Source organism: Haliotis cracherodii, unplaced genomic scaffold (genome assembly GCF_022045235.1).
Source record: "Haliotis cracherodii isolate W230 unplaced genomic scaffold, xgHalCrac1.p SCAF_2, whole genome shotgun sequence".
Classification (NCBI taxonomy): Eukaryota; Metazoa; Mollusca; class Gastropoda; order Lepetellida; family Haliotidae; genus Haliotis; species Haliotis cracherodii.
This window is the reverse complement of record NW_027266275.1, coordinates 22610850-22682938: the sequence shown is the minus strand read 5'-3', so window position 1 is coordinate 22682938 and position 72089 is coordinate 22610850. Positions and strand designations below refer to the sequence as shown.

General features: G+C 40.3%; 1 pseudogene; it reads left to right on the top strand.

Annotated features, from left to right (window-relative positions):
- Positions 1–34642: 34642 nt before the first annotated feature.
- LOC139467521 (dentin sialophosphoprotein-like) lies at positions 34643–71507 on the top strand (annotated as a pseudogene).
- Positions 71508–72089: the final 582 nt, after the last annotated feature.

Here is a 72089-nt window from a genome sequence, read left to right as displayed (position 1 = left end):
ATAGTTAGTAAAGCTCAAAAGCTGTTTGATCAGGGTTACCACAGTAATGGTCTCAGTAAAGCTTTGAAACCATTTTATGGTAGACATGTGGAGGACATTTCCAAATTTGATGCATTTTTGACAAAAATGGCATCCAATGAAATTCCCTATTTTGACTTGTGTTTTTTAATCAGGTGGACAATCGAGTTGCCTTTGCTTGCGATGGGTGCCACCACTGGGCCAGGATATGATCACCTTCTTCACAAACACCTGGTATCGCAACTATTTCATAGTGATTCATCACAAACACACACTTGTAATATAGTCCGAATTGTAAAGTGGACCCTGCTTTTAGAAGAAATTTCTATGGAGATGGTTTTGTCGTTTTCTTAACACAGTTTGTAATTATATACAAATTATGAAAGTTATTCATTTTTTTCATTTGTGTTCTTTACTTCAAACAAAATAATGTCAGAAGGGAGAAAACAAGAATCATTCTTTCATAAAAAATAATGTCTTCCTGTAGCGATTACCCTTTTCGCTGCCTTAATCATTAATGCCAAGAATAGTTTTAATGACATAATTTTAGTTTTTTTTCATCTTCAACATTCTAAGGATGTTTGGGATGACAGTCATTTTGAAGAATTGACATTAATAAGCATTCTTGAAAACCTCATGGTTTTGGGAAACCAATTTATTCAAATCTATTATTTTTTAATAGTTATCTAGTGCTTCAACGGGCAGTTAAAATAATTTGTAAAACATTAGTGATCATACTATTCTGTAACAGCATGACGAAATGTTAATAAACAGAGATGTTGCAATGGCTGATGTGGTCAGCGTTGCGACGGCTGAAGTAGTCAGCGTTCGGTTGATCCGAGGATGATATTCATGACAAATCTTATGTCATGTTTTTAACAACGATTTTGACATGGCATTGAAAAAACTATTTTTGACAGCATCATTAATATCGGAATCTTTATCCTCAGTTTTTATAAAAGCATCCTGACAAAATTTACTAAAATATCTCTCCTTGAAAGGGCTCTTGACAAGTGATAAATCTACATGTGTCGTTTATCTCCTGGTCGGATTACAAACACATGAAAGCGTCTCTGACTTGTCACAAAGATGAATGATATGGGCTGTTGTTAATGAGGCCAACAATGAGGTACTATATGATACCTTCATGTGAACAATACAACATTATATTTTGCTGAAAGAGGTGATTAATATACACACGTCCTTATAATATGAGTTTTATATGTTGAACTTAACGCCTTTTCGTAATGGACACCATTAACTGTAGAATTGGATGGCCAGATGTAGAGAAAGCATTTAAACCATGATTTATTTCTCGAACGAAACAATACATCGGTGCACTGTGAGTTTTCATGAGATGATACGATACATGATACATTTTTTACTGAAATCAATACAAGATGATACACTTGATAAAGTACATTATTTACTCCTCATTTAATTACCCTCCAGAATTTTTATCAGTCAAAAATTGCAAAATGTGTTGAAATTAGCGTTTCAAGTTCACCACTAAAAATGGCTTCTATGAACATGTGTCTACAGCTAGCTTTTCCTTTTGAACCTGTTCTGAAATATTTGTAGTTTAGATGTTTCCACGTGATTTGACCTAAATATGTGTATCGCGAAAGGTGTTGTATCTTGACCTATGTATTGTAATACTATCGTATGGTGATCTTGCTGTATCATTTCACCCCTATTCATTTCTGATGTTCGTATCTAGTGTCTTGTGTGAGGGATGGCATTACTTGTAAAATGGTAATTGCCAGAAGTAGAGAAGGCCTGAATTATTTCTCATGTGCCTATCGGGTTGTTTTAAATCATTGTTTCCTTACGCATGTAAAATCGGTCAGAAGATCAAGTTGGGAGAGTAAAGGATGTCGGCTGGAAGGATTTAGTCCACTATGCAACTCAAACATATTTACGAAATATGTCTGATACCAAAATAAAGTGATGACTAAATGTCAAATATGTTGTATAATATAACAAACAATCAGTGAATTAATTCAAGTTAATGACAGGTCACATATGGTTTTCGGTAAAACTGACAATTTGCTTAAAGCATATGGGAGTAACACTATAATGATGTTTAAACTGTATCCGGTACTTCCAAGCACAGTTCACTTATTGTATAACGAGTTTTTGAAAGGCATTTAGAAGTGACACACATAAGGAAGAGAATTTATGGATGTCAACTTCTTTATTATGAGGAACACAACGTTTCCGCGTATATACTTACTCCTTCATCAGGTGAAAAATTCCTATGAAGCAGAGAACATATATTTGTACCTGTCAGAACAACCTGACCCCGATTTCTAAAAAAAACCAATAAGTTTTTACTCAAATCTCAAACTGAGTTTGCAAACAAATCTCAGACGTAAGTCAGTTTTTTAACTTTAGTTTGTTTCAAGGAAATTGGAGCCTGGTTCCTTATTGTGTGTTGTCATAGCACTGTATGACGTCATGAAATGTCGCTTCTCGTAGGAAACTGGAGTAGGAAATTGAGTGACCTATGTAAATGCGCTTTCATTTGCTCTAAAATCAGCACATTATCATATTGAAATTAGGATATTTTCTTACAGATGAATTATAGCCATATGCGTTTACAATATTTGAAAAAATTAAATACAATTAATAATATGTTTATGCAAAACTGTTTAGCCCTTGAGTGATTTGCCCTTTGCACTATTGTAAAGTGTGAAGTTGGCCTGGTAAATAATAAGTGCCCCCATATCAATAGAAATTTCTTTCTCAAATGATTAAAGTTTGATTAAATTATCTAGGTTTAGAAATTTCTGTGTTAGGAAACATGAAATATACTTAATACTAACAAACAGCCATCGTTATCAGATATTACCCGTGAAGATCCGGGGTAGAAAAGGTCTTCAGAAAACCCATGCTTGCTGTAAAAGGTGACTATGCTTGTTGTAAGAGGCGACTACAGGGATCGGGTGGTCAGACTCACTGACTTGGTTGAAGCATGACATCATATCCCAATTGCGTAGGTCGATGCTCATGATGTCAATCGCTGGATTGTCTGGTCAAGAGTTGTTTATTTACAGACATATATATAGCTGGAATATTGCTGAGTGAGGTGTTAAACAACAAACAAACAAACAAAACTCACTCACTCACTCCATATTATCAGTAATTCCTTGTCGCTTGTTGGATGTTCTCTTAATATAGGAGTATTACAGTTAGAGGCAGTGTTACTGTTTTGTCTGTCTGTCTCAAAACTAAACATCTTGACAAAAAGTAGATGAATCCCAATTGCGTGGATCGATGCTCATGATGTCAATCACTGGATTGTGTGGTCAAGAGTTGTTTATTTACAGACATATATATAGCTGGAATATTGCTGAGTGTTGTGCATCAACATCAAACAACCAAATAAACAAATCCTTATCAGATAGAACAAAATCTGTGTAATTTGATAGTGTGTGTGTGGTGTGTGTGTGTGTGTGTGTGTGTGTGTGTGTGTGTGTGTGTGTGTGTGTGTGTGTGTGTGTGTGTGTGTGTGTGTGTGTGTGTGTGTGTGTGTGTGCTTTAACTTATGATGAGTCCAGATTAGGGATGGTGAGTAAATATAACACTCGCCAATATTGACTGCCTATTGAGGATGTCTGCTTTACATCGGATTGAAAGGACTGGATTGTCTTCAAATTGAACCACCTGAACTTGACATGTGGAGGACATTTACATCTATAAGTTGTTTGAGCACACATGAGAATCTGGGATGGCTGCTAAGGGAGTGTTGATGTATTTTGCCTTTGGCTAGAGCTGTAGTTGAAGCATCCACTGAACAAAGGGGGACAACACTGATCATCTTGTCTTCCTCACACACGGACCATGCAAGCCTGGTGGCAAGAACACTCTGTGTAGTGTCAATCAAGGGCATGCACTAAAATAACACTACATGTGTAGTGTCAATCAAGGGCATGCACTAAAATAACACTACATGTGTAGTGTCAATCAAGAGCATGAACTAATATGACACTAGATGTGTAGCGTCAATCAAGATATGCACTAAAATAACACTACATGTGTAGTGTCAATCAAGGACATGCACTAACAATACATGTGTAGTGTCAATCAAGGACATGCACTAACAATACATGTGTAGTGTCAATCAAGGACATGCACTAACACTACATGTGTTGTGTCAATCAAGAGCATGAACTAATATGATACTGGATGTGTAGCGTCAATCAAGATATGCACTAAAATAACACTACACGTGTAGTGTCAATCAAGGACATGCACTAACACTACATGTGTATGACAATCAAGGACATGCACTAACACTACATGTGGACACCCTCTTAACATTACATGCATTCTGTGATGCAACGACACACCCAACATAACATTACATGTGTACTGTCAAGCAAAATGCCAATACAACACTATGAAAGTCAAAAAGGGAATGTTGATATAAAATAGCATTAAAATGCGATCAAGCAAATCTGAAACACTCCCAAAAAGGTTGCATTGTTTGTTAATGACGCACTCAGCAATATTCCAGCTATATGACGGCAGTCTGTAAATAATTGAGTCTGAACCAGACAATCCAGTCATTGACATCATGAGCATCGATCCACACAATTGGGATACCATGATATGCATTAACCAAGTCAGCGAGCCTGACCGCCCATTAGCCACCTCTTACGACAAGCATAGTCGCCTCTTAAGGCAAGCATGGGTGGCTGAAGACCTATTCTACCCTGGATCTTCAGGGGTACCCAATAGGTTGCCCCCATGTCAGGACCCAGCCATATGGTGAGTTAGACTGATGATAGGTGATGACTGATGACTGATGATAGGTGATGACTGATGACTGATGATAGGTGATGACTGATGACTGGTTAAACTTTCGTACAGTGAGCTTCTATATTCCCTTTGTGTGCTGACACCTCCAACATGTCATCAATCAAGTCGCCAGCCAAGTATCTTGGAGGTGACACATCCAAACATGTCATCAATTATAGTGGTAGGTTTCTCCTGGGACCGATATAGATGGTGTTGTGTTGCCATACTTCCCAGATGCCCATTTCAATACACCCAACCCCCAAACCCTGCTGACTCCATTTGTCACCAGGGTTATCTCCCCTGTTCTTTGCACACTATCCGTCAACTGTGAAAAGAAAATGATGGACACAGGATTAACTGCCCCCTTTACAACATGAAACCTATATGATCAGCGTGGTGTTGCTTTACATCGCCTCAACGTCAGGACTGGCATCAAATCCAGTCAAGCGGCAATTAATTTTCATCTCTCTGCCAAAATGTCGTCTAGCTATCACTGAAGCAGTATCGTATGTGAAAATATAATTTGCATCACATCTATGAGACTAATCTGACCTTGGCTGCTCTAATCCTGGTTGATGGTTGATGTTGATTCACCAGCTACCGTATTTGTTATTGTAAAACACAATTGTATCCCAAGGCAATACATTGCGATACATCTCAATCTATATAGCTGGTCATAAGAAGCAAGCTGGGTGGTCAGGTGACTTCATTGATATCTCGTCATCATACATCTGATAGCCTGGATTGTTGCTCATAATATCAATCACTGGATTTCTCACTCAGAACAGGGCACTGATTCCAACATATTTGTAAGTTTGCACTCACCAATGTTCCAGCAAAATGACGGCGGTCTGTACATAATTGAGTCCAGACCAAATAATCAAGGGATTGATATCATGATATCATCGATCTAGTTACCCATTTGGGATACAATGACATGCATCAACCAAGTCAGCAAGTCTGACCACCTGGGCCCACTTGCACAAAGCGATCTTAGCGCTACGACTATTGTAAGCCTATGTTAAAGTATGGGAGTTACGATCATCTTAGCGCTAAGATCGCTTTGTGCAAGTGGGCCCTGATCTCATCAGTCACTTCTTATGACAAAGCATGGGTTTCTGAAGCATGGGTTTCTGAAGCATGGGTTTCTGAAGCATGGGTTTCTGAAGCATGGGTTTCTGAAGCATGGGTTTCAATTCTAACATGGATCATTACAGAGGGAGGTCCTCTTTAAGCTTAATTTCTCCTCTGCCAGGCAAAAGAAAGGATACATTGTTTACATATACACCCATGTTTGATGGTAGCTAAAATTGAAACAATAAATGGTTAATTCAATGGTGATGTATTTCATTTATGTTAATACCGTAATTCGACTTTATAAGCGCCCCGCTCTAATAAGCGCCCATATTTGCGATATTTGCTAATATATTGGCTAGTGAACAATCCCAATTAGCACCCCTTCCGATTGATCAATGTACACAAGACTTATCTATTCGTCTATAATACACACTCGTGTGTTATATGCACCCTTAATTATGGGCAATTAAATTCTGGAAAAATATCTCTCTTGTATATAAACATTTCAGGCTGTCAGCATAAACCACGAAATTTATCTTTCAACTCTGTTTTTTTCACCATAATAATATTCTAATGAGAGCCCCCTATTTCTAATTTTGCGAGCGCCCTGGGCGCTTATTAAATCAAATAAGGTAGCTGTATTTTGGACCTTTAGTCTGAAGTGTTTCTGTGACTGTTTCCAGTCTAATGTTTGTAAATTTTTGGTCAAATCCAATTTTTAAGTGTATACTTTTATTTGCTTGGCAGTTTATTTTGATTCCATGACTACAACATTTATAATTTATTTCCCTAAGTGTCATGTTCATATTTGTGAGACTGATAGTTATGTGAAAAGTAAGAGCCGTGGGAAGACTTGTCAGACTCTGGTGTATATCAGCGGTAATCTTGTTTTTTCACCTGCTCGCACCTCGCGGAGGAAGAGAGCGTGTCACAGCACATGTATCAATACAGGAAGCTGAGTGTACCATCCGTCATTGTGTCAACACCTCAGGTAATAGTTTAATGATACACACCTATTTGACTGTGGCCATTAAACCATATTAATGAGGCTGCCGTGACAAGCAGTTGCAAGGACCTGTGATAAATCGACTGAAACTTGAGATGGCAGTTTGTTCAGTATGTGGCATAAATTACCTGCATAAACAAAAAATAAACAAATGAATTTGCCTGTGGTCTTCTGGTGATTTACCAAGCATCATCCAGGTGCTTCCTGACACCAGGGCCCGCTTGCACAAAGCGATCTTAGCGCTAAGACTATTGTAAGCCTATGTTAAGGTATGGAAGTTACGATCATCTTAGCGCTAAGATCGCTTTGTGCAAGTGGGCCCAGGACATTTGGTTGATTCTCTGGGCTGTAAAGATTCATCTACTTTTTGTCAAAATGTTTAGGTTCTGAGACAGACAGTAACACTGCCTCTAACTGTAATACTCCTATATTAAAAGAACATCCAACAAGCTACAATGAGTAACAGATAATATGGAGTGAGTGAGTGAGTGAGTGGATGGGTGGGTGGGTTTTGAGTGAGTGAGTGAGTGAGTGAGTGAGTTACTGAGTGGATGTGTGTATGGGTTTTGAGTGAGTGAGTGAGTGAGTGAGTGAGTGAGTGAGTGAGTGAGTGAGTGAGTGAGTGAGTGAGTGAGTGAGTGAGTCTTGTTTGTTTGTTGTTTAACACCACACTCAGCAATATTCCAGCTATATGAGAGCGGCCTGTAAATAATCAAGTCTGAACCAGGAAATCCAGTGACTGCCATCATGAGCACCGACCTGTGCAATAGGGATACGATGACATGTACGAAACAAGTCAGCGAGCCTGACCACCCGATCCCGTTAGTCGCCTCTTACGATTCAGTGAGTGTTTGAGTGAGTTACATTTTTAAGTTGCTCAATACTAAAGACTGCAAGTGACTTCCGGTATTAAAGATGGAAATATAATGTCGAAAATATTACTGAGGACTGCTAGGAGTAACATGTTTCTAAAAGAGTACAGATTCAAAATTCTACGTTTCCTCCAGGTGAATCACACCTTACGAGGATGCTGAATACAGGGGCCAAATTACAACACCATGAACAGCTTGTTCTGTCTTTATTTGTTTTTTGTTTTTTTGTGCAAAAACTTATAAAAAGAGTGTTAAACCGATGTATATTACTGATAATATATGTTTTTGCACATTTTATTGTTTGTATTTTTACTTAACTTTTCAAAAGGTTTTCTTTAGGAAGTTTAAACTTCGAATCCAGATATGATATGGTTTCAACATGGGAGTTGTTTTGTAGGAGGAGTCATATTACAGACAGCGATTTACAGTAATACTCCTACTGTTTGCCATTTGAACAAAGTTCTGTACAAGAAATGAAAATATTGTTTTGCCAAAAAGATATTATAATTATATGGCAATGTAAACTACCCAATTTACAAGGTTTTGCATGCAGGTGAGCTATATCTAAACCACGTATGATCTATTTCGTTTGATAATCAAAATTACATCAAAACTATTTAGATCAATTTAAATTTACTCCTTCCCAGTCACTTTACACCCATCAGGAGAATCCACACCATATGATTACCAGTCTTTGGTTACCGTGTCCATTCATTTGTTTCCCATTCCCCATCCTCCATACCTCGTCTATTATCAGGTCACTACTTAAGGTCTACAGGCAATCCCATATGGAAAGTCTGCCAATTTATGCACACGTCTACATCTCCATCTGACGACAAATTTCTAAGATCTATGTACAAATCTTTTTCTTAATGACTACCTCTATATATGTACAGTAAACTATATTTATAGTGAACACGCTTATAACAAACTGGCGGATATAACAAACATTTTTTTGGGTCCTTGCTAGGGCTGTGACGGGTAACTCGGGTACCCGGGTCGGGTGGGTACTGAATAGGACCCGGGTACCCACATGACTCCCTGGACCCGTGGTTAGTCACGTAATATATTGTTTAATGACAAAAATTATCTTGAACTCTATGGTTACACAACAAGCCGCTAATGTTCGCATTTCTTTCTGACTATGCATCCATTCCTTCTGTTTTTTTCATATGTTTGAATAAGGATATAACTTAAATCAACTTCAGTGTATGAATGACCAGATTGTTCAATACGTGTATCTAAATACGTTTTGCCAGGGCTATGCTAAAAATGTTCCCAATCATGCATTTTGAGACATCTCCTGAGACCAACAGTGGGTACCCGGGTAGGGTCGGGTAATAGGGGGGTGGGTACCCGGGTAGTAAATTTGGACTTGTCCCAGCCCTAGTCCTGGCCATTTGCTGTATATATGCTGTCTATATGATTATAATGAACTACAGATACGACAACTAAAATAAGTGGTCCCTTTGAGTTCGTTATAACCATAGTTTACAGTAAGCTTTATTTCATTGAAAGTTAATATTGAATAAGGATTTCAGATCAAAACCAAAAGCAGGTATTTTGGAGGGGGCTACCATCTTGTCACAGTATCCCCCACCGTTACTGATGAAAGCAGATTGAGACCACTCAGTTTTCAACAGGTTTTGCTCTCATGAATATAAAATTGAGTGTAATATGAACATTATCTTCAAGGCAAATCTGTAACAACAAAGGGTCATTTTGTAATAAAATCTGTTTAAAGTCATAAAGTACATTATGGTCCTCCTTCAAAATCTGACAATCAGAATATTTTGTGACCTTTACCCCAAGTCAGTGAAGGGGAGACAATCAGTACCAAGTGGGGAAACCCATTATGACAGCTGGTGATGGTTTCCACACAACAGCCCAGCATGGTTTACATTTAAATGATGTTAAACACCATATAAAGTTACATCTGACACCAGGTAATTTACATAATTACCTGTCTGTCAAAAGAATTCATTTGCTACCTGACTGAAGAAGAATAGCAGCATAATATATCACTTACCCATTTCAATGTCATTAATACTATTCTAAAACATTATGTGAAAAATGTGTTACATTGTTGATAAGATCAACATATTTGAGTTTTCAGCTGGTTTCCTAGTGAATGCCAGGTTTAAGAGATTGGAAAAAGCACTGTTTCTCTTTCATTTAATGTTTCGTATCATGCAACCAAGCAGTTTTACCTCTACTGAAAATTACCTGTAAACTTTTTTTTTAAATTCATGCCAAGTCACACTGAAATTATTAAAAAAGCCTACTAATTATATAGAAAGACTGATGAGGTAAGAAATAAATAAATGTTTATGCTTACTGCTCTATCAAAGAGAATACGCGGACAGTTTGCATGTCATAAGTTTAGGTATTCTTTTATTTATGACCTGATCTAATTGTTTAACCTGTCACTTATGTGGAACAGATTTAAAGAAAGGTTCCCCTAAAACTACTTTATGGAAAGAGTGGCTATATAGAAGTTAATCAATAAATTGCAAGTGATTCCCAACATTTGGTTAGCTAACCAAGCATTTAATTTCGACAAAAAACAATTAGTCCACACCCACTAGTGGACTACTGTTTCCTGATTGGCTGATGATAGAGTGGGAGGGGCTTGTGTTGCATTATTGTACAGAAAGATGTCACTGATTTCTTATTATTGTATATGGATATTTTTGTGTTTTTGTGTGTTCATGAAATAAGCAGTCTGTTAAGTTACTATTACTGAGGGGCTGTGGGATAGCCTAGTTGTGCAAGCATTCGCTCGTCACGCCGAAGACCTTGGTTCGATTCCCCACATGGGTACAATGTGTGAAGCCCATTTCTGGTGTCCCCTGCCTTGATATTGCTGGAATATTGCTAAAAGTGGCATAAAAACATACTCACTCACAATTATTGTTGATGTATTTATTAATTAAAATTGACTTCAATATGTTTTAACCTTTATGGAGTTCTAAAGGTAAAAACTGGTGTACCCGGGTACCCAATACAAGCCTCAAGAGTTGGGAACAAAATGTCTGATTGGTAATTGTTTTACTGCAGCCCTGGCAAAAACTTTTTAGATATATGTATCAAGGTGAGGTGAAATGGGGTTTAACGAAGCGTCCAAGTTAATTGCACTTATATAGCGACGTGCATGCACGTGTATGTGTTTGTGTGGCTGCTTGTACTAGTCCGGACTGATGCCGATTTATAGCGCTAGCTCACTGAGACACCATGCCGCAGTTTAACATGAATATCCCACTCAGACACAGTATACTGACTCCGAGCCGACCAGTCCTTGTTTTAGCCTCATAATGCCGGGCGCCAGACAGGGTAACAACAAGTACCATCTTTTAACGTCTTTTGGTATGACGCGGCCGGGGATCGAACCCCGGACCTTCCGCTCTCCGGGCGGACGCTCTACCACTAGACCACAGAGGCGGTCTATATGTATCAAACAATCATATCATACATTCACTGAAGTTGACTTGAAGCTCTATCTTTACTCAAACATATACAAGTAAAAAGGAATGTGTGCATCGTCAGAAAGAAATGCGAACATTAGCGACTTGTAGTGTACCCACTGAGCTATTGTGAGTTTTTGTCAGTAAACAATATATCCCTTAAAGGGCAAGTTCACACGGAAATGAACCTTTTTTTCTTGTACTTTTTCCACATTAAAAGTGTTAACATAGAAGTGTCATAGACAAAAATATAAAAACATCATATTTAATTAACATATTTTTTGCACTAAAACGATTTATATTTTTCACATTTTCCAAGTGTTCTATTTCCATAACAAAAACACCATGGCTTATGTCCCTTGCAATATGACGTCATTGGTGCCAATTGATAAACATTATGACGTCATCATGCTTTGTTAGAGCCGCTTCACGTGGTGTAGGTACAGTTTTGTGATTCTAGCATCTCAGATGCCAGCCAGAATTGTGTTATGCTGAGTCACCACTGCGCCGGAGTGTGTCGTAGACCATGTTGTTTTACCGCAAACTGGTCCTTGATATCTTTTGCGTTGAGAATAGACAGGGACCCAGTTGAATTGGCACCAATTACGTCATAATCTAAGGGGGATAACTCAGGCCTATTTTGCTCGTAAAACGAAGGCCTCATAACGGCACATCACTTTCACACTATTGTGAGCTTCCTACTTTCACTGTGAAAAAAAATGAGTGTATATTTTCAAACACAGATACTAACTAATTCTAAAATTGCGTTTTGTTTAGAAAAAGAAAGAAAGTGATTTTTGCGTGTAGACTTCCCCTTTAACTAACCACGGGTCCGGGTTGTACTGTGGGGACCCAGGTCCTACTCAGGACCCACCCAACCCGAGTACCCGAGCTACACGTCCCAGGCCTACTACCCACATACATTTAATTATCTTAGATTATGAATATCATATAAATCCTATAAATGCACATCTTCCCGAGGCAAGAGAGTTAACTGACTTCACAAGTCCAGTTTCCACCCTTGCCAAACTAGGCTGGTATTATGGAGTTGAATTTGGCTGGACTAACGAGTCTATGCATAGTCCAATCAAAATCGCGCACCGAAATTGAAATCTGGTTCGTAAACTATCATGCAAATTTCAGTCGATTGAACGATTTGCAAAGCATGTGCACCACCAACTCGTCAGCAGATATTTTCCAAATCTTTTTATGTTTTTAATCAAGGTGCTCACGTGATTTGATGCATTTCGCAATGTAAGACCCGTTTTATCACAATATAGATCTTGATTATCGATCAGATCGTCCTGACTCGGTGCCACCATTTTGTGTGAAGCAAACGCAAATGATACAAGAGATGGAATCTGATTGGTCCATAGGATAGGCTTAGAAGGGACATAACTGGTAATAGCCACTGGTGGCGCTACGATCGAGCCCAGTAATTCCAGCCTAGTTCGTCAAGGGTGGAAACTGGACTTTTAAAGTGAGTTAAGTCTCTTGCCTCGGGAAGATGATAAATGCATCATAAATAAATCTCCTAGTTTTGTACCCTGTCCCATAGGAGTTCAGAGTGACTAAGAACTCTCCACAAGACTGTATGACAAGAAGGATGACTTCAACTTTCCAATAGTCAACTTTCTTTTTATGTTGAGCAATATTCCTGCAGCTGCAGCCTTTGGTGTCAACAAAGATTTCGGACATCTACGATTCTTGCTCAAAAGTTTTGTTTGATCAGTGTTACAATATTCAAGTCCTCAGCAGAGCTTTCAAACAATTTTCAAATTTGACTTATCAGTGATATGAAATGATGTCCAATGCAATTCCTTGTTTTGACCTGTACCGTATGTTCCTATGTTTTCAAAGGTGAAATTTGATTTGCCTTTGCATGTGTTTGTGATGGTGACACCGGTGGGGCAGGATACACTCACCTTTATTGGGACACCTGTTAACAACACTGTTTGGAAATGATTCATAAACACATGCTCATGATATAGTCAGTATCTTACAATGTACTCTTTTAGTGGAGATTTCTTTTGATTATTGAAATGTGTTTTGTCACTTTTTATTTGCCAAATGAAAATTCTTGATTGATTCTTGATTCTACATGCAAAAGATTTCATCAAGACAAATATTATCAGAAAACATAATTATTATCATTTCAAAACAATTTCCTGTTGCGACCTTTGTATAAATCTGACAGACTGGTCAAAGCATTGCCAGTACTGAAATTTTCATCATAAGGGAAAAAACTCATAATAGTGAATATTTCAAGTGCTGTTTAAACCAATTAAATTTTCTCAGTGACAAGAACGTGTGACAGAACAAAGCAGAAAAAAATCCCACATTTCATTGTCATAACACTTCTGAAAACGACTGCAAAAGATCTTGTGTGATCAAAGCATAACTCCACGATCACATATGCAGAATTCCTAGTTACTTGATTAACTTCACGGTCAAATGTCAAACAACTCTCAAAGATGAATTAAACTTTAATGAACAATCTTATCCAGTCATCATGACAGACGTAGTGTGTTTAATTCATCAAAACAATGTAAAAGGGGAAGTATTTGTCAATTTCCTCGATCGTTTGTCACCCTGCATCAATTATGAAAATCCCCTGTCAGTATGATGTACAGTAGAGCGGGTCTTACGTTGTAAAGTAGCAGGCTTCATGGGGACCAATCCCGGTATTCTTGTCACATCAGCTTGTCAAGGTACATCCTGCTCATGGCTTCCTTTGTGGCCACAAATTTCAGCTTAATTACCACAGCAGTGTGAAATTTACTGAAACACTTCATTTAAATTTAAACGGGTTGTCAACCTATGGTTTCCCTGGGTATTTACATGAAAGAATTACGGCTCAGTACATAATCCCTGATGGAACCACTCTTGGATTTATGTCTCATCCCGCCACCCTGCAATCCCAGGAGCTTCTTCATAAATCAAGCGCTGAATTCATCGCTGGCTAACATTCAATATCCTTTTATTTTCCAAACTTAAATATTCTGTCAGGTCGTTATTCTTTTATTCAGTAACCAATGAATAGGAAATGTGAAGAAATATGTCTAAAAATCATGACCCTTAGTAAATTCTGATTTTACATTTATTTTACTGATTTCTGATTATTGAGAAAAGGACTGGTTGATATGTATATAAACTCTCTTCCCCATCATGACAAAAACAGCATTCTGTTCGCACTCTAGATACAGTTTCCCAATGAATATCTCTTCCATAATGTATAGATGTATATTATGGCTGAAGTTCCATAGAAAGCAGAAACGGTCCAACATACAAGTCTGAACGAAGCATTCTGTTCGCACTCTGGATGAAGTTTCCCAATGAACATCTCTTCTATAATGTGTAGATGTACAGTATGAATGAAGTTCCATGGAAAAGAGAAACAGTCCAACATACATGTCTGAACGAAGAATTTGTGTCCTGAAGGGTTGGTATGCTGATTCCATGTAAGTAAACGCTTGTTGACAACATCAGCACAACATATTGTGTAAGATAGTGTTACATTATGGTGCTGTAAGAACACAGTGGGTTTCATACCTGGACTCCAAGTGTCTTGTCTGTTGGATAATCTGACATATACTACACAAAAGAAGTTAAAGACCGCCCAAATATTTTATATTACTACAGTGTTAATCTGTCATGGAATGAGTAACCCCTCCCTTTTATAAATCCCTGACTCTGACAGGTCAAATCAGATTAATGAGGTAACACTATAGATGTGATCAGCATATCAGATCAACTATTCTCCTGCAAAACCCAACCTTTCTAAGTAAAGGACACAAAGTACCTTCATTCACAAGGAACTTTTACTGGATGTTGTAGCATGGTACATCAGTTGTCCCAGATAGTTGTTACATGTCTGCCATTGTCTAATGTGTTACAGTGTAGCATGTTACACTGATATATATACTGACAATAGCTGATGATGACAGATACTTGTTACATATCTGCCATAGTCTAATGTGTTACAGTGTAGCATGTTACACTGATATATATACTGACAATAGCCGATGACAGATACTTGTTACATATCTGCCATTGTCTAATGTGTTACAGTGTAGGACGTTACAGCTGATATATATACCGACAATAGCTGCCGACATGTCTGCCATTGCCTAATGTGTTACATTATTGGACGTTACACTGATATATATACTGACAATAGCTGACTACAGACAGTTGTTCCACGTCTGCCATTGTCTAATGTGTTACAGTGTAGAACGTTATGTTCTTTAACCATACATGAAGCAAGTAGATTGTTCAGTGCAGGAAGGTATTTATCAGGCACCCAGTACGGGAAGACACAGTGGAATCAACGAAAACTCTCATCTCACACCACCATGTGAGAAAAAACAAACAGCCCTTTTAGAAATAACTAATGTTTATAGCCTCGTGATTTGACAAGGGAAGTCTAACCTTATGGAACAAGCTCAATTATTTCAAAGCCATAAAAATTTACGACACTCGATAAGATTCTTCAAGGAAATTTATTGTTACATTGTGTTGGGAATTTTTCTGATTTAGGAGACATACCTGGGACTTCAAAGGACTTGTTCAATTCAGGTAACACACATCAGACAGGTGATAAAACATACCTCTTGACTTCATGACTGCCTTGTAACTTGAGATTGTAATTTATTGGTGATATATATTGCATTGTGAATGCTTCCAACGATAACTGGTTGTAAATCTTAGCACGAGTAGAGATAGCATATCTTTTACAGTAAATCTTTTAAAGTGTGCGGCTTCCATCTTAACTTCATCTGGACGTAACAGTCAAGCAACAAACCTGTCATAGGAATGAGGAGGGTGCTGTATCTGACAATCACACACACCTGCATGGCTTTCCTCAACTCAACATGGGCGGCAAGGCTGGTGCAGTCATCTTATGTCCGCAATTCACTGTGCAAAATTGCGTCCCTTGGGTACTCCGGAATTCTATGATTGTGGGTTCGAATCCCCGTCCAACCCCATTATATTTTTAGGTTTGTCAGCACCATACCCGTGCTCGTGGGTTTCACTGAAGTGGTAAACATCTGAGACCTGCATCACTCCGGGCTTTCCTCTCACATTAATTTGACACGCAGTGATATAACTGGAATACTTTAAAAGAAGCGGCATTAAACTCAACTCACTCACTCACTCAACATACCAACCAGGAACCTTATTCATATTTCATTAAGAATGAATAGTTGATTTGCTGACACAAGTTTTTGAAATGAGTTGGATTTAATGCCAGTTTGAAAAATATTTTAGTTATATCACATGTTTGCTTCTAATTGTGGGAGGAAAACCTTGAAGTGATGCAGGTCTCTGATGTTTACCAGTTTGGTGAAACCTTCCAGTATTGCGCTATAATGTCATATCAATGTCGGGGAAGGTGCAACTTGGGGTGAATATCAGGTGAGAGGAATGTTTCTGTCATAAAACAATGATAGGAAATGTACAGATGTTTTATATATGACCAGACATTCAGCAATGAAAACAAGACATTCAACATTGATAGGACGTGTGAAGTCAGATGAGGTGATCAGAAATGGGTTAACACTGCATTCAAGATTATTGCACTTATATAGCGAGGATATGTATTAACGATATGCAACAATAATAGCATATTTGTGCTATATCAATCACAGGACATTGAACAATGAGAGGCTATTTAATCATATTAACAACGCGCTTGGTCTGACGTTGATTAATGAATAATTTGCATACTCGTATATGCAAGGGGCCGACGTATGGTTCTCAGTAGGAAGTGACAACTTGGAGACGATGGCATGCGGTATATACATGTAGATATATACATATAAAAGACACTATGTGCCAGGTCAGCACATAGTGATGGTGCTTGTTGTCTTGGTGCCCCGGAGCACCCAGCCTAACCCTAGCTAGGCTAAGGGTAAGACCTTTCTTTTTCTCAATCTCTCTGGACCAAGGCTTATATAGCCAAGGTCACCTGACATTTAGTAAGTAATAAATATAAATGTAAACAGTGATTTATCAGCAGGATGGCAGACAGTCGATGTACACAAAAATGGGGATTAACAGTTAGGATTAGCATCTTATGAATAACAGCAATTAAGTGTTTCAAGGCATATAGATGTCATGGCTCCAGGCCTTTGCAATCAAATGTTCTTCAGACAATGGATGTCGTAAATCAGTCGCTATGACAATATTATAATAATCACAGGACAGTCAGCGTTAATAGGATATGTAATAAGGTTATGTTTATCACAGGACATTCATCAAAGTTCAGTTATGTCACATTAATCTACATTCAGAATATTTTACTCAAAACTGCTTGTTTTTATAATGTTCCCTTAGAGAAGAACAGATAAGTACTCTATACCGCCATCTATAAAGCAACCCCACGTATAAGCGACTCCCCGTCTATAAAGCAAATTGGAATGAAGCATGTCACCAGCACATACACAATCCTGACATTTGCGATAAAAAAGTACATATCCCTTCAGTGAATTCAGGGAAACAAACAGATCATAAAAATAAAACTTGGTCAATACAAATTTGAAATTTGAGATAAAACATCACTAGACATGATGATTTAACAATTAAATTGTATTTCCTGTTCTGATAGGCATTGTGTTATATGCAGAGATCAAGATAACCATGTGTATTGTCTTGTAAACTAAGTGGGAAATAGAAATCTGTTGTGCACACGTTCCTCAGAAATCTACCGGTGATTCGGTTAAAAATTACCCCATAATATATCTTTATACATGTGCATAAAATCACTTATCCATTGGTGTGATGAACATACGTCTTGTGTGACCACAGCGTGTATGTCCCAGTAGGGGAGTCAACAGGTACAACAAAGGGAGATAAGCCTAATATACAACACTCATTCACTAATATTGTGCTGACATCTGTGACCAATGTCAACAGTACTACTTATTGTTCTCCCTTCCACCGGTAATATAAAGCATGCTTGTCACAATCTTCAAGTTACAATAAATAAATGTTGACGTATGATGGCAACAAATCTACCTCCCCGTCTGTCACAATGGAGAATAGTTGTACAGAAGTCAGTCTCATGATTTACAACCAATAAATAAATGTTTTTATCACATGCACATAAAACTGCACATGTTGAATGAGATATGGTAGCCACTTAAAACTGTAACAAGCCATAAGCACTGTGTGGAAAGTCTTGAGTACATTATAACAGCACGAGGACATCTGAGGCCTACTTAATGGGAGACTCTTCAAATCAATCCAAGCTACTCCCTGCTACCTGTATACAGCAGGTCTTACCTGAGTACGCCTTAGTACCAGATCATAACATCAACACCCTCTATCTGACCATCCTCGCTCCCTGTATACAGTAGGCCTTAGTACCAGATCATAACATCAACACCTTCCATCTGTCTGACCCTCCTTGCTACCTGTATACAGCAGGCCTTACCTGAGTAGGCCTTAGTACCAGATCATAACATCAACACCTTCTATCTATCTGACCATCCTTGCTACCTGTATACAGTAGGCCTTAGTACCAGATCATAACATCAACACCCTCTATCTGACCATCCTCGCTCCCTGTATACAGTAGGCCTTAGTACCAGATCATAACATCAACACCTTCCATCTGTCTGACCCTCCTTGCTACCTGTATACAGCAGGCCTTACCTGAGTAGGCCTTAGTACCAGATCATAACATCAACACCTTCTATCTATCTGACCATCCTTGCTACCTGTATACAGTAGGCCTTAGTACCAGATCATAATATCAACACCCTCTGTCTAACCATCCTTGCTACCTGTATACAGCAGGCCTTAGTACCAGATCATAACATCAACAACTTCCATCTCTCTGACCATCCTTGCTACCTGTATACAGTAGGCCTTAGTACCAGATCATAACATCAACACCTTCTATCTATCTGACCATCCTTGCTACCTGTATACAGTAGGCCTTAGTACCAGATCATAACATCAACACCCTCTATCTAACCATCCTTGCTACCTGTATACAGCAGGCCTTAGTACCAGATCATAACATCAACAACTTCCATCTCTCTGACCATCCTTGCTACCTGTATACAGCAGGCCTTAGTACCAGATCATAACATCAACAACTTCCATCTCTCTGACCATCCTTGCTACCTGTATACAGCAGGCCTTAGCACCAGATCATAACATCAACAACTTCTATCTGTCTGACCATCCCTGCTACCTGTATACAGTAGGCCTTAGTACCAGATCATAACATCAACAACTTCTATCTGTCTGACCATCCCTGCTACCTGTATTCAGTAGACCTTAGCACCAGATCATAACATCAACAACTTCTATCTGTCTGACCATCCCTGCTACCTGTATACAGTAGGCCTTGGCACCAGATCATAACATCAACAACTTCTATCTGTCTGACCCTCCTTGCTACCTGTATACAGGAGGCCTTAGCACCAGAACATAACATCAACACCTTCCATCTCTCTGACCATCCTTGCTACCTGTATACAGTAGGCCTTAGCACCAGATCATAAAAGTTATCAATGGCAAGTAATAAATAAAATACTACACTCGCTCCCGTGTAATACCAATTTTATGAAAGTCATCAATAGTTCTGGTATCAGGCCTTAGCATCAGATCAAAACATCAACATCTTCCATCTGTCTGACCCTTCCATCTGTCTGACCCTCCTTGCTACCTGTATACATTAGGCCTTAGTATCAGATAATTCCATCAACATCTTCCATCTGTCTGACCCTCCGTGCTATCTGTATACATTAGGCCTTAGTATCAGATAATTCCATCAACACCTTCCATCTGTCTGACCCTCCTGACTAACTATGCAGTAGGCCTTAGCATCAGATAATTCCATCAACATCTTCCATCTGTCTGACCCTCCGTGCTATCTGTATACATTAGGCCTTAGTATCAGAAAATTCCATCAACATCTTCCATCTGTCTGACCCTCCTTGCTATCTGTATACATTAGGCCTTAGTATCAGATAATTCCATCAACATCTTCCATCTGTCTGACCCTCCTTGCTATCTGTATACAGTAGGCCTTAGTATCAGATAATTCCATCAACATCTTCCATCTGTCTGACCCTCCTGGCTAACTGTATGCAGTAGGCCTTAGCATCAGATCATAACATCAACAACTTCTATCTGTCTGACCATCCCTGCTACCTGTATACAGGAGGCCTTAGCATCAGATAAGATAACATCAACACCTTCCCTCTGGCTGCTTTTCTTACAAGTTGTGAGGATGGATCAGTGGTCAGGCTCTGTGGCTTAGTGGATTGTGTGTCATCTTGGTTTGTCTGGTCCTTTCAGCAGATCCTGGGAACCTATCCTGTTATGTAATCCAAATAAAGGGTACTGGTGACCTATACTGTCCTGGAATCCCAACAAACAGAAGGTACTGGTGACTTATCCCGTCATGGAATCCCAACAAACAGAAGGTACTAATGACTTATCCTGTCTGTGAATCCCAACGAACAGTAGGGACTGGGGGCCCATCCTGTCCTGGAATCCCAACAAACAGAAGGTACTGGCAACCTGTCCTGCTGTGGAATCCCAACAAACAGAGTACTGGAAACCTATGATATTGCAGAATCCCAATACACAGCATATCATGTAAGAGCAGAGTAACGAAGGTCGAGGAACATTTTCTGTTCTGAGGACCTACCATTCCATGGAATCACTACAAGAAAAGGAGATCTAGCCCATCCTGGAATCCCTGCAGTATGGTGATACTAGAGACTTGGGGAGGTGTGTGAATGATTGCTAGTTCTTGACATGACGGAGTGATTGTTCGCGCTGGGCTTGAGTGATGGGATGAATAAAGTATGCTGCATGCGCCATGGCTCGGCCTGCTGAATGGATGACTGATCACACTGTGGCAATATGGCCTATAACCCTTGATTGTCTGTGACATGTGAAGTCACATTAGGCAAGGCATGATTGATGTTGATCGTAGTAATTACACTGGGATGTCCATTTGGATAATTCTCTTCCCTTTCTTCATCCTTTGTGCAAGCAGCTGTTATAAACAATGTTCTAAGAGACAATCACTTGGAGCAAAATGACTGTCTAAATACCATGTGTGAAGTCTAACCATAATATGTGTATGCTGACCCCCTATACACAATGTGTTAAGCTTTAATGGAATACAGAATTGATGGAAAGACATCTCATAATGTCATGAGAAACATTTCACTTGGAGCAAAATGACTGTCTAAATATCATGTGTGTAGTCTAACCATAATATGTGTATGCTGACCCCCTGTACACTATGTGTTTAGCTTTAGTGGAATAGGAATTGATGGAAAGACATCTCATAATGTCATGAGAAACATTTCACTTGGAGCAGAATGACTGTCTAAGTATCATGTGTGTAGTCTAACCATTATGTGTGTATGCTGACCCCCTGTACACAATGTGTTTAGCTTTAATGGAATACAGAATTGATGGAAAGACATCTCAAAATGTCATGAGAAACATTTCATGCATGACAAAAACATGCAATGAGACATGCCATGCATGACAGCATGGCAGTACAGGATCCCGCAAGAATGGCAACCATGACAGCAATATGTCATGAGGCATGTCATGCATGACATAGACATGACAAGAGAGACATCTATCGTATTACACAAAGATCTCATTATTTAAAATACATCCCTCATGATAGAAACATGTTGTCAGAGACATGACATAATCACGTTCTTGCACAGCAGGCAGACAAAAAATGTCTCGTAAGAGAATCCAAGAGCTGCATAACTGGGAAAAAAGTGTACAACAAAAGTATTTTTGACACAGACGAGGGAAGGAGCTGTGAATACGAGACAAACAAGGATAGTTCCATTCCTGTGGAAGCAGTCTGGACAAGGCAATGATGTAGCACAGCAGGAATGCTGATGGTACGAAGATACTTACACATTTGGAGTGTTCATCAAGTTTAAGTCAATTATCAGTGGTTCCACACAATTACACCCGTCAATCAGAGATGAAACCTGTCAATCTAGCACATCAAAAGCATTTTATCTGGGAGAAATGGCTGCCACTAGAGGGGTATTGTCATCATTAAGGAGAACAGCCAACAAATATGTCAGTCCATTATCATGGGCCGTCTGCTTCATGTCTGGTAACACCACAAAAACAATTTTGATTAATTACTTTCTTTCTTGATTAATTAAGTGGAACATCTTTAGGGTGATTGAGTACTGTGGTATTTTTCACACTGGGGCGATGCGTGGAGCACCTCGTTATCTTCCCGTACCCCTCAGGCATCTGTTCCGGACTGTTAAATATTAATGTGATTCCATGATCGTTAATGAACTGGCTCAGGTAGAATTTTTTTTATAGGCTGATTTATGGCACATTTTTGTGTCGGTTTTGTCGAAGATCAAACAGGCCGAGCTGAGGCAGTTTTTTAAGAGTGGGATGCAGCTATGTTGACATCAACGCACCTCCGCAATAAATCAGAACAAATGGAGGCGATCTTTTGCCCAAAGATCAGTCCAGATTTGCTCCGTTGATGTGAGACAATCACTATTATTATAAGTGAAGTTTTGATAAGCTTAACCATGTGGTTGGGAATTAGAAAAGACTTAATGCCATCATAAATCATAACATCAAAGAGAGGCTCCCAGCTCTTATCGATATTTTATCTCCTGACACGATCCAGAAACTTCGCCTGCACTTTGATTTATCAGCAGATGAGTGTTTTCTAAAACTGAGACCTGTCAAGGGGGATTAATCGTCAGCCGGTTAAAATGTTTGTGCAACAATATGTACGAGTGTTGATTAAGTAAAAAGCCATCAGTGAAGACCTGTATGTTTTCTGCCACGCAATGCTGATCATATGGCCCATTTATCAAAGAAATGTCAGGCAACTACAAAACATTGCTGTCAGTACGCCCCACATGAGGTAGATAGTGCAACCAGGTTTTTCTTCTTGACGTGGAAGAGAGGGTTCAAGTCCCTTTGTGTACAGCTATAAACCATCACATCTACTATAAAGGGGATATGATTATAACACCAAACGTTGCTGATACCCTATCTACCGCTTGCCTTACCTCAGGGCAAGATTTATAGGTTATAAAGTTTGCAACTGAGACAATGCATGTTAGACAAGTCAAATCCTTCAAATTTTATATGACATGTTGTGATTATGATACACATAGCACACATTGTTGACATATTTCTTTAAGGAAGCACATTTTTCTTTTATCAACTATTCATTTGTGTTGATAAATGGTTAATGATAGATGGTAGTGACAGTGTTGGATTCATCACTTGAACTCTTCCCCTTCATCACCCATCCATGCTTTAAGGCATACAGCTTCAATTACTGTGTCATATGTCTCCATGTGAGGCCGCATCCTGTCTAGTGGATAGAGCGTCTACCCCGGTGGCGTGTCATTAAAAGATGGTACTTATTACCCGGCATGTTGTTTACCATGAAGAGGCAGAAACAAAGGACTGATCGGATCGGAGTCAGTACACTGTGTCTGAGTGGGGTATTCATGTCAAACTGCAGCATGGTAGCTCAGTGGGCTAGCACTTAGAAATGAACATAGAAATGAACATATCTTACAGAAAAAAACCAGTTATTAAATAATCTTAATAAAAATCTAATAAAAAGGAGCCCACAGACTTCATTTTCCTGATACTATGTAATCTAGACTTGCCAAACATGGGCCTTATTGGATATATTTGTATCAGGGTCTGTATGACAAACTAGGCAAGCACTATGAAACCAGTTTGCCACAAATAGTACAAACAAACATACAAACAAACAAACAAACATGCATGTGCGCATGCATGCACATAACTATTTAAGAGCAATAATGAGACGTTAAACCCCAATTCCCTTACCTCACCTACTTAATGCATCTAATGTTTATTTCCTGTTCTTTGCTGTGTGCAACATGTATTGTATCAATGTTGAAGTATATTACTCTTTCAAAATAGCAGATGGAGAAAATAGCAGGACTTCAGGTACACATAGACCTTATGGACATTGGAACAGCTTGGCTGAGAGAAGTATCTTGGGGAATATTTCTGGTCAGATTGATGGCTTTGTTTGTAGCTCATTAGAGACGAAAAATGTTAAAATAATTAAAAAAACATCCAAATTTGAATTTTCAATAATTTTAAAACTTCGAGAAATAAAGCTAAATACATATCCATCATTTCATAATTTGCTCCTGTCACCAAAATATATTTATGACGATTATAACTTTAACATGAGATAACTTTACTTTGATGAAAATCAACCAAAATGTTGCACAGTAAACCATGAATGCCATGATAACTCCTCTATTAATGTGATAAAAAACAATTTGTCTGCTGAGTTCATGAACCTTGACATCACCACCAGTGTTTGCAAATCATATGTCAGAAAGGTCCCCAGATATACATATCAGCTCTATCAAGTATGGAGGCTCTTACAGGTAGAGTAATGAAGCACAAAAATTGATTTTAAATTGCTTTCAAATACCTTCTTTCAGATAGCTGCTCAGCCAGCCAAGGATCTTAAAAACATCCCCTGAGGTTTCCCTGGGCAAAAGAATTTCAGTGTTAAGTGTGCTATTGTAGCTGCCATTTTGAATTTTTGTAAATGTAAACTCTGCATGTTGGAAGTCCTGACAAGGTCAAGATCACTTGTCATCCAGAAGATATGGCCCATTAACAGTTCTTTGAATGCATTAGCCTGAACTTGTTGCATTAAATCATATAATCTCTACAAGTGAAAGACAAATATCTACAGAAACTGACACAGTATGATTCACAGTTGGGCGTTCCACTTCACAGACAAACATCATAGTGACCTTGACCTTATACTCAGACGAGTCATGCCTTCATTGCCTAAATTTCAATCCCTCTTGTGTTAACATGTCAACAATAATATCCATCAAAATAGGAAATAATCTTTTAAAGTTCACTTTCATTGTTTTAAGAATTAAATGGATGAGCCATACAGAGTCTCATTATTCTCTTTCAACTTTTGAAATCAAATGTTGGCAGGTTGGATTTCAAATGTGCTTAAACAATACAGATAACAGTGAGTATAAGACACAATGATGTAAACTTCCACATTCATTCATCCGGAACAGATATTCTTTGAATATGCCTACTATGACTCTTGTTTTTGCATTTTCCCAGCATGGGCCCCGTTAGAAATATACGTATGTCATATTTACCAAGATATACATTCTATTTTTGGTTATTTGCTTCGCTTTGTAAAGTTTGATGAACTATGAGAGAAAATGACAAAGGTGTTGAAACATTGAGTTGAGCTGGTTTGAGAGAAAACAAGACCCCGTTTTGACACCTCTGTAAGTGCCGATTCCTAAACTGACGAATGACACCAAACTGTTGCTTGATAAAACTCAGATAAATCCAATTCTGCCATGGGGCAGGCACATGTGCAATGTCTAAAAAATAAAGTTACTATTCAGACTGCTGACTAATGCACAAGGTGTTTCTAGTTTACATATTCTTAAGCCTTAACTCACCAAGATTTAAACAAGTTTGCAGCAGAATATTCAAATCTCAGAGATCTCAAATTAGATCTGTTGATTTCAAATTGATGTAAATAACATTTAAGGCTTTTCAGCAGACGAAAATGAAACACATCGATTTTTTGGATGATAATGAATGAATAATAAATTGTTTGACATGAGATATCCTTCATTGGACATGCAACTTTTATTAATTTGTCTCGTTTTTGCAGGAAAAATGACAAGTCGACCGCCAAAGGGGATTGCATCGTAGCCATTTGCCACCCTATGTGTGTTAAATTTACAGCAGTCTTTGCGTCTATTCAATTTGTGACAAGTTGCGAGGAAAATCATGAATTTTTAAAAGTTGAAACAGGTAAAATTGACATGTGGGGCCGTCTCGGGTGTCATTCAACTGCCACTTTCAATGACACCTTGAAAAATGATCAATAAAATATTTAGCTGGCCATGACAGTAAAAAAGTATCAAGTCACAAATTATTCAGTTGAGCATAATTGAAGTGGGCTGTTTGGGAATTATCAGAAAAGATAGGCATGGATGTTCGGATCACAGGGACACTGACAACATGACAATGAAAACACAAGCTGATAAAGTGTTTTACAGTTTCCTGTAAACATCTGATCATCACCGGAAATTAAATTTTATATGTGAATGAGACCCGTGAGGATTTCCATCTAAAGGTGTCCTGTGGGCTGATGAATTATCAAATGACTAGCATGCTACCAAAGTCTGATAGATTCCTGATAAGAATTATTTCAGCTTTTTGAAGCACTTCTTTCAGATGACAATCATGTAAATCTACAAAGAGTCCATTACAATCTGAAACTGCTCCTCAACCAGTAGGTGATAACTGCGATTAATCATGCATAATGCCAAGAAGTTTGACATTTTTCTGACAGACCGAGATGTCTCACGAGGGAAATTAATATCTGCTATCAGCTTGTGAATTTCTCCAGCTCTCATCGAGAGCGTAATGTAATGTGGGCTTTTATTACATCACATTCTTTTTCCAAAAGCAGAAGGGAAATGATCACATATTGTTGGAATTAGGTTAGCAATGATAACCGTAACAAAAACATATTAACCAAATATAAATTTGATATCAGATCGATAAAACAGGGCCCGGTTATTGATAAATCCTGAAAATTGAATGATCTACTAGTTTAGAAGAATAATACTGTATATTGCTTTCATGCAGTCAGCTTTAATATGGACATTATAACAGGCAAAATAAATGGTCAAAAGTTAATTGCTTAATTTCATATAATGATTAGATTTTCTGGTCATATTACATGCACAAAGCAGGTTTATTTATGGATGTTAATTATGTTAGAGTTATTTCGCTTCCATGCAGCGTGTAATACTCCTGGGCTTTCGTGTTTTATTCTGGGATATTGAACCAATGATGTTTCAACAGCTTTCAGCAGTAAAGCTATATCAAAGCAGTTGGGATCTTCACATTTTCTGACATTTTCGTGCAAGAAATTGACAGATCAAGTTAAGTCATTAATTTAAATAAATCGTTTTCTGTCTGTTTATCATCCAAATCATCTGGTTGTGAACAGTCTGTTGGTGAAGAGGTTGGATTCATAATGATGGGAAGAGATCAGTCAATGTTTTATGCATGTGCTTTGTGTTCATTGACAGGGATCTGCACTGAAATGGCATTCATCAATATTTGTCAAATTACAATACATCATTTAAATGATTTTTGTAAACAATACTGAAAATGGACATTAGTTTTAAGGTAAGGTGGTAAGTAATTCTTACATTTTGTATTTGAATGTATTTTGAGAATACATATAAATTTAATATGCTGTAAAAGAATAAATGTTTTTTATTAATGATTATACATATCAATTCTCCCTGGTCTCATAATAAGTAAGACATCAGGTCAGGTTTGTTTTATTCCCCTGATGTCGTCTACGTATCCAGATGTGTGTGTGTTTGTGTGGTGGTGGTGTCGGTGGTGGTAGTGTGTGTGTGTGTGTGTGTGTGTGTGTGTGTGTGCGTGCATGTGTGAGTGCGTGTGTGCATGTGTGAGTGAGTGTGAGTGTGTGTGTGTGCGTGTGTGCGTGTGCGTGTGTGCATACTCTGTGTTTGTGTGTGGCTTGTGTGCATGTGCATGTATACTGTGTGCATGTGTGTATACATACTGTGCATGCATACTCTGTGTGTGTGTGTGTGTGTGTGTGTGTGCGAGCGTGTGAGTGAGTGAGCATGTGTGTGAGTGAGTGTGTGCATGTGTGAGTGAGTGTGTGTGAGTGTGAGTGAGTGTGTGTGCGTGTGTGTGCGTGCATACTCTGTGTTTGTGTGTGGCTTGTGTGCATGTGCATGTATACTGTGTGCATGTGTGTATACATACTGTGCATGCATACTCTGCGTGTGTGTGAGTGTGAGTGTGAGTGTGTGTGTGTGTGTGTGTGTGTGGCTGCTTGTAATCATAATGTACTTGTACATATAGCCCTGGCACAATGTATTTAGAAACAGGTATAAAAGAATCTGGTCATGCATACACTGAAGTTGACTGAAGCTTTATCTTTATTCAAACAAATAAAAGTCAGAAGGAATGGGTGCATAGTCAAAAAGAAATGTGAACACTGAGTGACTTGTAGTGTAACTATAGAGTTTTAGATCAGTCCTACCCAGGACCCACCAGACCCGAGTACCCGAGTTACCCTTTCCAGTCCACTGAGATACTATGCTCCAATTTAACACAGTATACTGACTCCGAGCCAACCATTCCTTGTTTTATCCTCTTAATAGTGAGCGCCAGGCAGTGTAACAATAAGTACCATTTTCTAACATCTTTGGGTGTGATGCAGCTGGGGACTGAACCCCCGACCTTCTGCTGTAAGAACAAAGTTAGAGAGCAATGGAAGTATTCGTTCATCTACTAAGTATTGTAGTGTTGAACCTTTCCAAGATCAGCTAATTCAGGAAAAGAATCGTAGTTTCTGTCAAGTGTGCCCAAAGTCACCCACAAAGATGTCTTAGTGCGCCCTTTGGCATATATGGGTGCCACAAGAATGCTACTTATAAGCCATATTTGATGTCAGTGAAGTCCAGAGCTATATAATAAGTTTATTTCCTTCCTTTTCATTGAATCGTTCTGAATTCCCTGGATTTTTGTTGTGAACCATACTGTCCCTGAAACATGGTCGCATGTTGATTTCTCATGTGTTCATGCAGTTTACTTGGCCAGACCAAACTAAATTTACTTTATTATTTCAAGTCAGGAAGGCTCTCTAAATTCAATTTATTGCTGTTATCGATATGAAATCCTTACAGCCATTTGCTAATTTTATAGCAACAGCCAATCAAATTGCATGTTTCTTGAGTCTATTGCCGAAACACTTGACATGATAGTAAACATGCTCAGAGACTGTTGGACAAAGAGATCGTAAATAAAGTTGTTTTTATACATTTTAATGATTCTTTTAGCATTATGTCACTTTACTTAAGTATAACAATTGTGAAACCTCATTCTGCCTTGTGTGTTTGTTGTTTAAAAATGCACTCAGCAATATTCCAGCTATATGACAGCGGTCTGTAAATTATTGAGTCTGGACCAGACAATCCAGTGATTAGTATCATGAGCATCGATCCTTGCAATGAGGATACGATGCGTGCATCAACCAAGTCAGCGAGCCTGACCACCCGATCCTGTTAGTCGCCTCTTATGACAAGCATAGTCGCTTTTTATGGCAAGCATGGGTTGCTGAAGACCTATTCTAACCCGGATCTTCACGGATGTCATCGTGTATGATTGTCATGTCTGATGATAACCGTCACAGATGTTCAGATAGAAACTGTTTCTTTGTCTTATCATGGAACTGTTCTGGGTGAACAATACCTTCCAAATGACGTGCTGGTGTTCTTGGGGAATTAGTCAGCAAAGAGCCAGAGTCACAGGAGACTAATCACAATTTTATTTACAAGAACAATTAACAATTTACAATTTATACTTAGATAATAACTGAGGGTGCCACAGAGAGTCGGTACACACTCTGGGCTGTGGGAGAGAGGTCTGCTTGGTAAGAGAGTCAAACCCCTTCTCTGCTTAAAACCTGCCTACAGTATGTATTTAACAAAAATTTAAACAATAGAAAGGAATGTGATTGGATGATACACGATTGGTTGCGTCCTAATCATATGGATGAACAACTTCTTTATTACAATCAGGAGCGACGTTGCAGGTGCAGGTTCTAACACCATTATCAAGCACTTTTCTCCTAATTGTAATAAAGAAGTTGTTCGTCCATATACGTTATCCTTACTTAGTACACTAACTTCTAAAACCTCTCAAAGAAGACAATGAGAGAGGCAATGCCCACCACTGCTCCCCTCCCTCCAAAAAAATAATATCCTACAGCACATCTACTTCTCAGGTAATCACATCCCACATAAAAACAGCATTTAAAACTTAACCTATCACAAACACTATTTGTGTGGCAGTCTCCCTCCTCCATCGCCACAACAACCAGCTCAAAACACACCTACCAGGCAATACAAGTGGAGAGTTATAATAATGTATTGCATGGGAAATGGCAGCTGCCAACACTGTCACAGCAGGCAGTAAATAACACAGAACAGCCTTTGTAGTGAGGCACAATAAACCAATCAACATGTGTATGTCAAACGCTGGACATAAATCACAACAAACCTCATCAACTTTTCATGTGTGTTATCCACGCTCTTACATAATCCAATCAGATTCATGGCATGAAAAAAATGCTGCTTTTCAAAAGGTCAAATAAATTTTTCAGCATCAGGTAATGAATGTATAAAAGTTTTGTGTCTGATCAACCATTATGTGTGCGTAGCGACTTAAGATTTTGTCAACATCTGACAATGAAAAGTTCCAGAATTTCTTGGACCCCTCCACTCCCAGCTCCTGTCAACTCGTAAGAGGCGACTAACGGGATTGGTTATAGTTGATGCATGTCATCGTATACCAGTTGCGTGGATCGATGCTCATGATGTCAATTACTGTCTGGTCCAGACACAATTATTTACAGACCGTCGTCATATAGCTGGAATATTGCTGAATGCGGCATTAAACAACAAACAAACAAACAAATTTTGCTGCAAACAAAGACTATAATGACACTACAGGTGTCTTTAAAGATTTTTTTTGTCACCTGTCGTCTAATGTTAAAACTCAGAGGTCTACCACTTATTCTTTGTTTCAGAGTTGTTTCACAAGTTTTTTTGCTTGTGGCGAGTTTGCCGGAAAATTCCTGATTGCCAAGCGTATTATGCGTTCCTACAACTGTACCCCAATCTCTAGCCCGAAACTACCTCCAACCTATCAGCAGCCCATGTGGTGAGGGCCTTGTTGAAGTTAGACAACAAACAAAATCCTATCATCTACATCCCCCCCCCCCCCCCCCCCCCCCCCCACCACCACCACCAGATGTCGATTTTGTTAAGCGATTTTGATTGGACTATGCAAAGACTTGTTAGTCCAGCCAAAACATAACTCCATAATTTATAGTCAGTTAACTCCCTTGCTTCATTTCATGAAGATGCCATGTCCTGATAGATACTATCTCCCCTCCTCCTGCATATCCTGACAGGTTCTACCTGTTCCAAAACAAACCTTCACAAATAAATATACATATTCAAATATCTTCAGTTCAGAGTGACCCAACTTAGTAACATTTGAAACATCGAGATGACGTTATCAGTAACATCAAAACTAACCATACAATATTGCTCATTTGCATTATCTACAAATCTGATTTCAGAATGAGAATGGTCATGTATGTAGCCATCAGGGCTTAAACACATAAAACACCAGCCCCAACATGAAAGGAATATTTATTCTCTGATCTCCTCTGATGTTTTGACATGTGTTGAGATATGATCGGACTGCCATAAGTGAAGTTAATTGATATCATAGTAAATTAATTCAGTGATACAGAGTTAATGCTTTGAGTGATGGTTGAATTGTTTGTTTTAAAAACTGGTTACTGCAGTCAGACGGATGCAGATGTGGAGATAAAGATGGGGAGTCATGGAAACAACAGGAGCATTCACGCGAATGGTGCCAGCGTGTTGTTAATCCTTGTTACCTCAAACCGCCTCCGTGGTCTAGTGGTAGAGCGTCCGCCCGGAGAGCGGAAGGTCCAGGGTTCGATCCCCGGATGCGTCATACCAAAAGACATTAAAAGATGGTACTTGTTGTTACCCTGGCTGGCGCTTGGCATTAAGGGCTTAAAACAAGGACTGGTCGGCTCGGAGTCAGTTTACTGTGTCTGAGTGGGATATTCATGTTAAACTGTAGCATGGTATCTCAGTGAGCTGGCACTATAAATCGGCATCAGTCCGGACTGGTACAAGCAGCAACACAAACACACGTACGTGCATGCACGTTGCTATAAAAGTGCAATAATCTTGGACGCAACGTTAAACCCCATTTCACCTCACCTTGTTACCTCAAACTCCATTGACTTGGTATGTAAGGTGTGGCAATGTCATACGACCACCAGGATCTGCTTTATCTCTACTCTGGTGAAATAGCTTCATACTACTTTTTTTGCACTAAGGAAATCTTGATATTTTATCAATGATATTCCTGGGGTGTTCCACAAAATGATAGAAGCACCTTGACTGTTTAACTTCAATACTCTGACAGACTAACTAGAAATAGACAGATATGAGGATAGAAGGTAGATGACACTTGTAGGGAGATGTAGGTAGAGGGTAGATACTCCCAACCTCTGATGGACTAATTAGACTTAGACATGAGGATAGAAGGTAGATGACACCTGTAGGGAGATGTGGGTAGAGGGTAGATACTCCCAACCTCTGACAGACTAACTTGACATAGACTTGAGGATAGAAGGTAGATGACACCTGTAGGGAGATGTGGGTAGAGGGTAGATACTCCCAACCTCTGACGGACTAACTAGACATAGACATGAGGATAGAAGGTAGATGACACCTGTAGGGAGATGTGGGTAGAGGGTAGATACTCCCAACCTGACAAAGACTAACTAGACATAGACATGTGGATAGAAGGTAGATGACACCTGTAGGGAGATGTGGGTAGAGGGTAGATACTCCCAACCTGACAAAGACTAACTAGACATAGACATGAGTGTAGAAGGTAGATGACACCTGTAGGAAGATGTGGATAGAGGGTATATACTCCCAAACTTTGACAGACTAACTAGACATAGACAGATATGAGGATAGAAGGTAGATGACACCTGTCGGGAGATGTGGGTAGAGGGTAGATACTCCCAACCTCTGACAGACTAACTAGACATAGACATGAGGATAGAAGGTAGATGACACCTGTCGGGAGATGTGGGTAGAGGGTAGATACTCCCAACCTCTGACGGACTAACTAGACATAGACATGAGGATAGAAGGTAGATGACACCTGTCGGGAGATGTGGGTAGAGGGTAGATACTCCCAACCTCTGACGGACTAACTAGACATAGACATGAGGATAGAAGGTAGATGACACATGTAGGAAGATGTGGGTAGAGGGTAGATACTCCCAACCTCTGACAGACTAACTAGACATAGACATGAGGATAGAAGGTAGATGACACCTGTAGGTAGATGTGGGTAGAGGGTAGATACTCCCAACCTGACAAAGACTAACTAGACATAGACATGTGGATAGAAGGTAGATGACACCTGTAGGGAGATGTGGGTAGAGGGTAGATACTCCCAACCTCTGACAGACTAACTAGACATAGATATGAAGGTAGAAGGTAGATGACACCTGTAGGGAGATGTGGGTAGAGGGTAGATACTCCCAACCTCTGACGGACTAACTTGACATAGACATGAGGATAGAAGGTAGATGACACCTGTAGGAAGATGTGGATAGAGGGTAGATACTCCCAACCTCTGACAGACTAACTAGACATAGACATGAGGATAGAAGGTAGATGACACCTGTAGGAAGATGTGGATAGAGGGTATATACTCCCAAACTTTGACATAGACTTATGCTAGCTCTGGGGGGTAAGTCTGATCTACAGAGATATCACAGTGCTTTGCAACATGACATGTTCACATCACTGACACCTCCAACCAGTCCATCAATATACAATCTCTGGAAATAATTACATAGATGACACACTTGAACTGTGTACCACTGGTGCCTCTCAACATAAACCCTACATCTATCACTGTACAAGTACCTCGATAGCGTTGTCCTCACAACATACTGTGTTTAATCTCCAAAACGCACAAACACTTCAACATCTGTGTTTCCTTTGTTCTGGTGGTGTGGACAGATACGGACTACAATAAGCAGCACGGTATCACCGAATCCCTCACAGTGGGCAAGACTCATCATTCACTCCATCACCAGCAAACAGTCATGCTTAGAAATATCTTTCAACACATTTTACGAGGCTATTGCAAAATCCTGACAGGTTTAGTTTTATATTTTTCTGAATGTCTGGGTCTGATATCGGGAATGCAAATATGGAACACTAACTGTCAGGCAAACTGGCAGGCTACATAACTTCTATACACTTTTATCATAACAGTGTCACGTTCGGGGAAAAAAAAATCACCTTGGGCTCGTCACTTTTCCCCATAGCTATTCTCCCTCAGCAGAAGGTAGGCTAGAAAATAAAATCAATGTCAAAATGCTTGATGATAGCTAGCAGCAAAGTGAAATTAAAGTTGTCGGCAACACCGAGTTACGATGACATGTGACACAGAGTGTCAAAGCCTTATCAATAAATCAGCAACAAAAACAGGCACTTAACCACACTTGCTTTATGATGAGCGTCAGCTAGGTTTGAGGCAACACAAAAAGTACAGTGCTTGATTGTTCACGTCAGTCACAGACTGACAAGGGAGGAGATTAGGCAGTGCATGATGATGCTGTCCATTACAACATGGTTGCTGCCGCCACGCCGCCAGTAGCAGAGAGGAGGAGGAAGGGGATGCTCACAGAGTAACAGTCTCTGTTTCTTTTGCGATCCTTTTGATTTGATATTTCAAAACATATTTCCTTTTTAAAATGAAGTTGTGTTTGTCGGTTGCTTAAGGCCTTCACGAGGAGTTATGTGTTCAAGCAGTCCCGGTAATCTTGTTCGTCTGATCATATTTGTACATCTTCCTGACGCGAGGGAGTTTCTGACTCAAGTCCAGTTTCCACTCTTGCCAAACTAGGCTGGAATTCTGGAGTCATATTTTGGCTGGACTATCATTAGCAAAGGACGTGTACTGTCAACTTGACACCTATTTTGCAAATCTTTTCATGTTTTTCATCAAGGTGCTCACGTGATTTGATACACTTCGTGAGGTAAGACCCTTTTTATTAACAATATAGATCGTGATCATCAATCAGATCATCTTGACTTGGTGCCGCCATTTTGTTGAAAGCAAATGCAAGTGATATGAAAGGAGGAATCTGACTGGTCAATAGGAGGGGCATAGAAGAGACATAACTCGAAATAGCCACTGGTGGCGCTACGATCGAGCTTAGTTCGTTGAGGGTGGAAATTGAACTTTGTCAGTTAACTCCGATGCCTGGGGAAGATGATGTTTGTATGATGTGTATCAACTGTTACGGATGACCCTAAGTACATAGAGTGTGTCTCAGAAGAAAACAGAGGTGGGGGGAAATGTACATGGACATGTGTGTGGGTGCATTAGTATACTGACTGCCAACCAGTCATGTCTTATCCCCTTAATGCTGAGCGCCAGGCACAGCAACAACAAGTAGTGTCTTTTGGGATGATGTGGCTGGTCATTGAACCACTGACTAATACTATGCTATACAGATGTATACAGCCCTATACTGAACTATACAGACGTATATAGCCCTATATTGAACTATACAGAAGTATACAGCCCTTTACTGAACTATACAGACGTATACAGCCCTATACTGAACTATACAGAAGTACACAGATCTATACTGAACTGTACATATACAGCCCTATACTGAACTGTACAGAAGTACACAGATCTATACTGAACTATACAGACGTATACAGCCCTATACTGAACGATACAGACGTAGACAGCCCTATATTGAACTATACAGATGTATACAGCCCTATACTGAACTATACAGACGTATACAGCCCTATACTAAACTATACAGACGTATACAGCCCTATACTGAACTATACATACGTATACAGCCCTATACTAAACTATACAGATGTAAACAGCCCTATACTGAACTAAAAAGATGTATACAGCCCTATATTGAACTATACAGACGTATACAGCCCTATACTGAACTATACAGATGTATACAGCCCTATACTAAACTATACAGACGTATATAGCCCTATACTGAACTATACAGCCCTATACTAAACTATACAGACGTATACAGCCCTATACTGAACTATACAGATGTATACAGCCCTTAACTAAACCATACAGACCTATATAGCCCTATACTAAACTATACAGATGTATACAGCCCTATACTGAACTATACAGATGTATACAGCCCTATACTGAACTATACAGACGTATACAGCCCTATACTGAACCGTACAGAAGTATACAGCTCTATACTGAACTATACAGACGTATACAGCCCTATACTGAACTATACAGATGTAAACAGCCCTATACTGAACTAAAAAGATGCATACAGCCCTATATTGAACTATACAGATGTATACAGCCCTATACTGAACTATACAGACGTATATAGCCCTTTACTGAACTATACAGAAGTACACAGATCTATACTGAACTATACAGAAGTATACAGGCCTTTACTGAACTATACAAACGTATACAGCCCTATACTGAACTATACAGACATATACAGCCCTATACTGAACTATACAGACATATACAGCCCTATACTGAACTATACAGAAGTACACAGATCTATACTTAACTATACAGAAGTACACAGATCTATACTGAACTGTACAGACGTATACAGCCCTATATTGAACTATACAGACGTATACAGCCCTATACTGAACTATACAAACGTATACAACCCTATATTGAACTATACAGACGTATACAACCCTATATTGAACTATACAGACATATACAGGCCTATACTGAACTATACAGACGTATATAGCCCTATACTGAACTATACAGATGTAAACAGCCCTATACTGAACTAAAAAGATGTATACAGCCCTATATTGAACTATACAGACGTATACAGCCCTATACTGAACTATACAGATGTATACAGCCCTATACTAAACTATACAGACGTATATAGCCCTATACTGAACTATACAGCCCTATACTAAACTATACAGACGTATACAGCCCTATACTGAACTATACAGATGTATACAGCCCTTAACTAAACCATACAGACCTATATAGCCCTATACTAAACTATACAGATGTATACAGCCCTATACTGAACTATACAGATGTATACAGCCCTATACTGAACTATACAGACGTATACAGCCCTATACTGAACCGTACAGAAGTATACAGCTCTATACTGAACTATACAGACGTATACAGCCCTATACTGAACTATACAGATGTAAACAGCCCTATACTGAACTAAAAAGATGCATACAGCCCTATATTGAACTATACAGATGTATACAGCCCTATACTGAACTATACAGACGTATATAGCCCTTTACTGAACTATACAGAAGTACACAGATCTATACTGAACTATACAGAAGTATACAGGCCTTTACTGAACTATACAAACGTATACAGCCCTATACTGAACTATACAGACATATACAGCCCTATACTGAACTATACAGACATATACAGCCCTATACTGAACTATACAGAAGTACACAGATCTATACTTAACTATACAGAAGTACACAGATCTATACTGAACTGTACAGACGTATACAGCCCTATATTGAACTATACAGACGTATACAGCCCTATACTGAACTATACAAACGTATACAACCCTATATTGAACTATACGGACGTATACAACCCTATATTGAACTATACAGACATATACAGGCCTATACTGAACTATACAGACGTATATAGCCCTATACTGAACTATACAGATGTAAACAGCCCTATACTGAACTAAAAAGATGTATACAGCCCTATATTGAACTATACAGACGTATACAGCCCTATACTGAACCGTACAGAAGTATACAGCTCTATACTGAACTATACAGACGTATACAGCCCTATACTGAACTATACAGATGTAAACAGCCCTATACTGAACTAAAAAGATGCATACAGCCCTATATTGAACTATACAGATGTATACAGCCCTATACTGAAATATACAGAAGTATACAGCCCTTTACTGAACTATACAGAAGTACACAGATCTATACTGAACTATACAGAAGTATACAGGCCTTTACTGAACTATACAAACGTATACAGCCCTATACTGAACTATTCAGACGTATACAGCCCTATACTGAACTATACAGAGGTATACAGCCCTATACTGAAATATACAGAAGTACACAGATCTATACTTAACTATACAGAAGTACACAGATCTATACTGAACTGTACAGACGTATACAGCCCTATATTGAACTATACAGATGTATACAGCCCTATACTGAACTATACAGACGTATACAGCCCTATACTGAACTATACAGAAGTAAACAGCCCTATACTGAACTATGCAGAAGTACACAGATCTATACTGAACTATACAGACGTATACAGCCCTATACTGAACTATACAGAAGTATACAGCCCTATATTGAACTATACAGACGTATACAGCCCTATACTGAACTATACAGATGTATACAGCCCTATACTGAACTATACAGACGTATACAGCCCTATACTGAACTATACAGAAGTATACAGCCCTATACTAAACTATACAGACATATACAGCCCTATACTGAACTATACAGATGTATACAGCCCTATATTGAACTATACAGACGTATACAGCCCTATACTGAACTATACAGAAGTATACAGCCCTATACTAAACTATACAGACATATACAGCCCTATACTGAACTATACAGACGTATACAGCCCTAAATTGAACTATACAGACGTATACAGCCCTATACTGAACTATACAGAAGTATACAACCCTATACTGAACTATACAGAAGTATACAACCCTATACTGAACTATACAGAAGTATACAACCCTATGCTGAACTAAACAGAAGAATACAGTCTTATACTGAACTATACTGAACTATACAGAAGTATACAGAAGTATACAGCCCCACAGTACTTCTTTTGGTGTTAACCTGTGATTGAACTGTTTCATCCTCACAATCTCACACAATCTCATACAATCTCGCCTAATCTCACTCATCTTTTAGAGCTCCTCAGTCATCACCAGTATGGTGCTATGCTCATGTTTTCCTGCTCATGTTTGGCAGCCCATGTTTGGCTGCCCATGTTTGGTTGCCCATGTTTGGCTGCCCATGTTTGGCTGCTCATGTTTGGCTGCTCATGATTGGCTGCCCATGTATGAATGGTTTCAGATTTTTCTAAATTGTTCAGTTTCTCTTGTTCTTCCTTCAAGAATGGAGATATAGATGAGTCCGATCTGGCTGTATCCAAATAGTTTTACTGATGAGGAATGATTCATTAAAAACATGAATACTGGGAAATGCATCAGTGTTGAAAGCTATGGCATACTGGTCTCATGCCAGAAATAAGCAAATTGTCTGATTAAAGAGAGGATGAATGATCAAAATATATTTTTCAATATGGCTGCAAGGCAAAAGCGAAGTATATTGTAGATGGTAACAACTGATACCAACTTGAGTGAGACTTCTAGAGAGATCAATGCAAGGTTTTGGCTTTAATGGTTTTCTTTGTTTCATTAAAAATGTCTTAACATTCTGAATTCTTTTCACTTATGGAAAAAAAACCCTGTACTCATGTTTCAAGTTTGTCTTGGACAAACATAGACCTTTTTAAGATCAGTAATAGCAACAACACCATTCACAGCATTCCATCACTGGGCTTGAGGAAGAAGGGGTAAACCTTGACATTTCTGCAATGGTACATCTTACTCCAGCAATATTTTAGTAAAATCTTTCAACAGAAACCTATTCAGGCCACCATTTGCATTGACTGCAATAACTCTGAGGCAGGTTTTACGAATACCATGATGACAAATATTTTGGTAGCTTGTGTTACTAACGTCAATCTTTTGAGTAGTGTATGATCACTGTGGCTCATGTACTAAAAATGTATTTGAATTTTGAGGAAGGAAGATACTTTTTTGTTCAAATACTAACTTTTTCAGAACAAACTTCATTTCCTGATACACTAAATCTACCATACCACAGCACTTACTTTTATAGAGATTGGATCCTTTGTCAAACATCACTGGATTAACATGAAACACATTCAAACATACATACAGATACAGAGTTGTGACAAACTTACTGACTTTGTAAGAAAAGGTCCCCGTTGGCACTCCTTGTTAGAATGGGTCACTGTGGGCACTCCTTGTTAGAATGGGTCACTGTGGGCACTCCTTGTTAGAATGTGTCCCCATGGGCACTCCTGGTTAGAATGGGTCCCCATGGGTATTCTTGGTTAGAATAGGTCCCTGTGGGCACTCCTTGTTAGAATAGGTCACTGTGGGCACTCCTTGTTAGAATGGGTCCCTGTGGGCACTCCTTGTTAGAATAGGTCCCTGTGGGCACTCCTAGTTAGAATAGGTCACTGTGGGCTCTCCTCGTTAGATTAGGTCACTGTGGGCACACCTGGTTTACGATAGGTCCCTGTGGGCACTCCTGGTTAGAATAGGTCACTGTGGGCACTCCTAGTTAGAATAGGTCACTGTGGGCACTCCTAGTAAGAATAAGTCACTGTGGGCACTCCTAGTTAGAATAAGTCACTGTGGGCACTCCTAGTTAGAATAAGTCACTGTGGGCACTCCTGGTTAGAATAGGTCACTGTGGGCACTCCTAGTTAGAATAAGTCACTGTGGGCACTCCTAGTTAGAATAGGTCACTGTGGGCACTCCTGGTTAGAATAGGTCACTGTGGGCACTCCTAGTTAGAATAAGTCACTGTGAGCATTCCTAGTTAGAATAGGTCACTGTGGGCACTCCTGGTTAGAATAGGTCACTGTGGGCTCTCCTAGTTAGAATAGGTCACTGTGGGCTCTCCTAGTTAGAATAGGTCACTGTTGGCACACCTGGTTTACGATAGGTCCTTGTGGGCACTCCTGGTTTACGATAGGTCCCTGTGGGCACTCCTAGTTAGAATAGGTCACTGTGGACGCTCCTAGTTAGAATAGGTCACTGTTGGCACTCCTGGTTAGAATAGGTCACTGTTGGCACTCCTGGTTAGAATAGGTCACTGTTGGCACTCCTGGTTAGAACAGACCCCCCATGGGCACTTCTGGTTAGAATAGGTCCTTGTGTGAACACCTGGTTAGAATAGGTCCTTGTGTGAACACCTGGTTAGAATAGGTCCTTGTGTGAACACCTTGTTAGAATAGGTCCTTGTGGGAACACCTGGTTAGAATAGGTCCTTGTGGGAACACCTGGTTAGAATAGGTCCTTGTGGGAACACCTGGTTAGAATAGGTCCTTGTGGGAACACCTGGTTAGAATAGGTCCTTGTGTGAACACCTGGTTAGAATAGGTCCTTGTGTGGACACCTGGTTAGAATAGGTCCTTGTGTGAACACCTGGTTAGAATAGGTCCTTGTGGGAACACCTGGTTAGAATAAGTCCTTGTGGGCACACCTAGTTAGAATAGGTCCCTGTGGGCACTCCTGGTTAGAATAAGTCACTGTGGGCACTCCTGGTTAGAATAGGTCACTGTTGGCACTCCTGGTTAGAACAGACCCCCCATGGGCACTTCTGGTTAGAATAGGTCCTTGTGGGAACACCTGGTTAGAATAAGTCCTTGTGGGCACTCCTAGTTAGAATAGGTCACTGTGGACGCTCCTAGTTAGAATAGGTCACTGTTGGCACTCCTGGTTAGAATAGGTCACTGTGGGCACTCCTGGTTAGAATAGGTCACTGTTGGCACTCCTGGTTAGAACAGACCCCCCATGGGCACTTCTGGTTAGAATAGGTCCTTGTGTGAACACCTGGTTAGAATAGGTCCTTGTGTGAACACCTGGTTAGAATAGGTCCTTGTGTGAACACCTTGTTAGAATAGGTCCTTGTGGGAACACCTGGTTAGAATAGGTCCTTGTGGGAACACCTGGTTAGAATAGGTCCTTGTGGGAACACCTGGTTAGAATAGGTCCTTGTGGGAACACCTTGTTAGAATAGGTCCTTGTGTGAGCACCTGGTTAGAATAGGTCCTTGTGTGAACACCTGGTTAGAATAGGTCCTTGTGTGAACACCTGGTTAGAATAGGTCCTTGTGGGAACACCTGGTTAGAATAAGTCCTTGTGGGCACACCTGGTTAGAATAGGTCCCTGTGGGCACTCCTGGTTAGAATAGGTCCTCAGCAACCAAGAGGTGACCACATGACCAGGTGACCAGACTCAGTGACTTGGTTGATAGCGTGTCATCGTACCCCCAACGGCATGGAGCGATGTTCACAATATGAATCACTGGATTGTCTAGATATTTACAAGTCGCCATCATACAGCTGGAATATTGCTGAGTGTGGTGTTAAACAACGATCAAACAAACAAGTAAACAACATCATAGGCCATGAAATGTTGAATAGATCATGATGCCTCTCTGTATGTTATCAGTGTCCAAGATTAGCGTTAAACATACTTGACAGCAGTCCTTGTGACTTTGTTAATATTTCAGCTAATAAAATACACACTTAAAACATGCATATTACATTACAGTTAATCCTACCTGTTCCCTGGCTGAAGTATGTAGGATGTCCAGAGGAGGATTAGTGCTGATTTAGGGATCCTGTATACAATAATGAGTCATGTAAGAAAACAGAATTAATCTGACAACCCACATTATTCTGTTGTAGCCTTGAGACTGCATGGGAAAAGCAGATGAACACCTTGACTAACAGTTAGTCCCAGAAATAAGGTTATCATATTTACAATATATATCTCAAAAACAGAAAATAAAATCCAAATGGAGCCCAGAACAATGCTTATGTTCAGAGCTGAGGCAGTCTAGACTTGTCAAAAATCATTCTAGACTTGAGTTGGATTCATTTCTTAATTTATTCTCTAGGGTCTGGAAGAAGACTAACATGGTCCAAACTGTGCTGGATATTGCTTCAGTGATGGTGTCATCTGCTACTGATACTTTAATACTTCTGGTTAACTTTTCAAATCATAGAAATTTATATACGACAATAATCTATCTATATATCACCAAGTTCCACCAATGCTGGTCACAGGTGTTTTACATTATTTTTACCCCAGTCAATGGATCAGTGTGCAGTTTTCATTCCCAGCTCCCTGGGGAGTATACAGGCTAAGCTGCCTGTGAGGAGCTAGAAGGTTGACATTTACTCTATATCTCATCATACAGGCTACCCATTGACTGACAGAGGCATTTTTCAAACAAAGTCCATTGCCTCAGGAGACATCACATGTGTTACATGTGCTTCAGTGTTGGGTAGGACCGAAGCCCAAGAACCAATAATATCATATAAAATTCAACTGGAGGTAGTAACATTAAACTGACCTAATTAATATGCAAAAATATGCAAATGTTCAATCTCATTAAAATCAGACCTTAGCTCTTGCTACCGCTAAACAAAGATCTGAAGACATCCCATTAGGGATCACGTCAGAACGACCTTTCATCCGACCAATCAGAGTGTTGCTTACCAGATCAGGAAAGTGACAGTCGGAATGTGATTTCTAATCATACAACCTCGAAAACTTTAACACGGGGTATTGTGAACGATAGTTATGGGTTAAACGACAGAATCCATACAATCTAGACCATCTATTAGCAATTCGAGGATGTTCTTTTGTTTAGGTTTCAAATTTATAATCGAGAATTTGTCAAAATATGTTTCGAAGCGTAGTCGTCAATTTGAAATTAGTGCGGTAAAGCATGAGAAAGCTGCCTTCTGATTGGTCATTCCATTGGTCAGTCAGAGTTTGCGCAAGGTTGGTCTGACGTGACCCATAATAAGATGTCCTTAGATCTTTGATTAGTGGTAGCGAGAACTAAGATCTGATTTTAATGAGATTGGCAAATGTTTGGAATATACATCAACATTGTTTGAAAAACCCAAAGACCAAATTTGAAGCAATCAAACAACTATCTCCGGAGAATATATTAACGATGTTGTTTCTACATCACCAAGGATGTTCATAGCCATCCACAATAAATAGAAATCACAAACAGTGGATCAGATACCTCTACAAACAGTAGATCAGATACCTCTACAAACAGTAGATCAGATACCTTTACAAACAGTGGATCAGATACCTCTACAAACAGTAGATCAGATACCTTTACAAACAGTAGATCAGATACCTCTACAAACAGTAGATCAGATACCTTTACAAACAGTAGATCAGATACCTCTACAAACAGTAGATCAGATACCTTTACAAACAGTGGATCAGATACCTCTACAAACAGTAGATCAGATACCTTTACAAACAGTAGATCAGATACCTCTACAAACAGTAGATAAGATACCTCTACAAACAGTAGATCAGATACCTCTACAAACAGTGGATCAGATACCTCTACAAACAGTAGATCAGATACCTTTACAAACAGTGGATCAGATACCTCTACAAACAGTAGATCAGATACCTTTACAAACAGTAGATCAGATACCTCTACAAACAGTAGATCAGATACCTCTACAAGCAGTGGATCAGATACCTCTACAAACAGTAGATCAGATACCTCTACAAGCAGTAGATCAGATACCTCTACAAACAGTAGATCAGATACCTTTACAAACAGTGGATCAGATACCTCTACAAACAGTAGATCAGATACCTTTACAAACAGTGGATCAGATACCTCTACAAACAGTAGATCAGATACCTTTACAAACAGTGGATCAGATACCTCTACAAACAGTAGATCAGATACCTCTACAAACAGTAGATCAGATACTTCTACAAACAGTAGATCAGATACCTCTACAAACAGTAGATCAGATACCTTTACAAACAGTGGATCAGATACCTCTACAAACAGTAGATCAGATACCTCTACAAGCAGTAGATCAGATACCTCTACAAACAGTAGATCAGATACCTCTACAAACAGTGGATCAGATACCTCTACAAACAGTAGATCAGATACCTTTACAAACAGTGGATCAGATACCTCTACAAACAGTAGATCAGATACCTCTACAAACAGTAGATCAGATACCTCTACAAACAGTTTCAGATACCTCTACAAGCAGTAGATCAGATACCTCTACAAACAGTAGATAAGATACCTCTACAAACAGTAGATCAGATACCTCTACAAACAGTAGATCAGATACCTTTACAAACAGTGGATCAGATACCTCTACAAACAGTAGATCAGATACCTTTACAAACAGTAGATCAGATACCTCTACAAACAGTAGATCAGATACCTCTACAAACAGTAGATCAGATACCTCTACAAGCAGTAGATCAGATACCTCTACAAACAGTAGATCAGATACCTCTACAAACAGTTTCAGATACCTCTACAAGCAGTAGATCAGATACCTCTACAAACAGTAGATCAGATACCTCTACAAACAGTAGATAAGATACCTCTACAAACAGTAGATCAGATACCTCTACAAACAGTAGATCAGATACCTCTACAAACAGTAGATCGGATACCTCTACAAACAGTAGATCAGATACCTCTACAAACAGTAGATCAGATACCTCTACAAACAGTAGCTCAGATACCTCTACAAACAGTAGATCAGATACCTCTACAAACAGTAGATCGGATACCTCTACAAACAGTAGATCAGATACCTCTACAAGCAGTAGATCAGATACCTCTACAAACAGTAGATCAGATACCTTTACAAACAGTTTCAGATACCTCTACAAGCAGTAGATCAGATACCTCTACAAACAGTAGATCAGATACCTCTACAAACAGTAGATCAGATACCTCCACCAACAGTTTCAGTTCAAGCCATCACATGGTTCTGATTTCAAGCCAGATGAACTAAAGACATTTTTCAGATGCCTTAAATAAGATTAAGTCTGCAATAGTATGTTCACTACACCTGTACATTACACACAACATCATGGGATTTGCAAGATTATTCTAAATCGGCTATTGTGTATATGTAAATATACTACACCTTAGCTAACTCATATTTTGTTTGTTTGTTTGTTGTTTAACCCCTACTCTGCAATATTCCAGCTATATGACAGCAGTCTGTAAGTAGTCAGGTCTGGACCAGTCAATCCAGAGACTGATGTCATGAGCATCAACCTCATAATTGAGATGCAATAACATGCATCAACCAAGTCATTGAGTCTGATCACCCCATCCCATCACCCCCTATGATAAGCATGGTTTGCTAAAGAACAATTCTAACCAGCTTCTTCATGGGGAGCTGACTAACAACACGCTTAAAGTAATAACACAGTTGATATGATTCCATCTTTGATAAGATAACAATTGTCATACAATGCCTAATAGAATGAAATTGGCAATTATTTTTTTATAGCCAGCCAACACTCTGCTGAGATCAAATAGCCCAAAAGCATGGTGGCCATCAGCTGGAAACTGTCTAAAGGGGGGTAACTGCTGCCTCCCCAGACGAGTCAAGTCAACGGCCATTGCTCATCCATATCAGGCACAAAGAGACGTGACAGGACTCTTATATAATTAGCATTTGTAATCAAAATCAGATGTGTTGCTTTTAAACTGCTGTCCAAAACACAATAGGATTGTAGTCAAGGAAAAATATGATCCATTTATAATGAGACACTTACTTTCTCTCCTGTTACGAAAGGTCCATCATTTTATTCAGCCTCAAAGAGTTAGGATCCACGCGGAAAGGTGGGTAGGTGGGTAGGTGGGTAGGTGGGTAGGTAGGTAGGTAGGTAGGTAGGTAGGTTGGTAGGTTGGTAGGTAGGTAGGTAGGTAGATGGGTAGGTATAGGTGGGCAGGAGTTTGTATGGTATGCTGATAGAAGAAGAGGTGGCTGGATGGCTGGGAGAAACGAAGGATTAGGACGCTAGTGTTTGTTTTTTAGAGGATGGAGGTATAAAACTTGCTCCTTGTAAATCAATTATTATCTTTTCTTTATATATGGACGGATTGTAGAAACACAAACCATTACATGTCCATGGTATTATGACTTCAATGTCATGTATCTCTATGTGATTTAACTAAAATTATGTTTTGCAGATAGGGCTTTAAAAACTTTTAAATGTCAAAATATTTTTTAAAAATGTGAATGAAAATATCCCTTTTATTGTTTATAGAATCATTTCAAGTTATTTCGTTTTGGGGGGAAATACATTCTAACATTTCTAATATTTAATTTTCCTCCAGGATCTTGGCATATTGATCAAGATATCATGTAAAACAAGAACAAAATATATAGGTTTGGCCTTGCAAGAAATAGTTCCTTTCTGGACATGTATCCTTGTGGTATGTCATCCTTGTGGTATGTCATCCTTGTTGTATGTCATCCTTGTGGTATGTCATCCTTGTGGTATGTCATCCTTGTGGTATGTCATCCTTGTGGTATGTCATCCTTGTGGTATGTCATCCTTGTGGTATGTCATCCTTGTTGTATGTCATCCTTGTGGTATGTCATCCTTGTTGTATGTCATCCTTGTGGTATGTCATCCTTGTGGTATGTCATCCTTGTTGTATGTCATCCTTGTGGTATGTCATCCTTGTGGTATGTCATCCTTGTTGTATGTCATCCTTGTGGTATGTCATCCTTGTGGTATGTCATCCTTGTTGTATGTCATCCTTGTGGTATGTCATCCTTGTGGTATGTCACCCTACTCACTGAACACACTTCCCAGAATCCTTGATTCACATCCCATCACTCCTGCATCTGTCCTTGTAGCATCATATTAACAAAGCTGCTGAATCCCCGCTGAACATTTTCAAGACATTTAATCTCACATTGACTAACGTGACTGTGAGTGAGTGAGTGAGTGTGTTTGGTTTTGCAGCACTCTGCAATATTCTCACAATACCACTGCATGGAACATCAGAAATTGGCTTCACATATTGTATCATGTCGGGATTTGAACCCGGACCTTTGGTGTGATTAGTGAATGCTTTAACCATCAGACCACCTTCCACTCCTTACAGTTTTAACAAAGAGATCAGTGTTGGAATTTGCATGATAAATGATTGTGAATGCAGGAGTTTACCAATATGACATTAATTATGAAAAACAAAATGTGTTGGTAATAATTAGACCTGTATCCTTTATCCTAGCAATATCTCAAAAAGCCAGAGTAATCTTCGGATATAAATTACATTGATTTATGACACGTGATAAAATTGAAATTTGAATTCACATTTGAACTTTATACCTTGTGTGAGGCAAGTTTCCATTAATAATCTGTAGCTCATTTAAAAAACATGAGACAATGCCAGCGCAGACTTACAACAGAGGAATGGACTCCAACAAGCTTGGCTGTAAACAGTATTTACTAAGCATATTTTGTAAGGCGCTGACACAACAGCACAGCTCGGAGCTCGTGGCACAACAGCAGCTGGGAGTTTCAAGCTGAACACAAGTGTTTTATACCTGCCTAATGGAGGGAAATGACATAAGGTGATGAATTCTAATTTTATGGTAATCCTGCTGAAGTATATGGTGATAATCCTTTTATCTGTGAGCTGCAAACCAACCTCTTCTGACATGCGTTAATTATCCCAACAGGGCTCTCAACACTTTGACACAGCATTCACAAAGCTTGCCAATCAAGCCCGCAATAAAGTCCTAGTTTTATGTTCCTATTTGCAGTGAAGATACCCTCCCGGCATTTTGACGAGATATCAACAAAGTTTACGGTTATAACTATTTGCGACTTGTGCGCTCTCCATTGACCGATGCCGCCTAAACCACTAGAATGTACGATCTCTAATCCGCACAAACCCAATGAGGCTTTCCTTATATCCTTAACTCTGCGAGTGACTAGACTTCCAAATTAGGCCTGTAACATGACTTACTGCCCATAGATAATCTTTTTAGACCACCTAATGGCTTGCCCGGGAAGCAAAAGGATTACTCCTACATTTACCTGATCAGATGCCCTCATAAAACTAGTGTTTCTGCCTTGATTCTATCAGAATTACTTGGCTACACCCTTGGAGAATGGACCCATTAAGCTCATTTATCTTCCTATTGAGTAATTTCAGAATTCCTCCGAGAGACAGTTTGGGATGGACGTTCATTAAGTGGGGACAAGCAATAGTCGTTAGTTGAAAATAAGAGACTTGCCCCTGTCAAGCTACTATACATCTCAAGACTGTAAAACAAACTGCACGGATTTGCCCAGTAAATCCAGCTCCCATGGTTTCCCACAAACACATGCACCTACAGTGGTATAAATCTTCCTGCACTCCAGCCCTGGTTTACTAGAGACGTGAGCCACAGTGGGGCCTTAGAGGACATGGAGCTTCTTAGCTCTTGAAGGTGATCTTGGGGTAAGGTGAGAAGGACTTACCGATCGACCAACTGTGAGATGGGACTGCAGGACCCTCAACACATAAATTCAAAGACATGTAGAATAAGAAAGAGTGAAGAGACAACTCATATTGAAATATTGTTACACAGATCAACTTCATGGCTGGGGCTTTGTCACTTTGAGTGAGTGAGTGAGAAAGTGGACGTATGTGGTCTCAAGGATCACAATAGATTTGTCACAGCTTTCAAATTAAAGGTTATTTCCTACACAAACAAAAATCCTGAATAAGTTGTACAAGTTTTACTGTTGAAACCAACCAGTTGTAGAAATGTAATTGGAGATTGATTTGAAAAGAAAATGATCTGGCACAAGTTTGTAATAATTGCAGACCGATTCCATGGTCTTGCGGTAGAGCGTCCGCCCAGGGGTTGGATCCCCGGCCGTGCCATACCAACAGACGTTAAAAAATGGTACTTGTTGTTACCCTGCCTGGCATTCGGCATTAAGGGGCTAAAATAAGTACTAGTTGGCTCGGAGTCAGTATACTGTGTCTGAGTGGGGTATTCATGTTAAACTGTGGCATGGTATCTCTGTGGGTTAGCACTATAAATCGGCATCAGTCTGGAATAGTACAGGCAGCCACACACACACATACACGTCGCTATATAAGTGCAATAATTTTGGATGCGACGTTGTACCCCATTTCACCTCACCTGATAACTGCATCTGAACAGTGAGGCACTGTAGTTCACCTCCAATTTTGTTTATTTGTAACTTAGTTAACCAAATTATTTATTTAAAGCAGGTCATACGAGGGTAATTGCAGGATTCTCCAAACAAGTGATGGTAGTGATGGTGTTGGTGCCCCAGAGCTTCAAGCCTAACCTTAGCAAGGATATGAGTAGGACCTCGACCCACTTGCACAAAGCGATCTTAGCGCTAAGATGATCGTGACTCCCATACTTTAACATAGGCTTACAATAGTTGTAGCGCTAACATCGTTTTGTGCAAGTGGAGCCTGCTCTGTCCCATCTTCATTACTTACTTATTGTTGAGTATTTCCGACATAATGCGAATTTCACACACGGGTCGCCCCGATTTTCATATCTGGAACAAGGCCAAGGTCGCCTGACATGGATTAAGTCACAAACAGTAATTAATCAGTGACATAGTTGCACATCTTGGATGGCAGACAGTCAAAGTTCAATACAATTGGGATTAACAATTGGGATTAGCATCTCATAAATAACGTCAGTTAAGTGGTTCAAGGTATATACAGGCATGGCTACAGGGTTGGTAGCCTTTGTTCATTCAGACAAAGGTCGTCCGAAATCGGTCACTATGACACAGCCACTAAAATCATTTTATTGAATTCAGTTAAAATACACAGTTTTCTAAGATTGACAGTTATATCAGCTAAAGAAACCTATTACAGATATTGATCTAGTTTCATACAGTCTGATCTAGACTTACAGGAACACAGACATTTAAAATTTTGACAGACAAACCTTTCACATGTCAAAGTCTAAAATTTAATTTCAAAGTCTCTTTTTGAAATTTATTTCCATTGTAATGATAGGTCCGAACATCTATCCAATGTGACAGGGCCCCACTTGCTTGCGTACATATCTCAAGAAGAGCGCTGTCATGCTTATATTCCCGCAGCATGACTTTAGCTGTTTTTTTATTTCCCACCATCACCATAATGTCCCCGACAGCTATCTAGTTTTTCTAATCTATCAAAATGTTAATCATGTCACCAATATAGTTTCAAAAATCCCCACAGGTCTTTCTCTTTTTGGAAAGATAAAAAAATCAAAGATGGCTGCCTGGAGGCCATGCATGAGGATATGTTTCTGATGAACAAAAGAAACAAGATAAGTTGATAATGTGATAAGTTTCCATCAAGCCTCCTGTTTTATTATTTTGAATACAGTTCTTTTTTTAAAAAAAATAATCGGTGGCTGAAATAAAAATATTTTGTTTAAAGTCACTTGATATAGTAGGTAGGCCGAAAATGTAAAATACATGACCAGTTCTACAAATATTAAAGAAAGCCGCCCATGAAGATGTGGGTTTGAATTGGTCATCAGCAACCCAGGCTTGTCGTAAGGGCGACTAACAGGATTTGGTGAGGGCGTGCTTTTTGGGTTCATGCAAGTCATTGCATCCCAGTTGAGTAGGCTGGTGCTCATGATGATAGATTATCTGGTCCAGACTGTTGTCATACTGCTTGTTGTTTAAAGCTAGGCATATATTTTTGGTCAGTGTGTGTGTGTGTGTGTGTGTGTGTCTATGTGTGTGTGTGTGTATGTCTATGTGTGTATGTGTCTGTGTGTGTGTCTATGTCTATGTGTGTGTGTCTAGGTGTGTGTGTGTCTATGTGTGTGTGTGTGTGTGTGTCTGTGTCTAGGTGTGTGTGTGTCTATGTGTGTATGTGTCTGTGTGTGTCTGTCTGTGTGTGTGTCTGTGTCTATTTGTGTGTGTGTCTATGTGTGTATGTGTGTGTGTGTGTGTGTCTGTGTGTGTGTGTGTCTATGTGTGTGTCTTTGTGTGTGTGTGTGTCTATGTGTGTGTGTGTGTATGTCTATGTGTGTATGTGTCTGTGTGTGTGTCTATGTCTATGTGTGTGTGTCTAGGTGTGTGTGTGTCTATGTGTGTGTGTGTGTGTGTGTCTGTGTCTAGGTGTGTGTGTGTCTATGTGTGTATGTGTCTGTGTCTATGTGTGTATGTGTCTGTGTGTGTGTCTGTGTCTATGTGTGTGTGTGTCTATGTGTGTGTGTGTGTGTGTGTGTCTGTGTCTATGTGTGTATGTGTCTGTGTGTGTCTGTGTCTAAGTGTGTACATGTCTATGTTTGTGTCTGTGTCTATGTGTGTGTGTCTGTGTCTATGTGTGTGTATGTGTCTGTGTGTGTGTCTGTGTCTATGTCTATGTGTGTGTGTGTCTATGTGTGTATGTGTCTGTGTGTGTCTGTGTGTGTGTCTATGTGTGTATGTGTCTGTGTGTTTATCTATGTGTGTGTGTCTGTGTGTATGTGTCTGTGTGTGTCTGTCTGTGTGTGTGTCTGTGTCTATTTGTGTGTGTGTCTATGTGTGTATGTGTGTGTGTGTGTGTCTGTGTGTGTGTGTGTGTCTATGTGTGTGTCTTTGTGTGTGTGTGTGTCTATGTGTGTGTGTGTCTGTGTCTATTTGTGTGTTTGTGTCTATGTGTGTGTGTCTGTGTGTGTGTGGTTGTTTGTGGAAGTCCAAATAAGACTAATGCCGATATATAGTGCAAGCCCATTGAGATACCATGCTGCAGTTTAACATGACATAAGACTCCGAGCCAGGCAGGGTAACAACAAGTATCATCTTTCAATAAGTACTACCCCAAGGCCAATGTACTTAACATACTATATTAACTGTATTAACTCCTCCACAACCAACTTCTAGACCAATCTGTAAGTATCATTATTAACACATCCTATAGACTGAAAATTTACATGACAGTCTGTGGGTTCATGTGTCTTACAGTCTATTTTTACTGACACGCGAGCACAGAAGGGTTATAAATGCTATCATCGAAAACGTTTGTCTTATCAATTTTTTAACTATGTTCACTACCGCTCAATCTCTGAAAGTAAATTTAACTTTCTGTTTATGGTTTTAATAAGCGCACCCTTTGTCAATATTCTAAGAGCCCAGGGCTATGAGTGAGTGAGTGAGTGAGTGAGTGAGTGAGTGAGTGAGTGAGTGAGTGAGTATGGTTCTACGTCGCTTTTAGCAACATTCCAGCAATATTACGGCAGGGCACACCAGAAATTCACACATTGTACACATGACGGGAATCAAAATCGTGTCTTCGGCGTGACAAGCAACCGCTTTAACCAATAGGCTACTGATCGCCCGCTCATAATTTAGATGATTGGTTCATCTGGTCCAAACTGGATTATTGAAACAACCTTACGAGTTTGGGGACATGGACTCGACCCCCACGCCCGCCTGTCAGGGATGTGACAATGCATTGACAGTTGGAGACCTAAACAAATTATACATAATAGTACACTCTTGCTGCTATATATGCAGAGAAAAAGAAAGTTATCACAGAAACAAGTCATGAGATAAGCTCAGAAAAAATGTACCAAGGTTTTTAAATTTTTTCAATGCAGAAGAACAAATTCAAACAAATGGAATTTGTTCACATGTTTTTAAAAAGTGGAAGATGAAGAGACTTTCAAACTTTCTCCGCCAAGATGATTCTCAGGGGTAACATACATCCCCTCATGAATTTACCTTCAAGCCATAAAAGGATTTCATGCAAATACATTCATTTTTTATTTTTTGAAATTAAATTAGATTTAATTGCCTGAAAGTTTTTTAATTTGCTGCATGAATACTGAAGGGATGAAGTCTCGGTGATGTTCTGATTGGTGAGTATTGTCACGGCTGCCTGAGACAACAGCCTGCCCCCTGTGACAGAGAAACTAGTCCCTTAGAAAAAGAAATCGGTGAAAAACACAAAAGTGTAATGTGATAAACACTGTACTTCAGGAAATAAATCAAACAAAAAATCAAATGAATCTGGCACTAAACACCACCATACAGTCCTAAAAAAATGTACTAAGCTTTTGTGATCAAGAAAAGTTAATTTCAGAGTGAGTGAATGGGTAGGTGGGTGATAAAAACTGTTATTGGACAAGTGGGTCAGTGATAGAGTTACTGGGTGAGATGATAAAAGAGTGCGTAATCAAGCAAGTGAGCGAGTGAGTGAGTGGACGAGTGGTTGAGTAAGTGAGTGAATAAGTGAGTGGACTGGGGGGTGAGTGTGATCATTCATGTGAGCAAGGTTGCATGTGTGAGTGCAGGTCATAAAGAGCTCATTACTGACATGAGGTGAAAAGGGGTTTAACATCGCGTCCAAGATTTTTGCACTTATATAACAACGTGCATGCATGTGTGTGTGGCTCCTTGTACTAGTCCGGACTGATGCCGATTTATAGTGCTAGCTCACTGAGATACCATGCCTCAGTTTAACATGAATACCCCACTCAGACACAGTATACTGACTCTGAGCCGACCAGTCCTTGTTTTAGCCCTTTTGGTAAGACGCGAGCAGGGATCGAACCCCAGACCTCTCAAAGCGGACACTCTACCACTAAACCGTGGAGGCAGTCAGAGCTCGATATTGGGCAAGTGAGTGTGTGGACAAGTGAGTGAGTGGACAAGTGAGTGAGTGAGTGAGTGAGTGTGACGAGTGTTTGAGAGTGAATTGGTGTGAAATGTCACATCTGACCTGGACTACAGCCTGCCCCATGTGCTTGAGAAACTAATCCCTTGAATCCAATCAAACACCACTAAACGTGTCCTGATACATGAAGCCTAAGTATTTGAGATCAAGTAAAGGTAATTTCAGAGTGAGTGAGTAGGTGGGTGATACAAAAGGGTGTGTAACTGGGCATTTTAGGTGAGTGAGTGAATCAAAGGATTAGTGGATGAAATTTAGTGAGTGAGTGAGAGCATTATTAGGTGAATGAGTCTTGTTGAGGTGTAAATGAAGTATAGAGTGATGCGAAACGTGTTAGGGAAGCCTTGGTCATGGGGTATCTCTGCCCAGCCCAACACGTTGGTACTTTCTTACTTACATATGTATCGACATGTTGACAGTTGGGTAACATTAAAACATCTTGCCACAGTTAATATTCTTTTGAAAAAATAGAATCTTAGAATACATGTGAAAGGGAATAGCATTTATCTTGTTCAACAAAACAAGTTAGTTTCCTCTGAAACGTTTTTGGATAACATCATCTTCATCTTCATTGTTACCTCATAAATGAAGATTTCTTAGCTTCTAAATTCCAATCAAAGACTCCCAACAAATATTTACTCTAAATGGTTAAATGTTAAAAATTTAACTGAAACTCAAAATAGTGAGTGAGTGAGTGAGTGATATATGTTCATGATTAATCTGTAATTAAGAAGCAATTAAGCCTGAACCTGTATCAGACAAACATCAGGGCATGACGACACACAATCAACCAGATCACTATTGATACTACTGGTGGTATTGTTGGGTATTCCTGCTTATTTACAGGGCATCTGAAGGTTAAATTTTAGAACTGAAGTCTAGCCTGATTTTGAACTCTATCCCTGAGTCTTAAAAATATGGACATATTGGCCAGTTTCGTTTAACAATGTTCTCCTGAAATATTAGTTGTACCCCTACATTAATTTTGCTAAAATTGAAAATAAAAACATTTTGCTCTTAATTGCTATTTGCATTTAGAAGATTGGAGCTAATTAATCACACAACTTGACTTTTCTAATCTTCATTTAATATTGATTGTCTCGTTACATCTTTGCTCATATTGGGCCAGCAGTTTAGCATGTCATTCATGTTATGAGGAAGAGTGATTGAGTGTTGTTTGGTTGTCAGTCAGCAGTGTCAATGCAGTGTGTAGTTTAATGAGTCCGTCTCAGGCAGACCTGTGGTTGATAGTGAGACAACAATCCATCAGGTACAATTGCATACAAGCTCTCAAATCACACATGAACTCAAAACTCAAAATAACTGTTTTGTCATCCATATCCATCAGTGTTCAAATAGCATGACAGCAGATGACAGGTACAAAAATAATAATGATATTCACCATTGTCATCATCATCATCATCATCAGAAGAAGAAGAAGACATCATCATCATCATCATCATCATCACCAGAAGAAGAAGAAGACATCATCATCAGAAGAAGAAGAAGAAGAAGAAAAAGAAGAAGAAGAAACCAATGGACATGATTATATAATTTCAAAAGACTTTTATCACAACATAATAATGAAACTATTTCTCCTTTACATGTTGAAAGTGGCATATAATTGATGAAGAGAAAATATTAGTAGCAGGTATTTTCTGTGTGTCAGGGTTATATATATACATCAGTATTACTCTGTCTCAAGCAGGTGTTCTCTCTGTGTGTCAGGGTTGTATATATATACATCAGTGTTACTCTGTCTAAAGCAGGTGTTCTCTGTGTGTCAGGATTATATACATCAGTGTTACTCTGTCTAAAGCAGGTGTTCTCTCTGTGTGTCAGGGTTGTATATATACATCAGTGTTACTCTGTCTAAAGCAGGTGTTCTCTGTGTGTGTCAGGGTTGTATATATATACATCAGTGTTACTCTGTCTAAAGCAGGTGTTCTCTCTGTGTGTCAGGGTTGTATATATACATCAGTGTTACTCTGTCTAAAGCAGGTGTTCTCTCTGTGTGTCAGGGTTGTATATATACATCAGTGTTACTCTGTCTAAAGCAGGTGTTCTCTCTGTGTGTCAGGGTTGTATATATACATCAGTGTTACTCTGTCTAAAGCAGGTGTTCTCTGTGTGTGTCAGGGTTGTATATATATACATCAGTGTTACTCTGTCTAAAGCAGGTGTTCTCTGTGTGTGTCAGGGTTATATATATACATCAGTGTTACTCTGTCTAAAGCAGGTGTTCTCTGTGTCAGGGTTGTATATATACATCAGTGTTACTCTGTCTAAAGCAGGTGTTCTCTCTGTGTGTCAGGGTTGTATATATACATCAGTGTTACTCTGTCTAAAGCAGGTGTTCTCTCTGTGTGTCAGGGTTGTATATATACATCAGTGTTACTCTGTCTAAAGCAGGTGTTCTCTGTGTGTGTCAGGGTTGTATATATATACATCAGTGTTACTCTGTCTAAAGCAGGTGTTCTCTCTGTGTGTCAGGGTTGTATATATACATCAGTGTTACTCTGTCTAAAGCTGGTGTTCTCTGTGTCAGGGTTGTATATATACATCAGTGTTACTCTGTCTAAAGCAGGTGTTCTCTCTGTGTGTCAGGGTTGTATATATACATCAGTGTTACTCTGTCTAAAGCAGGTGTTCTCTGTGTGTGTCAGGGTTGTATATATACATCAGTGTTACTCTGTCTAAAGCAGGTGTTCTCTGTGTGTGTCAGGGTTGTATATATATACATCAGTGTTACTCTGTCTAAAGCAGGTGTTCTCTCTGTGTGTCAGGGTTGTATATATACATCAGTGTTACTCTGTCTAAAGCAGGTGTTCTCTCTGTGTGTCAGGGTTGTATATATACATCAGTGTTACTCTGTCTAAAGCAGGTGTTCTCTGTGTCAGGGTTGTATATATACATCAGTGTTACTCTGTCTAAAGCAGGTGTTCTCTCTGTGTGTCAGGGTTGTATATATATACATCAATGTTACTCTGTCTAAAGCTGGTGTTCTCTGTGTGTAAGGATTAGATACATCAGTGTTACTCTGTCTAAAGCAGGTGTTCTCTGTGTGTCAGGATTATATACATCAGTGTTACTCTGTCTAAAGCAGGTGTTCTCTGTGTGTGTCAGGGTTGTATATATATACATCAGTGTTACTCTGTCTAAAGCAGGTGTTCTCTCTGTGTCAGGGTTGTATATATACATCAGTGTTACTCTGTCTAAAGCAGGTGTTCTCTCTGTGTCAGGGTTGTATATATACATCAGTGTTACTCTGTCTAAAGCAGGTGTTCTCTGTGTGTGTCAGGGTTGTATATATATACATCAGTGTTACTCTGTCTAAAGCAGGTGTTCTCTGTGTGTGTCAGGGTTGTATATATACATCAGTGTTACTCTGTCTAAAGCAGGTGTTCTCTGTGTGCGTAAGGATTATATACATCAGTGTTACTCTGTCTAAAGCAGGTGTTCTCTGTGTGTGTCAGGGTTGTATATATATACATCAGTGTTACTCTGTCTAAAGCAGGTGTTCTCTCTGTGTCAGGGTTGTATATATATACATCAGTGTTACTCTGTCTAAAGCAGGTGTTCTCTCTGTGTGTCAGGATTATATACATCAGTGTTACTCTGTCTAAAGCAGGTGTTCTCTGTGTGTGTCAGGGTTGTATAGATATACATCAGTGTTACTCTGTCTAAAGCAGATGTTCTCCCTGTGTGTCAGGGTTGTATATATATACATCAGTGTTACTCTGTCTAAAGCAGGTGTTCTCTCTGTGTCAGGGTTGTATATATACATCAGTGTTACTCTGTCTAAAGCGGGTGTTCTCTGTGTGTGTCAGGGTTGTATATATATACATCAGTGTTACTCTGTCTAAAGCAGGTGTTCTCTCTGTGTGTCAGGATTATATACATCAGTGTTACTCTGTCTAAAGCAGGTGTTCTCTGTGTGTGTCAGGGTTGTATAGATATACATCAGTGTTACTCTGTCTAAAGCAGATGTTCTCCCTGTGTGTCAGGGTTGTATATATATACATCAGTGTTGCTCTGTCTAAAGCAGGTGTTCTCTCTGTGTCAGGGTTATATATATACATCAGTGTTACTCTGTCTAAAGCAGGTGTTCTCTGTGTGTCAGGGTTGTATATATATACATCAGTGTTACTCTGTCTAAAGCAGGTGTTCTCTGTGTGTCAGGATTATATACATCAGTGTTACTCTGTCTAAAGCAGGTGTTCTCTGTGTGTCAGGATTATATACATCAGTGTTGCTCTGTCTAAAGCAGGTGTTCTCTGTGTGTCAGGATTATATACATCAGTGTTACTCTGTCTAAAGCAGGTGTTCTCTGTGTGTGTCAGGGTTGTATATATACATCAGTGTTACTCTGTCTAAAGCAGGTGTTCTCTCTGTGTGTCAGGGTTGTATATATATACATCAGTGTTGCTCTGTCTAAAGCAGGTGTTCTCTGTGTGTCAGGATTATATACATCAGTGTTACTCTGTCTAAAGCAGGTGTTCTGTGTGTGTGTCAGGATTGTATATTTATACATCAGTGTTACTCTGTCTAAAGCAGGTGTTCTTTCTGTGTCAGGGTTGTATATATATACATCAGTGTTACTCTGTCTAAAGCAGGTGTTCTCTGTGTGTCAGGGTTGTATATATATACATCAGTGTTACTCTGTCTAAAGCAGGTGTTCTCTCTGTGTCAGGGTTGTATATATATACATCAGTGTTACTCTGTCTAAAGCGGGTGTTCTCTGTGTGTGTCAGGGTTGTATATATATACATCAGTGTTACTCTGTCTAAAGCAGGTGTTCTCTCTGTGTGTCAGGATTATATACATCAGTGTTACTCTGTCTAAAGCAGGTGTTCTCTGTGTGTGTCAGGGTTGTATAGATATACATCAGTGTTACTCTGTCTAAAGCAGATGTTCTCCCTGTGTGTCAGGGTTGTATATATATACATCAGTGTTGCTCTGTCTAAAGCAGGTGTTCTCTCTGTGTCAGGGTTATATATATACATCAGTGTTACTCTGTCTAAAGCAGGTGTTCTCTCTGTGTCAGGGTTGTATATATATACATCAGTGTTACTCTGTCTAAAGCAGGTGTTCTCTGTGTGTCAGGATTATATACATCAGTGTTACTCTGTCTAAAGCAGGTGTTCTCTGTGTGTCAGGATTATATACATCAGTGTTGCTCTGTCTAAAGCAGGTGTTCTCTGTGTGTCAGGATTATATACATCAGTGTTACTCTGTCTAAAGCAGGTGTTCTCTGTGTGTGTCAGGGTTGTATATATACATCAGTGTTACTCTGTCTAAAGCAGGTGTTCTCTCTCTGTGTCAGGGTTGTATATATACATCAGTGTCACTCTGTCTAAAGCAGGTGTTCTCTGTGTGTGTCAGGGTTGTATATATATACATCAGTGTTGCTCTGTCTAAAGCAGGTGTTCTCTGTGTGTCAGGATTATATACATCAGTGTTACTCTGTCTAAAGCAGGTGTTCTGTGTGTGTGTCAGGATTGTATATTTATACATCAGTGTTACTCTGTCTAAAGCAGGTGTTCTTTCTGTGTCAGGGTTGTATATATATACATCAGTGTTACTCTGTCTAAAGCAGGTGTTCTCTGTGTGTCAGGGTTGTATATATATACATCAGTGTTACTCTGTCTAAAGCAGGTGTTCTCTCTGTGTCAGGGTTGTATATATATACATCAGTGTTACTCTGTCTAAAGCAGGTGTTCTCTGTGTGTCAGGGTTGTATATATATACATCAGTGTTACTCTGTCTAAAGCAGGTGTTCTCTGTGTGTCAGGGTTGTATATATATACATCAGTGTTACTCTGTCTAAAGCAGGTGTTCTCTCTGTGTCAGGGTTGTATATATATACATCAGTGTTACTCTGTCTAAAGCAGGTGTTCTCTCTCTGTGTCAGGATTGTATATATTTATACATCAGTGTTACTCTGTCTAAAGCAAGTGTTCTCTCTGTGTCAGGGCTGTATATATATACATCAGTGTTACTCTGTCTAAAGATGGTGTTCTCTGTGTGTGTCAGGATTATATACATCAGTGTTACTCTGTCTAAAGCAGATGTTCTCTCTGTGTCAGGGCTGTATATATATACATCAGTGTTACTCTGTCTAAAGCAGGTGTTCTCTGTGTCAGGATTATATACATCAGTGTTACTCTGTCTAAAGCAGATGTTCTCTCTGTGTCAGGGTTGTATATATATACATCAGTGTTACTCTGTCTAAAGCAGGTGTTCTCTGTGTGTCAGGATTATATACATCAGTGTTACTCTGTCTAAAGCAGGTGTTCTCTCTATGTCAGGGCTGTATTCAGATCAGTGTTATTGATTGATAAGATGTTCAGTGCAGTGGTGAGTGAGTGTGTTTTGTTTTACAACACTTTTAGCCACATTCAAACCAAATCCCAGCACCAGCTAGTAGTAGATACAGAACCAGCTAGTAGTAGATACAACACCAGATAGTGGTAGATACAGCACCAGATAGTGGTAGATACAGCACCAGCTAGTAGTAGATACAGCACCAGCTAGTAGTAGATACAGCACCAGCTAGTAGTAGATACAGCACCAGCTAGTAGTAGATACAGCACCAGCTAGTAGTAGATACAACACCAGCTAGTAGTAGATACAACACCAGCTAGTAGTAGATACAACACCAGATAGTGGTAGATACAGCACCAGATAGTGGTAGATACAGCACCAGCTAGTAGTAGATACAGCACCAGCTAGTAGTAGATACAGCACCAGCTAGTAGTAGATACAGCACCAGATAGTAGTAGATACAGCACCAGATAGTGGTAGATACAGCACCAGCTAGTAGTAGATACAGCACCAGCTAGTAGTAGATACAACACCAGCTAGTGGTAGATACAGCACCAGCTAGTAGTAGATACAGCACCAGATAGTAGTAGATACAGCACCAGATAGTGGTAGATACAGCACCAGATAGTAGTAGATACAGCACCAGATAGTGGTAGATACAGCGCCAGCTAGTGGTAGATACAGCACCAGCTAGTGGTAGATACAGCGCCAGCTAGTAGTAGATACAGCACCAGCTAGTAGTAGATACAGCACCAGCTAGTAGTAGATACAGCACCAGCTAGTAGTAGATACAGCACCAGCTAGTAGTAGATACAGCACCAGCTAGTAGTAGATACAGCACCAGCTAGTAGTAGATACAACACCAGCTAGTAGTAGATACAACACCAGCTAGTAGTAGATACAACACCAGATAGTGGTAGATACAGCACCAGATAGTGGTAGATACAGCACCAGCTAGTAGTAGATACAGCACCAGCTAGTAGTAGATACAGCACCAGCTAGTAGTAGATACAGCACCAGATAGTGGTAGATACAGCACCAGCTAGTAGTAGATACAGCACCAGCTAGTAGTAGATACAACACCAGCTAGTGGTAGATACAGCACCAGCTAGTAGTAGATACAGCACCAGATAGTAGTAGATACAGCACCAGATAGTGGTAGATACAGCACCAGATAGTAGTAGATACAGCACCAGATAGTGGTAGATACAGCGCCAGCTAGTGGTAGATACAGCACCAGCTAGTGGTAGATACAGCGCCAGCTAGTAGTAGATACAGCACCAGATAGTGGTAGATACAGCGCCAGCTAGTGGTAGATACAGCACCAGCTAGTGGTAGATACAGCGCCAGCTAGTAGTAGATACAGCACCAGCTAGTAGTAGATACAGCACCAGCTAGTAGTAGATACAGCACCAGCTAGTAGTAGATACAACACCAGATAGTGGTAGATACAGCACCAGATAGTGGTAGATACAGCACCAGCTAGTAGTAGATACAGCACCAGCTAGTAGTAGATACAGCACCAGCTAGTAGTAGATACAGCACCAGCTAGTAGTAGATACAGCACCAGCTAGTGGTAGATACAGCACCAGCTAGTAGTAGATACAGCACCAGCTAGTAGTAGATACAACACCAGCTAGTGGTAGATACAGCACCAGCTAGTAGTAGATACAGCACCAGATAGTAGTAGATACAGCACCAGATAGTGGTAGATACAGCACCAGATAGTAGTAGATACAGCACCAGATAGTGGTAGATACAGCGCCAGCTAGTGGTAGATACAGCACCAGCTAGTGGTAGATACAGCGCCAGCTAGTAGTAGATACAGCACCAGCTAGTAGTAGATACAGCACCAGCTAGTAGTAGATACAGCACCAGCCAGTAGTAGATACAACACCAGCTAGTAGTAGATACAGCACCAGCTAGTAGTAGATACAGCACCAGCTAGTAGTAGATACAGCACCAGCTAGTAGTAGATACAGCACCAGCTAGTAGTAGATACAGCACCAGATAGTGGTAGATACAGCACCAGCTAGTAGTAGATACAGCACCAGATAGTGGTAGATACAACACCAGCTAGTAGTAGATACAGCACCAGCTAGTAGTAGATACAGCACCAGCTAGTAGTAGATACAGCACCAGCTAGTAGTAGATACAGCACCAGCTAGTAGTAGATACAGCACCAGCTAGTAGTAGATACAGCACCAGCTAGTAGTAGATACAGCACCAGCTAGTAGTAGATACAGCACCAGTGAGGCCGTGAATGGTGATGTCAGGACCCCTTTACTAAATTTCCAGTTTTGATGCATCAAATAATTTCACAATATATACTCAAAAAGTAATTTTTTTTGTATCAGTAAGGCACTTTCCACAATAAGAAAAGGCAGTTTAATAGTCATTAATATAACTTACTCTTTTCAAACAGACTTCTACCAGAATTACAAAGAAACAGCAGATTTATAAATCATTATTTTGTCAAAAACTTATGACATAATTGGGAGGAGTTTTTAAAAAAATGAATTATTAATATCTTATTACAATGGCTTTTCATTCAACACATGAAAAGGTTTGTTCCAGATCTAAATTTACATAAATTGATTCCCCATACATATTTCAAGTTTATCAGTTATAATGGTGGAGAATATTTCAAGCAAACACTTCCTCTGAATACAAATACATATTGTGTATAGTCAAAATATTATTATTGTTAAACATTTTTATGATTCAAATTTCAGAAAATCACCATCAGCATGCCCCGGACAGTGACTTAATTACCAGGTTAGATAGCCCTGCTGTGGATTTGGTCAATAATGCAAATTAAATTCAGCAAATCAAATAACAAATAACCTCATAAATATGCAAGAAAATGTAAATGACTTAGTGTGCAAATAGTCACTGATATAACTTGATCCAATAGAACATTGAAAGCAGTCAGTCCTGAATAATTCATTGATAGTTTTGGGTACATATTCATGTCATGGATTTATGGTCTGGTTCAAAGTGTATTTCAAAGCTTATGAACTTGAGTTTTGACAGAGGATAAATCTTTGTGCAAAATGTATTATTTAAAATTAAAACTTATAGGCTAAAGTACAAATGGCAGCACAGGTACTGACATTTGAGTGTTTTAGCCCCAACTGCTGAATGACCACATGAACTACATGAACTCAGAGCCTTATCGAACATATTCATCAATTCTTGAAACAGAGTTTTTTAAAAAATGATTGATCCAAGTCAGATGTTAATGACAAATATTTGATCACACATATCATATCAAATTTATTTAATTACAAAATCATTTATTCAAGTTATTTTGTGGGGGGGGGGGGTAAGCCCCGAAAACCATGTTATTAAAGCGAGGTGGCTGAAAATACCACAAGAAAATTAGAAACTGTTACTTTTAAAGGAAGGAGATTGTGCACATTGCTTACCAAAGTGGTGAAAGGAGAACGGTACAATGCCTTATTGCCAATTAGTGTGACCTTCAAAAACATAGAAACTTAAAATGTTTTTGTATTCTAAACTAAAAAATGAATGGACTAGATTTGTAGGGGGCCAACAGAAAGTGGTGATTTTTTCACCTATTTTAGGCCTACAGTAATAATTTAGCCTTAAAGATAGCTGAAGCCTTGTCTTGCCTCCTGTACCAGATGAGTGAGTGACTGAGTGAGTATGGTTTTATGCCGCTTTTAGCAACATTCCAGCAATATCACAGCGGGGGACACCAGAAATGGACTTGTACCCATGTCGGGAAACGAACCCGGGTCTTCAGCGTGACGAGCAAACGCTTTAACCACTAGGCTACCCGACCGCCCCCTGTACCAGATGACACCACAAGATCTGTTTAAGGCCTTCAACCTTTCCTTGACCCTGGATGAAGAGATTATGAACTGCATTATCCGATAAGATCCATTTATCACTGTATCTTTCATCATCGGCTATCTAGTGAAATATATCTCCATATATAATATAGCCATGCGATAAATCGCCAAGAATAATGAAGAACGAAGTGTGGTTTATTTCACGATACAGTATTGTTCTATCGTGATGTCATTTCTGGAGATTTGAATATGCGCTCACAACTTGACGACATCATATATTCGACAGCGTTATTTTTGGGAGGGAAGTGTGTAGTAAGTTGTTCCCACAGATGTACCTGGGTTACGCAGATAAACGTAGTGGCCGAACGATCGCAACCAAAAGTGGAAGAGGTAGGACAATCAGTATAGGAAGAAAAGGTACAGATAATCAAAGCGAGGATTGTGAGAATATGCGAGAAATGCCAAACTTAACCCATCTGTTCGTAAGACGGACTTGTCCTATATTTCCCAGGTCGGATTCTATTCAGGGAGTCATCATTATTAAAATTTAGGTAAATATTTTTAATGCTTGTACATTTTATCAACACCCTTAAAGAGGCTGTACATAATGTTGATATCTCATACAAGAAATAAACAATTTGTGCTCGTTGTTTATCATACAATAAAACACTGCATGGAGAATAAACCACTCTGGGCTGTGCACCTCATGATTTATTCTCCCTGCAGTGTTTTGTTGTACGATAAACAAATCCCACTCATCGTTTATTTCTTAAGTAATTATGATAAATACCTTGGACCCATTTGTAATGACATCACTATCTCCATGTCTCTTGTCAGTAACTCTGCACCGTTCGGCTGGGACGAGTCCAAATTGACTACCTAGGTACCCGACCCCCTATTACCCGACCCTACCCGGGTACCCACTGTAGGTTTCAGGAGATGGGTGCATACTAGGGCTGGGACGAGTCCAAATTGACTACACAGGTACCTGACCCCCTATTACCCGCCCCTACCCGGGTCCCCACTGTAGATCTCAAGAGATGGGTGCATACTAGGGCTGGGACGAGTCCAAATTGACTACACAGGTACCTGACCCCCTATTACCCGCCCCTACCCGGGTCCCCACTGTAGATCTCAAGAGATGGGTACATACTAGGGCTGGGACGAGTCCAAATTGACTACACAGGTACCTGACCCCCTATTACCCGACCCTACCCGGGTACCCACTGTAGGTTTCAGGAGATGGGTACATACTAGGGCTGAGAGGAGTCCAAATTGACTACACAGGTACCTGACCCCCTATTACCCGACCCTACCCGGGTACCCACTGTAGGTTTCAGGAGATGGGTACATACTAGGGCTGAGAGGAGTCCAAATTGACTTCCAAGGTACCCAACACCCTATTATCCTCACCTACATGGGTCCCGACTGTAGATCTCAAGAGATAGGTACCATTTGTGACGTCACAGGAAACAGCTGATCACATGTTTTTGCAAATGGCGAACGGAATAACTTGCCGATACAGTTGTTTATTTGCCTCTTTCAATAAAGGTAGACACTTGTTCACTATCAATTTATCAACTTTGCAAAACGTACGTAATAGCTATTGGCGATTTTATCTGGGGATTATATATTATAGCTGTGAATTACATATATTGTTACATGTAAAGATTGTGGAGTTTATGAAGAACGATAAACTTTGAACATTCAATTGAAAACTTATTATCGGAAGTAGTAACATGCATAACATTTTTTTAATAATGACAACATTGGTGTATAATAATAACTTTATTGATAATTTATAACAATAATGGCTCTAGTCGTGGCAACTTCCAAACTTTCGGGAAGTTGTAATCTATCGGACCGTCATTCAGGCAATGTTTCCGACAGATCACGATCTGAAAAATACTATCATGAAAGTGTATCCCGTGGATAAGCCGACCCCTTTCTACAGAATCTTTTTTCTGGTCCTCAAAATTTGGCTTATACGCGGTCATGTACGGTACAAAATGTCAGATTGGGAATAGTTTGACCGTAGCCCTGGAAAAATGTATTTAGATAATACTATAAAATGATCCGCTCATTCATACACTGAAGTTGACCGAAGCTTTATCATTATTCAAACATATAAAAGTCAGAAGGGATGAGTGCATGGGTCCGTGTATACTCCTGTGGGTACCTGGATCCTGCTCAGTACCCACCCAACCTGAGTACCCGAGTTACCGTCCCTATTGCACAGAATTACTTGCTCTCATGAGTGAGATTTGATTGGACAGTAATTTGTGAAGTTACATATTTAGAATCAGACTCAAAAGTCTTAAAAGCCTTCGTGGAAATAAGTCAAGGATATATATATCATTATAGAATGAAAACACAATACAATTGCAATATTTTTACAATGGAGGATGTTTAACTCTGAAACTTGGTCAACTTGAGAATGAGTTCAGCAAAAGTGAGACTCTTTCATACATCTAGTAATCAATGAACTCTGTAGATGCATTCCTTAATTATTCCAGCCAGTTATAAAGTCATTAAGCACATATTTATTCATGATTTTCCTTAACTTCATATGGCTGAAAGTATCCCCATGTATTCAGCAATTCTACCATCAGCCATGCTGGATTTTGATGCTCTAGGCTGCGCCCCTCATGATTTATTCTCCCTGTAGTGTTTTATTGTACGATAAACAACTACCTTCATTATTCCAACTAGTTATAAAGTCATTAAGCACATATTTATTCATGATTTTCCTTAACTTCATATGGCTGAAAGTGTCCCCCTTGTATTCAGCAATTCTACCACCAGCCATGCTGGATGTTGATGCTTGGGCAATGGAGTGTGGAGGTAAACAAGCTGCTGTAAAATCTCTATTGATTTCTTGGGTGAGGCAAGCCCTTTTTGTGTCTTTGACACAATGGTGGTCTTCAGCAGTCAGGCAATGAGAGTTTAATGCCACACTCAGCAATATTCAGGCTATATGATGGGTGTCTGTAAATAATCAAGTCTGGACCAAACAATCCAGTGATTGACATCATGAGCATCAATCCATGCAGTTGGGATCAATGACATGCATCAACCAAGTCAGTGAGCCTGACCACCCGATCCCGTTAGTCACCTCTTACGACAAGCCTTTCACAGCAAGCATGGTTTGCTGAAGACCTATTCTACGCTGGATCTTGACAGGTTGGCAATGAGAGTGAGTGAGTGAGTGAGTGAGTGAGTGAGTTTGGTTTGGTTTAATGCTGCTTTGAATAGCATTCCTGGATCCTGTCTTACCAGGGCATGTCCGTCTAATATCGGAAGAAAGTCCAAAGCAATGTAGGTGATTGAGGTTTACCCCTTTGGTAAAAGCATGGGTTGCGGCTGTTAACCGAAGGATTTTTATTAACTGAAATCACAGGATCCTGCAGCATCTATGGAATGCAAATACAGCCCATGCAAGTCTATAATGTTTGGCAAGTCTAGATTACTGCTGGGAAAATGAAGTGAGTATCTGGGCTCCTTTTTTATTTATTTTTATTAAGATAATTTAACAACTTTGTTTTGTTATTATATGTTCATTTCACAGACTCGATGTTAGCCTAGTTGTAGTGCTGCTGGCAAAGACACACTGGCAGTGTGAGGCATTGTGTTGACCTCTCCAGTCAGGCAAGAAGAGACACTGGCAGTGTGGGGCATAGTGTTAACCTCACCAGTCAGGCAAGGAGAGACACTGGCAGTGTGGGGCTAAGTGTCGACCACACCAGTCAGACAAGGAGAGACACTGGCAGTGTGAATCATAGTGTCGACCACACCAGTCAGACAAGGAGAGACACTGGCAGTGTGAATCATAGTGTTGACCTCACCATTCAGGCAAGGAGAGAAACTGGCAGTGTGAATCATAGTGTCAACCTCACCAGTCAGGCAAGGAGAGACACTGGCAGTGTGGGGCTTAGTGTTGACCTCACCAGTCAGACAAGGAGAGACACTGGCAGTGTGGGGCTTAGTGTCGACCTCACCAGTCAGGCAAGGAGAGACACTGGCAGTGTGGGGCTTAGTGTCGACCTCATCAGTCAGACAAGGAGAGACACTGGCAGTGTGAATCATAGTGTCGACCTCACCAGTCAGGCAAGGAGAGACACTGGCAGTGTGGGGCTTAGTGTCGACCTCATCAGTCAGACAAGGAGAGACACTGGCAGTGTGGGGCTTAGTGTTGACCTCACCAGTCAGGCAAGGAGAGACACTGGCAGTGTGGGGCTTAGTGTCGACCTCTCTATTCAGACAAGGAGAGACGCTGGCAGTGTGGGGCTTAGTGTTGACCTCACCAGTCAGGCAAGGAGAGACACTGGCAGTGTGGGGCTTAGTGTCGACCTCTCTATTCAGACAAGGAGAGACGCTGGCAGTGTGGGGCTTAGTGTCGACCTCACCAGTCAGGCAAGAAGAGACACTGGCAGTGTGGGATAGAGTGTTGACCTCACCAGTCAGACAAGGAGAGACACTGACAGTGTGGGGCATAGTGTCGATCTCACCAGTCAGACAAGGAGAGACACTGACAGTGTGGGGCACAGTGTCGATCTCACCAGTCAGACAAGGAGAGACACTGACAGTGTGGGACATAGTGATGACCTCACCAGTCAGGCAAGGAGAGACACTGGCAGTGTGGGGCTTAGTGTTGACCTCACCAGTCAGGCAAGGAGAGACACTGACAGTGTGGGGCATAGTGTTGACCTCACCAGTCAGACAAGGAGAGACACTGGCAGTGTGTCATAGAGTGTTGACCTCACCAGTCAGGCAAGGAGGGACACTGGAAGTGTGGGATAGAGTGTTGACCTCTCCAGTCAGGCAAGGAGGGACACTGGCAGTGTGGGGCTTAGTGTTGACCTCTCCAGTCAGGCAAGGAGAGACACTGGCAGTGTGGGATAGAGTGTCGACCTCATCAGTCAGACAAGGAGAGACACTGGCAGTGTGGGGCTTAGTGTTGACCTCTCCAGTCAGGCAAGGAGGGACACTGGCAGTGTGGGATAGAGTGTCGACCTCATCAGTCAGACAAGGAGAGACACTGGCAGTGTGGGGCTTAGTGTCGACCTCACCAGTCAGGCAAGGAGAGACACTGGCAGTGTGGGGCTTAGTGTTGACCTCACCAGTCAGGCAAGGAGGGACACTGGCAGTGTGGGGCTTAGTGTCGACCTCACCAGTCAGGCAAGGAGAGACACTGGCAGTGTGGGGCATAGTGTTGACCTCACCAGTCAGGCAAGGAGAGACACTGGCAGTGTGGGATAGAGTGTTGACCTCACCAGTCAGGCAAGGAGGGACACTGGCAGTGTGGGGCTTAGTGTCGACCTCACCAGTCAGGCAAGGAGAGACACTGGCAGTGTGGGGCTTAGTGTCGACCTCACCAGTCAGGCAAGGAGAGACACTGGCAGTGTGGGATAGAGTGTTGACCTCACCAGTCAGGCAAGGAGGGACACTGGCAGTGTGGGGCTTAGTGTTGACCTCTCCAGTCAGGCAAGGAGGGACACTGGCAGTGTGGGGCTTAGTGTTGACCTCACCAGTCAGGCAAGGAGAGACACTGGCAGTGTGGGGCTTAGTGTCGACCTCACCAGTCAGGCAAGGAGAGACACTGGCAGTGTGGGGCATAGTGTTGACCTCACCAGTCAGGCAAGGAGAGACACTGGCAGTGTGGGATAGAGTGTTGACCTCACCAGTCAGGCAAGGAGGGACACTGGCAGTGTGGGGCTTAGTGTCGACCTCACCAGTCAGGCAAGGAGAGACACTGGCAGTGTGGGGCTTAGTGTCGACCTCACCAGTCAGGCAAGGAGAGACACTGGCAGTGTGGGATAGAGTGTTGACCTCACCAGTCAGGCAAGGAGGGACACTGGCAGTGTGGGGCTTAGTGTTGACCTCTCCAGTCAGGCAAGGAGGGACACTGGCAGTGTGGGATAGAGTGTCGACCTCACCAGTCAGGCAAGGAGAGACACTGGCAGTGTGGGGCTTAGTGTTGACCTCACCAGTCAGGCAAGGAGAGACACTGGCAGTGTGGGATAGAGTGTTGACCTCTCCAGTCAGACGAGGAGAGACGCTGGCAGTGTGGGGCATAGTGTTGACCTCATCAGTCAGGCAAGGAGAGACACTGGCAGTGTGGGGCATAGTGTTGACCTCACCAGTCAGGCAAGGAGGGACACTGGCGGTGTGGGGCTTAGTGTTGACCTCACCAGTCAGGCAAGGAGAGACACTGGCAGTGTGGGATAGAGTGTCGACCTATCCAGTCAGACAAGGAGAGACGCTGGCAGTGTGGGGCCTCACTAGTCAGGCAAGGAGAGACACTGGCAGTGTGGGGCTTAGTGTTGACCTCTCCAGTCAGACAAGGAGAGACACTGGCAGTGTGGGGCTTAGTGTTGACCTCACCAGTCAGGCAAGGAGAGACACTGGCAGTGTGGGATAGAGTGTCGACCTATCCAGTCAGACAAGGAGAGACGCTGGCAGTGTGGGGCCTCACTAGTCAGGCAAGGAGAGACACTGGCAGTGTGGGGCTTAGTGTTGACCTCTCCAGTCAGACAAGGAGAGACACTGGCAGTGTGGGGCTTAGTGTTGACCTCACCAGTCAGACAAGGAGAGACACTGGCAGTGTGGGGCTTAGTGTTGACCTCACCAGTCAGACAAGGAGAGACACTGGCAGTGTGGGGCATAGTGTTGACCTCACCAGTCAGACAAGGAGAGACACTGGCAGTGTGGGGCATAGTGTTGACCTCACCAGTCAGACAAGGAGAGACACTGGCAGTGTGGGGCTTAGTGTTGACCTCACCAGTCAGACAAGGAGAGACACTGGCAGTGTGGGGCATAGTGTTGACCTCACCAGTCAGACAAGGAGAGACACTGGCAGTGTGGGGCATAGTGTTGACCTCACCAGGAGAGACACTGGCAGTGTGGGATAGAGTGTCGACCTCTCCAGTCAGGCAAGTGTATACTGGCAGTGTACATCAGACATAACGTTGACATCCCCAGTCAGGCAGGGAAAGAGTCTCCAGGACATTTTGAAGGATTCTGTGGATCATAGGGTGTGTTATGGAATACTCTCTGATGTGGGACATTGTGTGTTGTGGGATCACCATTCAGGGAACAGGCCTGTGTTGCATACAGTTAGTGTTGAAGTGGGTTCTAGTAAGGAGCAGAGACACTCTAGGACATAAACACAGGCAGCATTGGGACGTAAACACAGGCAGCATTGGGACATAAACACAGGCAGCATTGGGACATAAACACAGGCAGCATTGGGAATTAAACACAGGCAGCATTGGGACATAAACACAGGCAGCTTGGGGAAATAAACACAGGCAGCATTGGGACATAAACACAGGCAGCATTGGGACATAACCACAGGCAGCATTGGGACGTAAACACAGGCAGCATTGGGACGTAAACACAGGCAGCATTGGGACATAAACACAGGCAGCATTGGGACGTAAACACAGGCAGCATTGGGACATAAACACAGGCAGCATTGGGAATTAAACACA